Raw genomic sequence first — 64,964 nt, forward strand, 5'->3', positions numbered from 1 at the left:
CCCTGCACGGAGCCTGAGTGCTCCGAGTTCTGCAGAGGCGTGAACGCCACATCGCTCTTCTTAATCTTCAGCACCCCGTCCGATTTAGCCGCCATTGTTAGGGTCTCTGAATATTCCACTATAAGTATCCTCCTCTAATGCCTCCCCTCCTTCCCTTCCCCTGCGTCGACACCCTTCTTCGTGTCTCTGCTCCGCTTGTCTCTCTTGACAGGCTGGGTGGGTTCGAGGCTCCGGCTGGGATTCTGGGTTCTGGGCAGGGTTAGCTCTCCTCTTCTGTCATACTCCGGTTATAGCGCCGCCTATTCATAGAAAATAAATAATTAAATAAATACCTACATAGAATGAAACATTTTGCTTGATACACATGGTTTTATTTGGCTACTTTATGTGTTAATGTCAATGTTCACATGAATGATCATGTGAACATTGTAGATCTAGGTGTATTTAGGTTTTCCCTTTGCACATTTTGGTTGGTTGTGATGACACATGAACATAAACTTACTATACGGTGTGTTTCGCTATTGATGACAAACCTAAATAATTATCCATATGAATATTGTGCCTCTCGAAATGTAGCCTAGAACATATATAGGACTATACAAATAACATAATGGTAACCTTACTTGGAGTCGACTACTTTAGCAGAGAAAGGGCTGCAAACCATATGCTTCTTCCATGGCTGAAAACTATGACATCATTGCTTTGCCTAGCTCGACACATGCATCTCTCTCTCTCTCTCTCTCTCTCTCTCTCTCTCTCTCTCTCTCTCTCTCTCTCTCTCTCTCTCTCTCTCTCTCTCTCTCTCTCTCTCTCTCTCTCGTCCCCTCCCCTGCAAGTGTACCTAAATAGTGAAACCAGGGGTCTGCCAACATCTTAAAATAAAACAGATGAGGAATCCGTTAGCTTAAGTAGCTTAAGCTTAAAATCCTCCATCAATAGTCAATTATTGAATGAAGAGACGAATTGCATACTGAGATTTCCGTTCTGAAAAGCATTGCATTATTTGAACAAATTAGATCAAATTAGCCTACAGATTTTTCTCCCTTTAAAAATGTTCTGTTCACCATTCGCCCTGTACACACACACACACACACACACACACACACACACACACACACACACACACACACACACACACACACACACACACACACACACACACACACACACCACACACACCACACAATATTACAAGGGCTATAAATACACATCTATGACGCAGCGCTAACACGTGTCAATATGCCATTATTAAGTTATGCCGGTTCCATTGGCATCATGATAACTATGACACACGTGGAACACCAGGTAAGAGAGGCTGAGTTCCAGCACCATGACCAGTTCCTGTGCTTCAGCGCCATGGTTATTTCCTGTGTTTCAGCGCCATGGTTATTTCCTGTGTTTCAGCGCCATGGTTAGTTCCTGTGTTTCAGCTCCATGGTTAGTTCCTGTGTTTCAGCTCCATGGTTAGTTCTTGTGTGTTCAGCACCATGACCAGTTCCAGTGCTTCAGCTCCATGGTTAGTTCCTGCATGGTTAGGGTGCATCCACACATGTACGTCAAGTTGACGCTATAGGGTCGCAAGCCCTTGTTCCGGTTCCGGCGCAAGGGCTTCGGGCCCAGTCAAGTGGATGGTAGGCTATATATTGTGTCGTACGACGGTGTCACTGATCTACAAGCCACTGTAACAACGCGTCACCAGGCAATAGGATGGAAAGTGTGTGTCAAGTTGTGTATGAGGATGTAGCTACTTGTGTCGCACGTGAGCAGTGACCTTTTCTGACGTTGCGGTCCTTTGCAATCAAACCCCCAGGACCAGATATAATAAAGCTCAATGTTTGAAATATCAAGCATGTGTTTAGAGGAAGAGTATAGACCCCATAGCCTGGATGGATGGTCGGATGTGTTCTAATTGATTGATTGCACACAGTTTTAACACCCTTTGATTAAGCTAGAGTTAACCCTTCATTTGAAAGATCTCCCAGGGAAATACTGTCTTGTCTAGACAGATTAGTTTGTTACATCTGACATTAGGTGTTTCTGTCAGCCTTATTATAGGCTAGCCTATATGATTAGCCCTCACATTTGGACAGCTTTGTCTTCTGGAAATGTTTGATCTATGCATCAGCGTCATTTATATCAATATCAAATTGTTCTGTCATATTTTACTTTAGGTTGCCAACCCATTAAGGAATCACAGCGAGACCATCCCCCGGGCCCTAGGATCAGGATACAGCCTACCATTTGACAGGCAGGCCTTTACAAAGCCACTCTCCTCTGGACACACCCTCCTCTCCTACTGCCTACACACACAGACATGCATTTGCACACATTGTGTATTTGTGCATGTGTATTTACGGCATGCAGAAATGCGTACGTGGCAATGTGTGTGTAACGTATAGCTATTGATGAAGGTATAGATTGACAGACAGACAGACAGACAGACAGACAATGGTGTTGATGTACTTTTTATGTTTAATTTAATTGTTGATGATTATCATATAGTCTATAGAAACAACAATATTTCCGATACAATAAATATTGACAGAGAATTTCCCCTTCTGTCTATTTCTGCTGTTCACTGAAATCCTACAATTCAAGATAAGAATCAGCGTGGTCCTGTATACACAGTATATGGCCACCATTACATCAACCTGATTGATATTTTCTGAAGTCGAGATCTCTGTTTTGCTGTAAGCAAGGACAATGTCACAACAACCCTAGGCAGCAGCTAAAGACCAACAAAAAATGTGTTTGTGAATAGAAATCTATTTTGACCCATCTGTATGGTATATTTTAATGCAATATAGCTAAAAGGATTGCAGTGGTTGTGGTTTGTCCAGCTGCTCTTCTATTGAGAAATGTATATATTGTGGTCATGTAGGAGATCGACCATTACCAGTGGTGGAAAGTAATTAAGTGCATTCAATCTGCAAAGTACTGCACTTAAGTACAATTTTGAGGTATTTCTTTACTTTACTGGAGTATTTCCAATTTTCAATAATTGTAATTCTCCACTTCAACGCATCGCTTTGCAATGAGTTGTGAGCTTGTAGATCTGCTATTTTCAGATTATTATTGATTATTATTATGTTATCAGAGCAGTGCAGTACCCATTAGTACGACTGATCAACTAATATGGAGACACAGGGATCCCCGATGACATCAGAAACTGCTCACGTTAAGTTGATGACCTACATGGACATAAATGGGAGGCAAACAGACCTGCAGACAGACAGAGACCCCCCCCCCCACACACACACACACACACACACACACGTGCGCACACACAAGAGATTCACATCCCCAGGTCATCGGCGACACACATGAGTTTGAAGTCTGTGTGTGTGTGTTCTTGCAGAATAAGGCTCTATATATTTCTTCTTATTTCACTATACCTCTCAACTCTCTGGCCATCTATTTACCCCCCCCCCCCCGCCACCCCTCTCTCTCTCCAGGCTCCAGTGCTTTCTCCATCTGTCCCTGTCTATTCAGCCCAGACGTCACAGAGCTGTGGTAAATACCTTGGCACCACACACATATGCCGCACGTGCACTCACAAAGATTAACACATACGTCACACACACACACACACACACACACACACACACACACACACACACACACACACACACACACACACACACACACACACACACACACATATTGTACGCACATGCACGCGCACACACGTTTGTACATACATTCACTCATTCTTTCAAATAGATTGGCATGCATTCTCCAAAAATTCACATGCATACACAGATTCACAATAAGTAACCACATGCATGCATGAACTGACACCTATCACAGGAATACACATATATTTAGGCATATGCACATAGATTCAAGCGCTTACTATAGACTAGTAGGTGTATGTGCACACAGCCACACACACAGGGGGATGGTTAAATAGCTTACTGTGACAGATAGGGCTTTTCTTCAGCAGCAGAGCTGCTATGGAGTCTAGTAGTGGCCATGAGATGGCTATAGTGGCCACTGTCAGATTATTTTCAGGGTGGGGAGAAAGTAAAAAAAAACCAAAAAATCTTGGTTATTCATTATGAAATGTAAAATATTGTAAAGTTGTATATCTCTGAAAGTTGTTTTCTTTTCTATATTGTACCAGGTATTCTACAAGAGCAGTTAGAAATCTCCAGGCAGACATTTTTGTGTTTCAAGATGGAGAAGAAAGAGGACATGGAACAGAAAGATAGAGAGAGAGGCAGAAGACATAAGAAAAAGAGGGAGAGAAGAGAGAGAAGAATGAAAATAATAATAATAATAACTATTTGTAAAGCATTTTTTAACAAGGATACAAAGTGCTTTAAATAAAACTGAAGAAACAAAATAAGTCAGCAGCAGAATATGTATGTTTTTCCTACAACACAGCCTCTGTAGAATTATGCAAAGCGCAGAAAAATAGACGCTCCATATCTGGGCAAGACTAGTTTGTTTCTCAGTCTATATTGAGTGAAGTGAGGAGACTGACTTGGGTGGGCTTTGGAAACATCCTTAGAACAGAGGAGGAAAAACAACATGGATGTCCAACACAGTAACACTGGTCAGTAATATGCCAATGAAACCCTTAAACCCTAATGCAGCTTTAAAGATGCTGCTAAATGCATTTAACCACTTAAACCTAGTTGACTGTATTCCCAGGGGCTCTACAGTATACTAGGCCCTCTTCTGTTTTCGCTCTACACTAAATACCTTTGCAGAAAAATGCCGATCTAACAGATCTGCAGATCTGTTACTTTTGCTGAATGTTAGCCACTGAATAGCGATGCTAGGGACTAGACTGTCACCAAGTGCAATATACATTTCTGCTAATTGCAATTACTGTTGGTATTTTATTGTTAATGTTAAGGTATGATTTCATTTTATTTGTCTGACTATTATGATCGCTTTTATATTTGTAATATATATTTGTATACACATATTTCCCTCTTTTATCATTTTGTTTATGCTTTTATTAATGAATTAATGATTCTGTAAGATGCTGTCGCTTTCTGACAAAGCCCTTTACGCACACACGCACGCACGCACGCACGCAGAAAATCTATGTGCGTGTCAGTCATATGATTGCTGGTATACATGAACGTGTGTCATGTCTTGTTTTTTTACTGAATGGGTTCCAAAATTGGTCTGTAACTGTAACGGACCCTAATTCACAGTCAGGGTTTTAGTAAACAGTCACTGTTAATGTTTCTACTGTTTGCCGTTTTGACAGATGATCCCCATCAGAGGCCTTACATGGCAGCTAAAACCACTCTTTAAATGCACCGAGGAGGATCAACAGTTTGAAATGCCACGTACAGGTTTTTGTCAGATACATTCCCTCCTGACAGGAAATGTATTGCACATATCGGCTGCCTGTTGAGGAGGTGCCAATCAAATACATAGCTGCTCAGCATGAAGTGAGGGAGTGAGTGCGTGCGTGCGTGCGTGCGTGCGTGCGTGCGTGTTTACAGGACAAGTCAGGACAAGTCAGGTCAAAATCTTTTCAGTTTCCCAATCACCCCTACCCATCCGCACACACACACACGCACGCACGCACGCACGCACGCACGCACGCACACACACACACACACACACACACACACACACACACACACACACGCGCAAGAGCTTGGGCCTTAACCTAGATTACATATCCATTTCGATTGCATTTGAGGATATTGACCTGGCAGCTCCTTGTATGTATGTATTTTCAACCTTCACTGTGCTGTCAATCAATATTATTTTTCAAGTTCGCTTGTTGACCTTCATGTTCTATCTGGATGTTCTTCTTCCTAATTGGTGCCAGAGCCACGGTTTATATCGTTGCTGTCTAGGCAGAAACCTTGTATCTCCATATTTCAAATTGTTAAAAATTGTTATGCAACACTATTGTATGATGAGGTAGGGCATTACCCTACTTCCTCCTGAGTGTCGAATAAAAGTTTTTTTTTAATAATATAAAAAAGGAACGTTTTTTGGACAAGGTTTACACCCGACAGCGACAATGATTGCAGACTGGCAAACATTCCCAACAGCTTTGCAGGAAGAAAAAAACAGACAGACAGATGGACAGGCTCAGGCGGGCAGCCAGCCCAATTATACTTCATCGTACGACGTGCGACGCCAAAAACACACAAATCGGGACAGAAAGAGAGAGACAGACAGGTTGGCAGGGGGCCAGACATACGGGAACACAGTCAAAATGACAGACAGACAGAGAGAAATACAGGCAGATCGACTCTGAGAAATAGGGAGACAAGTAGGCAACCAGAGAGACAGACAAAAAGGAGGACATGAAAACAGACAGACAGACAGACAGACAGACAGACAGACAGACAGACAGACAGACAGACAGACTGACAGACAAAAAAGTAGGTAAAAAGTGATCTGTCACAGACAGACAGGCATTCACAGGCAAACTGGTAGACAGAGGCAAGCAGACCGCCAGAAAGAGACAGGCTGCCATGTTTGTTAGTTTTAATGGTGTTTTTAATAAGTTGTATCCATACACTCCCCTACATTTGAGCTGGTTACAGTGGCGGTCCATATAGGGAGGGATATGGATCACTCTCCCCAAGCTCAGCTGGGGCTGGTTAGTCACCACACAGAATTAAAATATGGCTGTGTGTGACAGTGCAGGAACATGGGTTTGGTCAAGTAGACCAGGACTGTCACTATACCTACTTCTATAGTTTCTTTTAATGAGGGCATGTTATGTTTGAGAGAAGATGCAGCCCTTAATGACTAAAGCCCTATACGATCACAACATAATTTTGAAATCTTCTGAATTACACAACATGGTGAAGTTTCCATTCTCCCACTAATCACAGTAAATGTATCTTCCTCTCTCTCTCTCTCTCTCTCTCTCTCTCTCGTCTGTCTGTCAGTCTCTGGACACAGTCTTTGTCTCTCTCTGTGTCTCAGTGCGGCCCCATGGTTCCTCTCAACATGGCAGGGCCCATTTGGACAGGTCTCTGGAGGTCAGCTGTCATCATCCATTAGCCAAGTTGCTGCCAGCAAAGCCACTATCTCTGTCCATGGAGGAAGAGAGAGAGAAGGGGGGATTGTTGGGAAGCACATTTAAAGAGAGAAAGACATTAGTGACAGAGGGAAAGAATGATAGACGGAATGACAGTGCATAGACGTGGAGGGTCTGGAGAGAGGGAGAGATGTACAGTAACAAGAGGAGAAATAATGAAGAGAAGTGTACTGTCCTCTATGCACATGCATATGATTCCTCAGATAAACTTTATTTTACCACAACTTATAGGTCTACTGAAGACAGTTGCTCGTTGTCCATATACTGTAAGTCCAAAGGGTGACAGTGAAAATAAAGGTAAAGGCAGCAAAACAACAATCAACTGCCTTGACGTTCACAAAATGAATATTGTTAAAATGGACCATTAATGTACACGCATGGCATATGTTAAATACATACAGACAATGCCAATTCCAAAGGAGTAAAATATGCAGATCTACACAGATGGCAAACAACTTGAGTCAGCCGTCTCACAGGGCACCCCGGTGGCTCACCTGCTAGAGTGTATACCATTAAGGTTCAGTCCTCCTTGCACAGCTGGCCTTGGGTTGGAATCCAATTTGAGGCCCTTTGCTAGATGACCTTCCCCATCTCTGTCTCCAGCAATTTTCTGCCTATCTTGCTATCAAATAAAGCCTTGAAAATGCCCACCCCAAGAAAAGGGGGAAAAAATAAAAAAGAATGAAGTCTCTCAAAGGACACTGTCTCCATGCTGAACACTCTCCCAGTATCCATAACCACACAAAACCCATGCCTAAATGTAACCTTACCAACCGATACAAATTTGGCAAAGTCAGGGAATTACCAGATTTCAGCTTTAATTATAGTACGAAGAACAAGAAGAGAGCAAGGGGAACAGGGGAGCTTTGAATTGCTTCATTATAGTCAGTCATATTGAACTGAATGGGGAGGGCAGGGTGGCTACAGACAGAAATGGGTGAAAATACATGCAAAAGCATTTTGGTACAAATTACAAATACTGTTTTCTTTTTATTTATCACAATACAAATGCAAAATAATGGTTTGAGAAATGTATTTGAGGTACAAATGAGTATTTTGAAAATACATGAAAACTGATTAAAAAATGATTAGTCAATTCATATCAGAATTGACTAACTAACTTATGTCAGAATTTCTAAGAACAAATTTATCATACAAGCGTATGAGTGTTTTTCATGGTGTTTGTGGCAGATTCTGTTCTTCAACTAATAGGTGTTCTTTCTCAAGAAATGTTGTTAAGCAAAGTCGAGTATAGGTTATTATAAACCATATTCAATAGACTCTGTAGGGTACTGGGCTAGTGTGTGTGTGTGTGTGTGTGTGTGTGTGTGTGTGTGTGTGTGTGTGTGTGTGTGTGTGTGTGTGTGTGTGTGTGTGTGTGCGTACGCGTGCGTGGGGTGCTAGAGGTGAGGGGGAGTGACAGAGGGGAGAGTAGAAGTACGCAGCTGTCTAAGGAGAGACAGACAAGGAAGAAGGGAAAAGAGGGGCTAAGCAGATAAACAGTAAGGCTGACAGGTCTGCTCGCTCAGGAGAGGAGTGCGGGAGAGAAAAAGAGGAGAGAGAAAGAGAGGAGAGCAAGCAGAAGAAAGCAACAGTTTAAGGTGGTTGAAGACGTACTGATACTGTAGCTCCTGCATTGTAAGAAAAATTGAAATCAAATACCTTGGCATTGTTATACTATGGACCGGACTGATATAGAGTAATAGAGAACATTCACATTTAGGCAATAGGTTAGATAAGAAAACAAAAAATCATTGGCATTACAAAGATTTGCCTATTTGGGGTTGTATTCTGTTCCAAAACAGACATTAATGAGAGTCACTTTCTTTCTACTTATGTACACTATGAAGATAAATTTAACAAATCACACTAGCCTACTAGAGAGGTCTGCAAATTATTGAAGATTACAAAGAATTTGATTCACCAATACACTCAAGGGTGTTTATATTCAAATGGTTGAAATAATGTGTATTGCATCTAGATTGATTATGGTATGACATAAACATTTTTATTGAGGTTGGGCACTTTTTTGTTACATGTGAATGGCAAGATATTTATACACAATTAATGCCACCTTGTGGAATAAAATAGATATTACATCACTGCTTAATTTATGTTGGATCTTCATTTATGTAAAATAGCCGATCTATAAGCTCATGCTTGTGAGCTTGTAGATCGGCTATTTTCAAATAGCCAAAGTTTAAATAGGGCTGAAGTGGTAAATGTATGTTTTGTAATAATAATCAAAATCTACAAATTAACTAGTAACTAAAGTACAATATTTGCCTCTGAGATGTAGTGGGGTAAAAGTATTGAAAAATGGAAATACTCCAGTATAGTAAAAAAAATCCTTTGTACTTAAGTACAGCACTTGAATAAATGTACTTGGTTACTTTCCACCACTGCTTAGGCCTACTGTAGATTTGGACCACCTTATTATCTGGAGGATTTGACAAAAGTTCATGTTGCTCTGTGGGGCGCAAATCCTTTTTTTTTCCTCTTCACTTTTACTCAATTTAGACAGATACTCTTAGACCCTCATAGTCTAAGTATATGTTTACATGTCCTGAAATTCTTCTCTTTCATAACTAAATCATGCAACCCTTTTCAATTAGTGTTCAATTAGCTGTCATCCTTCAATTCCACCACTGGTCAGCCAGCTTGTGCTGCAAAACCTTTTCTGCACTGTGGCACATCTTCACTCTTCTGCAAGCTGTGGCAGAGGGAGGTCGACTGGTGCCAGTCATAATATGGGCTCCCCCAGCCCCAGCCACCATTACACGTCATCAAATGTGGCATGCATGTCACACTGTTCTTGTAGGTGTCAGAATTTCAACTCCTGAGATGTGCCTCAGTGCCTGTTGGAGCAGATGAAGAGGTGTGTGGAAACGTCAGCCAGGGGGACATCTGGTGGGCATCGATGATGACGAGGAAGATGGAGATCCTTGGTTACGAAACTACTGTATGTCACGGAAAATGCTGGGATTTTGGTGCCATAAGACTAGTTTCATTAGTGTCTATTTTGTTTGTATGTTGATAGTGTTGGGCCTTGCACAAAGTGGGAGAAGTTAGAACACACAACGTGTCTGTATTTTAACATTATTAAAATATTTTAACATATATTGAATATTCATATATTGATATGATATTTTGATGTCAATATGACATCTTAAATCACTGATGATGACACAAAATTCCGTGATTGAGACATGCACTCCACTGAGTGCACCTTTCTAGTTAGTAGGCTCGATATCCATATTTGGAGAGAGCCCAGTCATATTCTTCTCACGGTTATTTATTTGTTCTCAAAAACCTTTGCTCAGTTCTAGCTCCGTCATACCTTTTCATTTAAACTTTTAAATATTGTATATTTCACGTTTTAAAACTTACATTTATGGAGGACAACATTGGAGAGCCGTATATCTCCATATTTGGAGGTCATTATGATGTCACAGTGAGCTCACACAGTTTCTTCAGGAACGCTACATCATCACTTAAATCAGGATTTGGACATCATCATAAAAGCTGTGAGTAGCTGGAAGGTTGAAGATGCCCTGGATTAGGGAAGGTGAGCTGAACCTTATTGGGAAACTTGCAACCAACATCCTTAAGGCTGGTCCAATACCTAAGCATGTGGCCTTTATCATGGATGGCAACCGACGCTTTGCCCGTAAGAAACACGTGGAACGCCAGGAGGGGCACATGCAGGGCTTCAATAAACTAGCAGAGACACTACGTTGGTGTTTGCATCTGAGCATTCGAGAGGTCACAGTTTATGCCTTCAGCATTGAGAACTTCAAGAGGGCCCAAGATGAGGTGGATGGGTTGATGGAGCTGGCCAAGCAGAAGTTTGTCAGTCTGTTAGAAGAGCAGGAGAATCTGGAGAAGCATGGTGTTTGCATCCGGGTATTAGGAGACTTGACACTGCTGCCGCTGGACCTTCAGCGACTTATTGCCAAAGCTGTGGTCACGACCAGAGCTCATACCAAATGCTTCCTAAATTTATGCTTTGCCTACACCTCAAGACATGAAATCACCAATGCAGTCAGGGAAATGGCTTGGGGAGTGGAGCAGGGGCTTATCAAGTCAAGCGACGTGTCCGAGGCCCTGCTGAGTGAGTGTCTATACAGCAATAACTCTCCCAACCCAGACCTTCTCATCCGGACCTCAGGAGAAGTGCGTCTCAGTGACTTCCTCCTTTGGCAGACCTCTCACTCATGCATAGTGTTCCAGTCAGTTTTATGGCCAGAGTACTCATTCTGGAATTTGTGTGGAGCTATCCTTCAATATCAGTGCAATTACAGATCGATTCAGAAAGCCAGGGAGCTCCACAGAGAGGAGCAGGCACGACTGCAGCTAGAGGCAGATTGTGCCTGTATAGCGGAGCTCCTGCAGCATCATGGGAATGGGAAGCTGGCTGATGCCCATAGGAGACAGGACGTACTGTTAAACTACACTACCCATCGGGTGGAACGGTCTCAGGACTTCCTAGGAGCACTGGCGCATAAGAGGGACACTTTCTTCATTGATTTATCCAGCCAAACTGCCATGGCATAGATAAGCTACAAAGACTCCATCCTATTATATTAAATTGGCTAATGAGAGGCTGGCCGTTGGGCGGACGGACGTCTGGCGTCACTCTGAATGCAGCTACGCCCCAAATATGGAGTGTATTGTCTAACCTCAATGTGTCGTCATGGCATCAGCCGCAAACAAATCAGTCAGATAGGCAGACGGAAGACAGACCGAAACAAACAGCGCCATATACAGTATGGGCACAAAAGGGACTCAGGCATATTGGTCGGATCGGCAGTGCGATGTAGGTGTGAGGGCCGCGTAGCACACTAGGCCTGAAATAGGGCCTTCCTCATCACCACGGTGCATTCGGCTTTTTCGAGTGTCTTTACGAACACAACTGGCCCATGATTGGGAGAGGAAAGCCGGGCGGGGAGGGTGATGTCACTGCACATACTGCTGGGGCGGCACCTGACAGCAGGGAGTGTTGGGTGAGTGGGGGCTCCTCACTGGCAGGTGAGCAAGTAGGGTACAACAGCAGTGACAAGACACAGTAGTGTGCGGGGAGGAATTAATTGGCATGACTAAACTGAAGAAAAAAACGGGAAGAAATAATTGCCATGCGTAACAATGAATGGAAAAAGCAGCAATGAATGTGCTTGCACTTGCTGCAATTAATTAATACGCAAATTAATACGTAACATGACTTCCGTCAAATGGACCCTCATGGGGTCCATTTGGTTCCATTTTTATGCATACCAATCTGGGGGTCTTGAAATTAAAATGTTTGAGAACCACAGGCTGGCAGTGTGCACAAGATCCTTGGTGCTGATTACAGACCCTCTGAGCCTCAGACAGCTACAGTATGAGTATTCAGAGGTACTCTAAAAAGTGTATTGTGTAATAAAAAACATAACATTTAAGCAATATTCACAGTTAAAACTGGCACACACAAAATTGGAAGATACATTTTAAATCCAACCAAAATAGGCTAGTTGAATACAGTATATGAAATAAATTGACAAAGACGAAAATTGAAGACAATATTATTTTCCCTATGACACACGATACAGTTTCAGTTAACTTTTTAGTTTTGTTTTTGTAAATACCTTTTTTTTTCCTCAGTTAACTAAAATGTTTTTTTCACATGTAGGTTTTGTCATTTAATTAGTTTTAGTTAAGTAATATACACACACTCTTTTTGTAAGAAAGGGACATTAAAGCGGCACTTTGTATATGTTACTACATAACTTATACAATTGGGGTGGTTGTATTTTGTCTCCCTGCTCTTCTATTGAGACATTTAGATCGTGTCAAAGGTCATGTCTCACCTAGACACAGGATCTGACACAAATTATGACCTACAAATTATGACCTAATGGTCAAGATAAAATGTCTCCCCTGAGTAGGCAGGCAGGCTCTATTAGCTCAATGGTATAAATGTCAGCTCTAGAAACCGGGTACAAATCCGGGGTAGAAGAGGAAGGTTACATATAGCTTTAACTAGTCATCCATCATCCTTCCCTATATATTATGAACCCTGTTACTATTTACTAGTATATGTTATATTCTGACAAAACACACAAAATTATGTGGATCCCAAGAGCCACGCGTGGCTTCATGTGGATCTCGGATAACGTCCATGACGTATGCAAGCATTTCAGTCAATTACATGATTCAATTGAAATATGTCAAAAAAAAAAAATGCACAAGGTTCTTATTTGATCCACTGTCAGTGGACACATGAAATGTGGTGCTGATTGGTCCAGCAGGTTGCGTGATTAGCTCTGCACAAACACGCACAAACAGACCCCTCTTATGTATGCCTAGCCTACAGAGCTATGGCATAAATACAAGACTGGTATCTGATGACAGCATGGCTCCCATGTGGATCTCTGAGTTCATGTGGCCAGTCTGTAACGTCAGTCATGCATGATGTACCTGTATGTAAGTAAGGCATATTACTCCAAAGTTGGTCAAGGTTTCAGCCCGATCCGAGGCCCATTGACCATTATAAAATGATAAAAGTAAAACATGTAAAAAATAAAATGTGTGCCAGTACTACTACTGGCAGTGTGCACAATACACTCATCAGTCCAGCAGTAAAAAAAAAATCACAATGTGAAAAACATTCAGGGATTTACTTCCTTGGCCAAGGGGCAGCATCCACAAGACATTTGGTGCTGATCAGCCCAGTTGGTTTGTGGGATTAGCGATGGACAGACACAAATGGACGCAAGAATGCACATTAAGCACCACAGAAAGAACAAAGAGTCTTTCCTCAATCCTTCCTCAGTGGGACAGTGTCCTCCTTGATGCCCTCCTTGGTGACGATAGAGATCCTAAGAGCATCTCCAGTGTAGACGTCTCTCTCTGCAGCTGAAATGAATACATCTTTGACCAACTGGATTGCCTTGTCCAGGGTCAGAGGAACATGCTGCACACCCTCCATATTCTTAAAGCCAATCTGGTTGTCCAGTAGTGGCTGTAGCATAGCACTGGCTGACCCTGCAGCCTTGTAGGTGTCTCGCTGGTAGGAGCCCACTGGGTCAAAGCTATAGATTGCTCCCTTGCCCTCCTCGTCCAGGCCTCCGATGATGTTGTACACATAGTAGGGGAAGAACCTCCTGCCATACAGGATGGTGGACAGCATGGCTGCTATGGCCCCACTGGTCATCGTCTTGTTGTTCGAGTGCTTGTACAACTGTAGTCGGGCTTCGATGATCTTAGTCAGAGTCAAGCAGTCACCGTGGAAGCCGGTGCAGGCAATGACAGTAGAGGGTGTTAACTTGTAGCTTTTTGGAGAGTCACGACTATGAATTGAATAGCCTTCGCTAAGTCGGGTGTCTGAAGCAACGATGGAGAAGTCTTCTCCGGCAAGAGCAAGCACAGTACCTCCATTGAAAGTATATGGAGAAAAGTGATGTTGTACTGGACCCGTGTAATGATAATCTTTCATTTTTCCACTATCTCCAAACCCTTGTGTGAAATTCATAGCTGCTATCAACACTAAGCACTTGAGATTCTCAAGTTATTTTGTTCACAGACAGACACAAACGCACACATACAATACCCTGCCACCTGTCTACTCCTTTAATAACCCCAGCACTAGAATTATTTCGCATCATACTGACGTGTCGGTCAAATCAGGCTGAAACCTTGCCTAAATATGGAGATGATCGATGTCATAGCACTGACATCACATTAAGCCACACCCTTATTAGACCCCATCTTGTTTTGGAAATACAAATGTAAACTTTGTGTCATACTGTAGATACGTCATAGTGACCGACGTCAGTCTGGCCACATGACGTCTGAGATCCACATGAAGCTGTAGATTATCCTGTAGATTTTAATGCTTGTACTGCAATCATTTTATTTGTAAAATCTATAGGCCTATATTCATATTTTGTTGTTTGCAAATCATGTTCTATTAATGTTTTTAAAGTGGTTATACATAGGTAGAGGCCTTGTATAAGCCCTTTGGGCCTCTTGCCTTCTCCTGGCACTTTTCTTTTTTATATTTGTGTACTGTTTTTTGTATGGCTTTTTTTATATTTGGTGCTAAATAAATCAAATCAATCAGAAGCCACAGCGTTACCCAGTTATAACTGCCCTGAAAAAATACTTTAAACTAGTTAAATTAATGAAATTATTATTATAAGTTGACATAATTTTTATTGTATTTCTTTTTAACTAACTTAAATGTTACATTTTACCTATAATCAAATTGTGTGGAACCAGTTGACATAGTTAATCCAATGTTTGTTTTTGCTTTTGCCCAAAGACATCCCAGAGGTGTCTGTTTTACACTTATGAGGGAGTAATGAAGATAATCCACCGACAGTAAATGCATCTCGTACATCATCAACAAAATAATATTTAATCATGTGATTCGTCTGACTGAAATCAAATAAAGAGCATAAAAACATGGACAAGTTTCATGAAAGTCCACCCATCAGTTCCTGATTCTGACCATAACCTTGGATATTTTCAACCAAAAAGTTAATCATCTCTTTGAGAAACCTTTTGCTTCTAATAGTTCGGAGCGGAAAATGCAGAGAACAAATGTCCCGTATGTGCAAATGTACAGTGACACAAACTACCCCAAAGGAGTGATCATTTCCCACTAAGTTTCACTAAAGTCCCCCCATCTGTTCTCAAGTTATTTTGTTCACAGACAGACACAAACGCACACATACAATACCCTGCCACGCATGCATGTGGGCAGGGTAACAATAAAGTGATTTTCAGGGTGAATACTGCAATACTCACTTTGCATTTCTTGCTAAAGCCTTGTATGCCTTAATATACATTATAGTTGCCCTCTGTAACTCAAATCAAAAATGCAAAACACCTTAAATATTTTATTTATTTTAGAAATAGTTGATCTTTCACTCAAAATAGATACAATATTTAAGCTGTTTTTAGTTATAGGGGGCAATTATAACGTATTAAGGCATATAAGGCTCATTAGCCAGGGATCCTTTGGGCTAATGTATACTTTGTTGCACGACCATGTAACTCAACTTAAAGCAGCACTATGTAGTTTGGGGTATCAGTGGCCACTTTGGACACAAATAACATGGCAGCCAACGTCTTTGACTTCATTACACAAGAGTCTCTGCAAGCATGTCCGGCGAGGACACGCTGTGATTCTTCGCTTTGACTGGCAGTTCTGCCTTGGCAAATTGTTATTTGCTTAAACATGCAACTTAAAAAAGGCATTTTCTTTCCACTCTAATTTATTGTCTGAGCTTTTTATCCAAGATTCTAGAGACTGACATTGGTTGAGAGATCAAAGGTTTTACATTTGCAAGGTCTGTAAACACTACAGTGTGACAGATCTGTATTTTCAATTATGATGGACAAGGAAGTTTCCAAAAGCATATTTAAAATCTCCAAGTCAACACCTGAAACATATGCAACCATTAAGTCCCGTCTTTCCACAGTAAAGTCAATGGCACCTGCACCAACATGCACCAACATATGCACGTGCACACGCGCGCACACACACACACACACACACACACACACACACACACACACAAATTGCACATATTATGCCACCATCAAATAAATAAAGACAATGGTAGCCATACGTAGAATAGAAGAAAGTTATGATGAGGTGGAACAGTGCTTCTTCCTGAAAGCAATAACCACTGACTGTTTCATATCATCAATTTGAAGATGTGGGATCCTTGAGCAGAACTTTGCACAAAGTTTGTACCAACGTGAATACAGAATGTAAGATGCCAGGATCATGAGTGTAATTCAACCACCCATCAGTCTGAAGTAAGTTTCTGAGCTCACGGTAATCAGCTACATTGACATATATTGGTAGATGGCAATTTTCTCGAAAGATGCTGGCTGTTTAAATAAAAACATCAAGAGAAGATGTGTGTGGGGGGGGTGTTGTCTTTATTTCTTGCGTGGGACCTTGTCGCCTAGCGGAACCTCGTTCATCAATTTCTGAGAAAAGAGAGACGTAACACAGAGTCTTAGTGCTGAATACATAATAATATTCATATGTATGTAATATACAGTGTATAGTTAGTGTGTGTGTGTGTGTGTGTGTGTGTGTGTGTGTGTGTGTGTGTGTGTGTGTGTGTGTGTGTGTGTGTGTGTGTGTGTGTGTGTGTGTGTGTGTGTGTGTGTGTGTGTGTGCGTGTGCGTGTGCGTGTGTGTGTGTGTACATATTCAGTTTCTGTATGCTTGGGCTTATTGGGCTGATTGCCTGGCCATCTTTACAAGACAGCCAATAGACAATTTGTGAAAAAGGGACAAACTAGTCATCCACCCTTCCCTTTATAATTACTGTATGGTATTTTGACAACTTGTAGTGTTTTTTACTTTTTTTGCCTCACATGGTCAATAAATGAGCACGTCTAATGGGATTATTATTGTGTGGCATCATCTCTATCATCTAGTCTGGTGCATGGCACCAGGGGCGGATTAACCCTTCGTGGTGCCCGGTGCTAACCCTTCGTGCCCCCCGGGACCGTTTTGTCATCGGGGGATGGGGGGGCTGCTTTTTTTTTTGTTTTACGCCGTTTGCCACCACTGCATGGCACACACCTTTCCAATATGGGTTCAGGCTGCAAGGGCACCCCAACAAACATAAGCAGAACTTGCTTTCAGTATGTTTAAATGTGGTTGTGTCAAAATGCCACAAAAGAAGTGTGGTGATGTTGGTGTGTCTATGTTCACACACATGCCAACACAACACACAACCGACAGATGGTCATGAAAGAGTGGCGTAAAAATCATTTTCGACACAGAACACCCAAAATGTGACAAATTACTGACAACTGCGAAAACTGCATGTGTGCTCACTGTCTCTCTCTCGCACATGCATGCACATGCACAATGCACATGCACACACACACACACACACACACACACACACACACACACACACACACACACACACACACACACACACACACACACACACACACACACACACAGGATGTTAACCACTTAAAACCTACATATACTTATAGCGTAGAGGTGCAACGCATAGTGAGCTTGTCAATCAAGAGCGCACACACCATTCAAAGTAACAGGGCGACGGAAAAGAACATGGCGGCCGCGTCCATTGAAGTGGCGTCATGTTATATTCGGTTCCTCAAGCTCAATATGCTATTTCTGCCAAATGTTCACCCCAGAATAGAGATGCTAGGGTTCACTTCATGGGGTTAATGTACCTCTAGCATTCTGCTGTAGAAGGTGAAGTCATCCTCTGTGTTAACTCTTGCGTCATCCACTTGGTATCTCCTGCAGGCCAGTACCAACTCGTTGGCATTGAAGAGGGGTGCTGGGTCAATGGAGTGTCCGTTGATCAGACTCACCAGGTACTCCCGGTAGTGCTTCCTAGATTACCAACATATTTACAAATTACATGATTACAATATCAAATGCTAGTCTGACAATCTAATGTTATGCTTATACAAATAAGAAATATGATAAATAATAAACTAAATTAAATTGAATTAATTGACCACTTAAATCCTATATATTTAGTTTGAAAGAATATATACAGTATGTTACAGTACATGTGGGAAACCAGTACAAGTGAGAAAAATGGAGCAGGGAGTGCCCACTTTCGGTGCTGAACGGGAGGCCGCCAGGCCCGGCGATCGCCGGTAATCGCCGCCCCGGCCCCGAGGACACGTTTCGCCACCGGCCAAGTGACCTGGCCAGGGCCCCAGCCTCCCACGCCGGAAAAACGGGCGCTCCCTGTTCCGTTTCGCTCACTTGTACTGGTTTCCCACATGTATGTAACATACGTACTGTATTCGTCTGCCAGAAACCAGCTAACACAATTTTTCAGCATTACATTTTTTTTTCATGAATCAGTGCTATTGAACACCCTTTACGTCTGTGTGTTGGTTAAAAAAAATATTGAACCAATGAAAAGTATTAAAAAGCACTTCTGACAAAACCAGGTAACTCCATAGGATCCTCAAACTGTCTGCTAAACCAGCTAAGTCCACCAAAGGGGGGTGGAGAGTTAGCTTGTTTTGCTAACTCCAGGCTCCACGCCCTTTTGACCTCTAACCTCATTGTGAGCTTGGAGGTCCATTCAGCTGTTCTTATCAATGATGGACAAAACCTCCTAGCTCCACTTTTTGTTTTGTTTTTTCATTTCCTGAAAAATGTACATTTTGGAGATAGCTGGTTTCTGCCCGACAGCAGAGATATATTCTTTCAAGGAACTGGTGACCCCTTGGTCAGTAGTAAAACTGTATTCTTTCTATATTGAAGAAAAAACGTTTCCACCTTAGGGCAGTGTCCACTGAAGACCTGTAAAATAAAGCGCTGGAACTGTTTCATCATTACTTTCCTATGGAGAGGTAGTGCTTTCAGCAGTCAAGACCCAGGTAACTGACCTCTTTTCAGTGCCTTGTGCCAGGCTGAAACAATTCACATTTCTTTCAAGTGCAGGACAGCACAGTGAAGCAGAGGCAGGACCAGAGAGCAGCAGAGTAGTAACTGCTAGTCTAGCAAGCAATCTGGAACAACGTAATGCTAGGGCTGTCACAATCAAGAAATTGTAGTTGACGATTAATTCTCATACAAATAATTGCGACTGACGATTTAATTGTGTTTTTGGCATTGAGTATTGGAACGTATAAATAATAAAAGTGACCTTTCTGTTTGACCTTTAGGCTTTTTAAACAAAATTGGCACAGGGCAGATATGGAAATTTGCACAGGGCAGATATGGCAAATAAGTTAAATATACAAAGGAATTACTGAGAATGACTGGTACCAATATAATAATCAAAATAACTATGATGTACTATGATCAGATAGGCCACATTTAATCATTTTATACTAAAAAAAAAGTGGTGAGCTTGTAGATCTGCTATTTCCGCTATTTAAAAAAAAAAAAAAACATTTATGAAACATTTTCAACAGATTGATTTATAGAGATAAGTGGAAACGATTCTGATGATGCAAAATAATTGTGATTATCTCAAATAATTGCGATCAGACAATTATGTGAGAATTAGAACCCAGGGGTTAAAGCAAAAAAAAATCCCAAGACTGAAAATTATTTTCAGACCATGTCCCAATATGTGATTTTTGATTTTTAAACATGGCACATGGAATCCTCAAGACTGAAATCAGTCCCCAGGACTGAGAACTTTAATCCCTGAGAACCTAGGTTGATGCGTCTTCACTTGACAACAACAACAATCAAAAGAGGTTTGACACACAGTTTAAAGTGATCACAACGTAAAAACCTGCTTGCATGGAAACATCATTTTTCAGATGTAACTAAACAAGTTGTGGATGAAGGCATACTCGCAGAGCCCAGCGTGTCCAGGCTGAGTGTGAGCCCCACAGGCTGAATCTGACTGTTGTCCTCCCTCATCCTTCTGTTCCAGAACTCCACAAAGACCTGCCGGTGGAGGGATGGATGAGAGGGAGAGAGGGAGAGAGGAGAGAGAGAGAGAGAGAGAGAGAGAGAGAGAGAGAGAGAGAGAGAGAGAGAGAGAGAGAGAGAGAGAGAGAGAGAGAGAGAGAGAGAGAGAGAGAGAGAGAGAGAGAGAGAGAGAGAGAGAGAGAGAGAGAGAGAGAGAGAGAGAGAGGACAGAGAATTGGAGATAATAAGAGGGAGTTTTTTTTTCAATCTCCTTAAATTAATTAACTAACTTTAATCTCTATTTGATTTATCTTTAGCTGTGTTGGTCTTATCTGTCTGTTTTAATCTTTTAGTTTTATGGTGTGTGTAGTGCGTGTGTGCGCAGCCCTACCTGTCTGTGTTCCAGGTGGAGGGTCCGTATTGAAGGTCACTGCGTTATTCTATACAAACACACAACACAAACACGGCTTTGGTCAGGCTTTGGTTTATAGTCATCTACCATTTTTCAGCCACTTTAGCTGCTTTGGTCCAATAAAGAATTGGTATTTTAAACATGGAGCAGTAGCCATGCCTACTAATTCAATATAGATTTGTGCAATCGACTGCGCTTCATTTGTCACAGTCGGCAATTAGTTGAGGTTCGATTATTTATTTCACAGCCATAGAAGGAACTCACCACAAACACGGACAAAACAAATGTTGCTCTTGTTGTGTGGAAATAAGTAAGAAATAAGAAATAAATAATAAAACGATGCAATAGAAATGCGATCTAATAAAATAAAACAGCCATAATGTTTGTGCATGTGAGCGCACGTGTGTACCTGCAGTAAAGCCTGCAGTCTTCCAGGCTCCCAGTCTCTGAGATAGAAGAGGCAGTCCCTGGGGTGATGGGCATGCAACCCTGACACACTGCACTGGTCCACTGCACATGTCTGCACAGGAGAGGAGAGGAGAGGAGAGGAGAGGAGAGGAGAGGAGAGGAGAGGAGAGGAGAGGAGAGGAGAGGAGAGGAGAGGAGAGGAGAGGAGAGGAGAGGAGCATGCACGAGAGAGGAAGGACAGCAGAAAAGGAGAAGATGAGGAGACAAAACAGGAAGGGACAGATTGACAAAGTAGTCAAGTAGAAAAAGTAGAGGGAGAGGTAAGGTTGTAGAAGAGGAGAGAAGGAGAGAGGGAAAAAACAGGAGATGGAAGGAAGATATACAACTTCAAATTCACCATTGGATTTTAGACTCTTTGCACTGCCTCTATTGACTGGTAATCAAAATATGGCCCAGTTCATCGAGTATAATCAATTACCCCCATACCCACAAAAATGAACTAATGTCTCAGTGCAATTATTCAGACAATATGACCAGGTATGCAGACCAGTACACAGAGTAACAGAGTCACCCTCACCGTGTGGAAGGGGTTGTTACAGCCACTGCAGAACTGGTAGCGACACTGGGAGCAGCAGAAATGCATACAGCCTCCTTTAGACAAGGCATACTGGAAACGACAATTAGGACACGCTATGAGGGAGAGAGAGAGAGATAAAGAGAGAAGAGAGAGATGATGTTAGCATCATCATAAGGGAGGGAAGTGACAGACACAGAGGAACAGAAAGAAGAAAGGGAAGAAGGAAGGTGATATGAGGGAGCAAGGAAGAGCAGAGAGGGTTAAGAGAGGAAGAAAGAAAGACATATGTCATTGAAACCTTCGTTCAGTCAGCAATGCAATAGTACAATGTTTAATGTTAGTGGGTTGTTAAGGAAGGTAGTTGATGGATAGTGTGTGTGTGCGCGCACGCGTGCACAAGTGTGCATGTGTTTGTGTGCGACTGACTGATTCCATTGTCGCGCAGGTAGCCGGCCAGGCCTTGTCGTTGGTATTCTGGATCGTTTTCTCTCTTCCATGACTGATACTGTTCACAAGAAAGACCTGCATGCTGAGACTCCCACTAAACACACACACACACACACACACACACACACACACACACACACACACACACACACACACACACACACACACACACACACACACACACACACACACACACACACACACACACACACACACACACACACACACACACGTTGAGATTGAGAGGGGTGTGGTGGTGGTGGATTGTCATGAAAAGGCCTAAAAAAAAACGAAACAGCTGGTCATGGAGCAAGGAAGAACTTGTTCACTTTGCACATCCATTGCCAAATAGCGGGTGTGGCAGTGTCCGGGGGATCTACAAGCTCACAACGCGTCGCAGCACAACTTGTTGTGAGCTTGTACATCTGCTATTTACCGGCACTATATAGTTATAGTGCTTGATGCGGACAGCATATTACAGTTGAATAAACTCAGTTTGTTTCTCTGTGCATCACTGAGGCATAATTTCCTCTTTCTGAAGATTATGACCTCGTCTTGTAATGAACTGATTGTTATAAGAAACAAAACCAACATATATAGAAGGAGTCAGACAACTGTAAAGCATTAAGCATGGGATAAAAGACAGAGAAAGATAAAGATGATACCAGATTATTGAACCAAAGAGTACATACAGTATGTGGTTAATGAAATGCATATTTTAGCGCATTTTAGCGCGCACACACACACACACACACACACACACACACACACACGCACGCACGCACACACACACACACACTACTTACAGGTTTTTTGCACTGAGCACAGAAACTGTTGCGACACTGAAAGCATGTGACCTTGAGCTGGTCTCCATCGTAGATGAACCCATATGAACACTGGAGGAGAGGAGAGGACATTTTTTTATTTAGTTAGTTAGGTATTTATTTAGTCTTGACATAATTGAAATGCTACATTATTTTAGCCTAGCGACTAGGGTTAGACTTAGAGTTAGAGGTTTGAAGCTCATTTTCTACTTTTCATGTAAATACTAAACATTTCATCTTAATTATGCCCGTCAAAATAAATGCTGAGCAGATGTACTTACATGACTACACCAAAGGAACTTGGGGTCCTTGATGAGAGCTTGTTCAGTAAGCTTCTTATGAAAAAGTTCATAGACTTCTGGCTCCAGGCACTCTCGCAACTGTAAGTGAAATTCAATTCAATTCAATTAAATTCAAGTTAGTACCTGAGCCTTCAACCCTGCAATTCAACTACTACACTTACACTAGGCTGCATCAACGCTCCTGTTTTCTGACCTAATGGGGCGTGTTTAACATCTCCGGCGAGAACAGCCATGTGATCCCATTGGTTCACCGATCTGTCCGTCAGCCGCCGCCCCGTCAACACAACATTACGAGCGACGCCCACTGCACTCTGGTTGGTTGGGGAAATGAAACACTTCCTATATCGGGTACACCGACGCGCTGCTCCAGGCTTTTATTTTTTAGCAAAACTAAACAATAAAAGTCTGGAGATCGAGGCTACACTTACACTGATTACAGACGACAGTCTCAAGTGCGTGGGCCTCACAATGCATGTGTGCAACCAGGTTCTTAAACCATTAAGACCTGAGGACCCGATTCTAAAAATGTCTTCTAAATCCTAATCAGTGGTGCTTTTTCATGTCAAGGACCCCAAATTTTTTTCACGATTTTTCCAAAATAGCAGATCTTCAAACTCATAGCGCGGCACGAAGCACTATGAGCTTGTATATCTGCTATTTTTGAATAGCCAAAGTCTAAAATAATAGTTAAAGTGGTTAAAATCTAAAATCTAAAATGACACTTTGACATTTTAATGGGTTAAGGTGTCTATGTGTGAATGTATCACCTTGACGTGATTATAATTACATCCAAAGATGCTTCACCTTCATTCACTTTTGGTGAATGTAGCCTTGGCCCGGAGGAATTGATGTCATCAGGTGGTAACCAAGATCATCGGGTGTTTCGACCCTGAACCACAACACCCTCCCATTGGCGGGCCCGGCAGTGGTGGCCAACTCACTGCCCATCTCCTCCTCCTGGCTTCCAGCTAAGCTCCTCTCTCCTGCTCCATAACCAGCAAGAGGCTCTCTCTGCTGCCTCCCCCATCCTGCGAGCTGCTGTCTTTCTCTCCCTCCCTGTCATCCCAATGGCTGTGAGCATCCTCCACACTGACTGGGCGGGGAATCCTCTACAGCCGACCTCGACTGGGAACAGCCATGCCTGCCATCCTTTCCCCCTGCAGTCATGCAAGAGATCCTGGTATTTGGTGTTCTTTCTCTCAAACGCCTGCTCACAACCCTCTTCCCATGGGACTGTAAGTTCTATGAGGATGATCTTCTTTGCCTCTTCAGACCACATTACCACATCTGGCCTCAGGGATGTCTGGACAACCTGGGGGAATTGCAGTCTTCCCCCCAGGTCTACCTTCATTTCCCATGATTGGGCCTTTTGTAGCAGGTTGCTTCTTGTTGTTACTGTGGTTGGTGGCTTTTGTCCCTCACGAACAAACTTAATAGATGGTATTGTTTTCCCATGTGGTTGTCGTTTCTTGCATCTCTCCTGCTCCAGGGTGTTAGCGAGTGTCATGAGCACCTTGTCATGGCGCCACCTGTATCTTCCTTGGGCGAGTGCTGTTTTACACCCTGACAGGATGTGTGCCATGGTACCCCTTTCCCCGCAAAGCTTGCACAATGGGTCCTCTCTCAAGCCCCACTTGTGCAAGTTCGTTGGTGTCGGGAGCGTGTCATACACCGATCTTAGCAGGAAGGAGATGCGGAAAGGCTCCAATCTCCATAGATCTCCCCATGTGATCTTCCTCTTGGGTAGGTCCCATTTGGTCCATGCTCCCTGGGACGCTAACTCCACTGCTTTTGCCCTTCGACCTTCCTCCTCCAGGCCTCGTACTTCATCCTGGATCATGGCTCTTCGGTCCTTGGTTCCTGCCTTCCCCCATTGCTGGATATGGGAAGTTCCAAGACCCTGTCTTCCTGTGCATGGCGTTCCAATGATATCACGTAGCTTCAACATACTTTCGGCTTGTGCGACAGACGAGTCAGCTGCCCACTTGCGTCCTGATCTTGTGAGGATGCCTGCATGTCTGACTTGTTCGTCCTGGGAGTCTCTGTATGTCATTACGACTCTGCACTTGGCGACCTTAAATTCCTCCACCACGGATGACAGAGGAAGTTGGAGCTGCCCTGATCTTATATACAGGCCTACTGAAGTGAAGCTTGGAGGGATTCCCAACCATTTTCGGAGGTACTTATTGATCTTCCTCTCCACTCCTTCCACGCTTGTCATAGGGACTTCATACACTGTCAACAGCCACATGAGTCTTGGCAGCAATCCATGCTGGTACAGCCATGCTTTAAACTTCCCTGGGAGCCCTGATTTTTCGATCCTCCTCAGCCATTCCTCTGTCTGCTTTTCTGTACTGGTAACACTGTTCCTGTCGGTAAGTGAATCATCGAACCACTTTCCCAGGCACTTGATTGGATTATCCTCTATCGATGGAATCACTTCTCCTTGCACCTGCAGCTTGACCCTGTTTGTCACTTTACCTTTCCTGATCACCATCGCCCTGGATTTCTTTGGCTTAAACTTCATTCTGGCCCATGTTGCCATTTGGTCCAGAACTGTTAGCACCCACTTCGCCTCCACATGGGTTGTGGTCGTCACCGTAAGGTCGTCCATGTAACCTCTTATTGGGGGTTGTCGGATTCCCGATTCCATTTTTGGGCCTCGGGCTTCCTTCCCAGCAGCTGTTATAAGGAGGTTCATACCCATGATGAAGAGGATGGGGGAGATTGTACAGCCAGTCACGATCCCCTTTTCCAGGGTTTGCCACTGTGTTGTAAAATGGGCTGTTTTGAATCGTAGCTGGATTCCGCCAAAGTAACTGATGATCATTCCCTTGATGTGCTGAGGGATGAGGTAATGGTCTAGTGCTGCATGGATGAGAGCGTGAGGGATTGATCCATAGGCATTGGCCAAGTCCAACCAAACAACAGTCAAGCTGCCTTTGCTGCCTTTGGCCTCCCGGATCATCTGACTGAGCACTCCGGTGTGTTCCAGACATCCAGAGAAGCCTGGGATCCCACCTTTCTGGATAGCGGTGTCAATGTATCCGTTCTCTGTCATGTATGAGGTCATCCTCTTGGCCAGTACAGAAAAGAAGATTTTGCCTTCTACACTTAACAGTGAGATTGTTCTAAATTGGTCTATGGTTGAGGAGTTCTCTTCTTTTGGCACAAAACAGCCTTCTGCCTTTTTCCAGCATGATGGAATAATGCCCTTCTTCCAGATCCTCTGGAACAGCTTCCACAGCCTCCAAAGGAGCTTTGGGCATTGCTTGTATACCTTATAGGGTATACCGCTTGGACCGGGGGCAGATCCTGTTCTGGCCTTCTTCACCACCTCTTGGACTTCCTTCCAGGATGGTTCGCTGATGTTGAGCTCTTTTCCAGGTGTATCAATGCTGTCAATGTTAGGGTGGGCATCCAGGGCCTGATTTCTACAGGTGTCATTGTGGGTCTCCCTCAAGAACGCCTCCACTTCTTCTCTGGGGCTGGTTAGCCGTCCAGATTTTGCTTCACCCAGCAGTGTTCTGGTGAATCGGAAGGGGTCTTTGGTGAACTGAGCTCTTTTGTTCTCCCTATCCTTCCTCCTTTTCCGAATGCTCTCTGCTCTTCGGAGTCTGCAGAGACGTTCCCGGAGTTGACTCGTCAGATCCTTGATGCCTTCCCTTTCATCGGCCGGGGCTCTTTTGAACCGCTTTTTGAGCGTTTTGATTTCTTCCCTCAAGCGATGGATTTCCCTTTCTCTTCTGCTTGGTTGGTGTGCAGTCTTGATGTTAACCTTCTTCCCGTCCTCCATTCCAAAACGCTCCCTTGCTATATTGTATGTTATTGTTGTGAGAGTATTGACTTTCTGCTCAGCTGTCCCTGCTAGTGTGGCTTCTAGCACTTTGTCAAGATCTTGGTCTAGTTGGTACCATTCTTTGGTGTCGCCCATCTTGGGCCATTTGATTCGTTCTCTCGCAGTTTGGGTTTGGTTCTCTGGGGAGGCATTGGGTGGGTCCCTCCTGAGGTCTTGAGGTGACACAGGTGCTAAGAGATCTCCAGTACTGTGGGGTACTTCCTGCCTGGAGCTCTCCTGCGTCTCACCAGGTGCTACCGCTGTGCGCTGCACCTGTGACCCCTCCTTTCCACATTTGGTCCTGGCCTGGTGTATTTTAAGGCCTTTAGTGTTCTTGCAGGTTTTTCCGCAGTGACACTTGACTTCCAATGCCTCCCCAGTTAGAGTTGTTTGGGTGAGCCTTCTCGTTATTCCTAAGTCCGTTATCCTGGCCGTTACCGTTGTGTCTGTCCTGTCGAGTCGCTCATCCTCCCCCCCTCTCGGGCGACTCTGGGGGTATTGCTCTGTATGACAATATAATTGTGCGATGTTTCATCAAAAGATAAGATTTCTCCGTTCACTCTGTTGCCCTCCTTCCCTGGATTGCAAAAAGGTGCCACTTAGAATAGAGACGCACGATGCACTGTGAGAACAGCCAGAGACAAGAGGAGCCAACCTACTGTAAGTTCGAGAGTAATGTATTGTATAAGAGCAATGGTAACTTGTGTTTAGGCATTATGTTACAGATGGTTACCCATAAGGGTTCATTTGGTTCCATTTGTATGCTCTGATTGCTCTCATAGTTACTGACCTGTAAGGGTCCATTTGGTTACTAACGATCAATACTTTAGCTGTGGACCTCCTGGAAACCCCTCAGGGACTAGGGTTCCCTGGACCCCATGTTGAGTTTTTCATGAACTTCACAGAACTTGCGTTGCTCATTCAAGAGTACACATGGAACAGCGTTAAGGAGGGAGACCCTTGGGCTTTACCTGAATGTCTAATGTGGAGAAGTAACTGTTGAGGTGCTCGGGGTCATTTATGTCCGGCTCCCAGCACACGGGACACACCATGTCCCTGATGTGTTTGTCCCTCACGGCAATGGTGAAGTGCTGCTGGAAACAGCCACAGCACACTGAACACTGGCATGATGTCAGAGACTGCATCTGAGGAGAGACCGTGAGACATGGGGAAGAACGAGAAGGAGGGAGTAAAGAAGAGGAGAAAAAGAGGGAGGGAGACAAGAAGACGGGATACAAAGATGGAGGGAGAAAGAAGAGGAGAAAGAAAGAGGAAGGGAGAGAGGCAGAGGTTTTACTATGCATAAGGATAAGGGTATAAGGGTATAGACTAGAACAAAACCCTAAAATATACGAGATATATCTTTTATCAACACAAACAATTGTCCCTTCCTTGTAAGAGGGCCAGCAACATGTTTTTACCACGTGGGCAGGTTTACCTAATGTTTCTATTTCTATGAGATTTGGTCCTCACAAGGTGCAAATAAAGAATATTGAACAAAAGAGAGGTGAAACACACACACACACACACACACACACACACACACACACACACACACACACACACACACACACACACACACACACACACACACACACACACACACACACACACACACACACACACACACACACCCTTGTTTAGATTGTTTAGAGTACCTTATTATGTGGGAAGACAGAAAGGCAGATTGGACATTCTTTGGCCAGCACCCTCTTGATGAACTCCCGGTCGTGAGATTCACGCACAGCCTGCACTACATCCTCCAGGGAGTAGGTGGCACTGCGTTCCAGGAGCAGGGACAGCGCCAGCTCACAGCGGCCCCAGCTCGGCAGGTCGTACACAGCAAGTAATCTCCTACATATACGCTGAAGGATGACATAGGGAGAGATAGAAGGCAAAATACACATTGTCAATGGTGCAGTATTTTCTGTTTACGTATGTGCTGGAGAGATGAGGAGACCCCTGTTACTGAACAAACACTCTATAGTGTATATATACATTACAAAATGTATGTATTGTTCGTTAATATGCACTGTCCCGTCCAAATAAACGAATAAAGTAAAGTATAGCAATTGCTACCAACATATAGAGCTATAGAACACTTATTTTAACAAAAGAAAATCACTTACTGCACCTTTAATAAAGACCAAACATCTTTCTTCGCACCTGTTTGTCAGGATGATAGATGTCAATAGGCGGTTCAGGATCTTCGCTCCACATGCGCTGGTGGAAGGGCTCCAGCAGGGATCTCTGCAGTAAGGCCAAGGCACCGCGCACCTCACCTCCACTCTGCCTCAACACCTCATGACAGCGAGGAATATCATCAAAGCCTAAAGAACACAACTCCTTGACCTGAGGGGAAGGGACAGAGAGATACAATAGCCTTGCTTCTATAGTTTTATAACAGTGGTTCTTCAATTTCGAGGACCCCCCAGTTTGTTATGTATTAAGCCATGGACCCACATAACTCTGAGAGTGGTCAGATGTAACCAAACTGACCTGTAAGGGCCCATTTGGACTAGCTATGAATCACCCCCTGGAACCCCTTCGAGGACCCCTGGGGGTCCCCGGACCCCCCTTTGAGAACCACTGTTTTATCAAAATTCAACAGGACTTGATGTGTTTACAGAGAGGGATATGCCATACCTTGGCGTCTCTGTCACGGAGAGCCTGTCTGGCAGCTCTCTCAGTGTCACCCCCTGCTGTAAGCCAGGCCTGTTTGGCCTCTGCTCTGGACAACTGGACCACACCTGGCTCCCCCTGCTTCCCATCATCCTCGGCACTGGGGTTAAACACGCCATTCTATGGTAGGATGCAATGAGTTAAAGTCCGGACTAAAATAACATATAGGAGTTCTTTCCTACTTATATTGATCCCAAATGCCTGGCCATGGGGTCCATTTGCAGAATTGCCCCTGTTGTCCAGTTTCCCCATCAGTCCCCAGCAGCCCTCATAGCATAGAGCTATTTGTTGTGGCCAAAAGTTTTTTTTTTTCCATTAATATGTTATTAGTTGTCATTACACACGCATCCATGCCTTGGTTGTCCCACGCTGTAGTCTGCTAAACAGGTGTTATGCTGTTATGTGTTTTGTCCCGGAAAAGACACGCCGTGATTGGCCAGTACAGTCACTTTGATTGGCAGTTGTGCCAAACGCTCACCCCAAAAACATGATTTACGAGACTGTGGCGGCTCGTGTGGGACAACCAACGCATGGATGCGTGTGTAATGATGTAATGACGTGTAATGTCACTAATAACTCTTCTCATTCAGGAAAAAAAAATGTGGCGCAACAAATAGTTTTGATTTGTTTTGTAAAGCGACTTTGGGTACTAAGAAAAGCGCTATATAAGTCTGATGTATTATTATTATCATTATTATTGACTGCATAAATTATTTGTAACTGTAATTGTATTCTTGCTCTGTAAAGCACTTTGAGCTGCATGTCATGTCATGAAAGGTGCTATACAAATAAAGTTTATCATTATTTAGTATTAATACTGATGTAATAAAAAAATATTTATAATGACTGATATGTCGGTCTGGCCGATGTATCGGTCAGGCTCTAACTCCATTACCATTGTGCCATAGCTCCTACAATCCAGCCTCTCCCAGCAAGCAGACTGTGCCTCCTGAACCCCTGTACCCTGCATCACAAACTTCCCGATGGGCAGGAAGCAGCATGCAAGGCTGGGAAAGCACATCCCAAGCCCACTGACCCTGAGCACAGGGGCACTGCCAGGCTGCGTGCTCTCCCCTCTATTCTACTTCTCTTTACACCGAAGACTGCACCTCAGCGCACACCTCTGTCACGCTTCTCAAGCTTGCCGATGACACAAACCTGATCGGACTGATCCCGAAACTCCGTACAGACAGGAGGTGGCACCGCTGGCATTTTGGTGCAGTCGCAACAACCTGGAGCGCAATACTCTCAAGAGACTGCAGATTGTAGATGCAGGAGAGTGCCCCATCCCCATCCCCGCTCCCCCACTCACCATTAACAGCACACACGACAGTCATAGCTGAGACATTCAACAGCTCAAAGGAACAAAATAAAAGCTCTTCCTGTCTATACTAACCTTACCTGGCAAACGCAATATACAACACAGACTCACACAAGTTAAGAAGTAAACATACACAAAACGAACAAGAAAGTCAACCCTAACCACATGAACCCTAGCGTCCTTATTCTGAGACTAATATTTGGCTAAACAAACATCTGAAGAGATATTAACGTAGAGGGGGAAAATGGAGGGGGCCTAGTATAGATCCCTAGGGGACTCCAGGCAACTGAGTATGTCTGGTTCAAGTGGTTTGTTTACAAACACACAGTTAACAGGGAGAGGCACAGAGACGCCTTAATTTGCTTTTATTGTCAGAGTGACGGATGGGATCAGATGGGACCAGAGATGGTGGAAGACTGGGGCGCTGGTACAGGTGGGTGGTCCGAAGGGGTTGACCTGAAGGAGTTCCCTCTGACACGGCAGGTGATGTTTTCACCGTAATTAATAGACATTGGACCGGACTGCACCCTATAACATAGAGCTATTATTCATGGCACTATGTGTGCCCATGTGCCTCTGAAACCTTGCACAGCAGTTGGACTCACAAGATCAATTCTGTTCTTCTCCGCTATATGGCGTGTCAGGTTAGGGTTGCTGCACTCACATGACACACAATGTTATGATCAATTCCCAGAAGAATCTTTGCCAGAGCAGTGGACTTGCTATTTGTCATGCATATCCTTAATCTATAGTGTCTGGCATTTTGTTTTATAATGCAATTTTGGGTCATGGGTGGGATCGCCGTCTTGGAAGGATTGCTTTTATATGTGCACACATTTTAAAATATTAAAAAGTACACAAGTAGGGACTAGGTATTCGCCTAATAAAATGTAATTGTTGAACAGTACATACTGTACATACAAGACAACCACTCCCCTATGCTGTTTTGAATAAAGTTTGTTCCTTTTTTTTTTTTTTTTTTTTATGTGAACATAAAATAAAATAAAAACTTGATCACAAAAAAAAGGTTTCTGTTCCTGCATTGCCTATTTCTCACCTCAAATGTTATTACATAAACATATTTTACTGTGTACTATTTAGCTTAACATTTTACTGCAGCCGCCATGTTTGTTTATGGCATACAGTATATACTGCACCTCCCTCTGGTGTTCGTAGCATAATGAATAGTAGAAAAAATACACAACCTAAAAATAAAAACAAATAAATGAATAAACAATAGAAGACAATGAACAATGGCAATGCAATAGTTCCAATAATGTAATAAATGTAAGTAATGTAACTTACTGTGTACTCATTTATATTGTCACTGTTAGTTCCAGAGAAGGCTGGGGATGATGCTACCAGAGCGCAGATCTGCTCCAATAACAGAGGCAGCTCGGCTTTCAGCCAATCACAAGGTAAGATACTGGCGTCCCCGGCTACACGCATGCCTGTGTACACCTCTTCAGGACTCACTCCTCTCTTCTCTCCATCCTGAAGGAGAAATGAGAGGTGGAGAACGACAAAGACTGTAAACATACAATTATAACCGTTTGCCTCTCCTACAACGTGCCAATCTCGGCTTCCCTACCGTCTGTCTCTCCTACACTGTCTTCCTCTCAGCTTCCCTACCGTCTGTCTCTCCTACACTGTCTTCCTCTCAGCTTTCTTACAGTCTGTCTCTCCTACACTGTCTTCCTCTCAGCTTCCCTACCGTCTGTCTCTCCTACACTGTCTTCCTCTCAGCTTCCCTACCGTCTGTCTCTCCTACACTGTCTTCCTCTCAGCTTCCCTACCGTCTGTCTCTCCTACACTGTCTTCCTCTCAGCTTCCCTACCGTCTGTCTCTCCTACACTGTCTTCCTCTCAGCTTTCTTACAGTCTGTCTCTCCTACACTGTCTTCCTCTCAGCTTCCCTACCGTCTGTCTCTCCTACACTGTCTTCCTCTCAGCTTCCCTACCGTCTGTCTCTCCTACACTGTCTTCCTCTCAGCTTTCTTACAGTCTGTCTCTCCTACACTGTCTTCCTCTCAGCTTCCCTACCGTCTGTCTCTCCTACACTGTCTCCCTCTCAGCTTTCTTACAGTCTGGCAATCTTTCTTCTTTTGTCTTCAGTACAATTGATGAGGATGAGGATATAAGGGCATTAAATATACATTTGTGGCTAGTTGGTGTTGATAGGGATTACTAGTGTACATGTACATTTATGCCGGTTTTACAGTACTCAATATTTCTGGAGTCCAATGTTTTTCATCATTTGACTGTCTGCTGACTTTTAGTACTATGGACAGGGATAGGTGTTTATAAGGTGTAAATGGGGCTTTGGCTGACGCTCTTATGCAAAGCGAATTACAAAAAATGTAATACATCTGTAATGTTGGCATACAGTTCCAACTACAACAATAGTGCATGCACCCAATAGTAAGGAGTAAAATCATAATGAGCGGTTAATCTATAAGGTTACCCTAATCAGCTGAATCAACTTCAACCCCTCCTCCTCCATTAGCCTTTGTCTCCGCAAATCAGGATCTTCAGAGGGCGGGTCTTTGGGCTTGACTGGCAGTGCTGGGACACGTCTGACGGGGGATGGGGGTCGGAGCTTGACTGGCATGGGGGCGGGCTCAGGACGGGCCAGGTCACACATCTCACACACAGTGGCTGGAGAGTAGTTCAAGTAGGTACAGAACTGACACACCCACTGGAGAGAGAGAGAGAGAGAGAGAGAGAGAGAGAGAGATGGGCAAACAGTGGGAGAGAGACATAAATGGACATACAGAGAGAGAGAGCCAGGGAGAAACAGAGGGAGAGGGAATGAGATAGAGGAAGAAAAAGAAAAAAGGGCAGGGGTTAGGGGAGAAAAACAGAGACAAAAAAGTAGAACAAAGGAAGTCAGAGAATGGTAGAAAGGGAGGGAGACAGAGAGAGAGAGATAGATACTGTAGATAGAGAGAGTACTCACACACACGCAATAGTTCAGAACCTACTTGGCTGTCAGGGTCACCAGGCATGCCCAGTACAGGTGCGGGGGGTCTGGGTGGTGTGACGGGAGGGTGTGTTGGGGTGACCGGAGGTCTGGTGGCCAGACGAGGACGTTCACACACCTCACACAAGATGCTGCTGGCCGCATTCACCACAGTGCAGCTCTTACACTGCCACTCTGGAGCAGAAAAAATACACACACACACACACACACACACACACACACACACACACACACACACACGTATTACATTGTGAGGACATCACAATTTTGGGACAGCAATATTAAAATGCCAATTTTTTTTAAACTGACCTTCTTTCGAAAAGTAATTATGTTGCTTTATCACTGCGTAATATTCTGTGTGGATGTAATCATGACATACTGTATACATACAGCAGTTCAAATTAATGCAAACTAATCACACAGAATAAACGTTCCCGGTGTGTACTTCATCCCTAAAGCCTGAGTTATACTTAGTTGTGCTTGGGTGTCATGCACCAAAATAGTAAATACTGATAGAACAAGTAAAGCATACAAATGATGTGTTGAGTTCTCCTGGGTTATGTCCAGATTAAAATTAGGAACCACAGGGCGACCCGATAGCCGAGTGGTACCACATGGGCTCTAATGCCTGACAGCGAGTCGCCAGTTCAATTCCCAGCAGGCCTGACCATTTGCTGCATATCCCTCCCCTTCTCTCTATGCAGGTTCACGGTCTCTCTCCACTGTGACTATCACTTAAAAATAAAGATTTTGGAACTACAGCAGAACCTGCACACTGGGGTTTCTTCAATAAACATCCACCAGCGATTGAAAAGCTGTGATCTGATCAATAAATAAAGTCTAAATTAGGCTATACCTCAGTGAGCAGGCTCTACTCGGTAAACAATATGATACGATAGTATGCGCGCGCGCGCGCACACGCACACGCACACACGCACACACACACACACACACACACACACACACACACACACACACACACACACACACACACACACCAGTGGTGGTGACAGGCTGAGAGTCGTCTATTGTAGATCCAGCTGAGGCCAAGCGGGGGCGCTCACATGTCTCACACAGCACATCTTGGATGGAGTTGACTTTACTGCAGTGAATACAACGCCATGATGATGAACTACTGACAGAGACAGAGGGACAGAGAGAGAGGATGGGGCAGTGAGAGGTAAAGGGAAAAGGCAAGAGGAGAAAGAGAAATAGTGGGAGAGAAAAACAGAGCGTGAAACAAGAGGCCACAATAATGTTGCCGTTCCTTTTCTGTGACTTCAACCACTTATTCTACCCTGCACACCTGTGGCTCTTCCTGCTTCTAGATGACGACGATGACGTCACTGTCGTTCGATGATGATTGGCTCGTTCAGGGTAGGAGTGGTACAGTCTGTCGCATTCAATGCACAGACACTGGACACATGTGGGGCAGTGAGTGGCGACAGCGAATATTCCGCAGATAGTGCAGTTTTCTGGAGAAATGAAAGAGAAGTCATTATAATGATAAACACCATAATCAACTGTGCTGCCTCTGGCGACTCAATTTCCCCCATAGGATCAATAAAGGTCTGTGTCTGTCTGTGCTAAGTATGTTTAAGTTTACAATAGTATGTTATTTAGACAGATACAAGGTTTTATGTCTACCTGCTAACCTAGTTATTTGTAGCACTTAATTGTTTTCCTGGCACTCTATTTACTTGATCACTAACCCTGTTGTTTAGTTGACTAGAGCTCATGCCAGTCATGTCTGATCTTTGATAAATACCAAAGTTGTTGTAGATTCATTCATTAATTTATGTGAAATAATGCAAAAGCAATTCAGATTTGTGTCTGACCTGGGTGCTTGTTGGAAGATGAGTTGTTGGTATTGGTGGAGGTGGATGCATTGGCTGTAGTGGTGCGCCATGGCCCAAAGCTCTGGATAGACCTGGGACTGTTGTGGGCTAGGGACAGTGAACGCCCCTGGCTGCTCTCCCGAGAGGAGTGCTGGTGATGGGAGAAGGCCAGAGATTTTGGATGGCCCTCCCGATGGCCCGAGGAGGAGGAGGAGGAGGAAGATGATGAGGAGGAAGAGGGATAGATCACAGCATCCGTGTTGAGGCCGACATCCTAAATGAGATATGAGTCAATCAGACACGGCAGGAAGTGTCCGTGAGTGAATTAGAAACATTAGAATTAAAAAAAAACATAACATTATACTGAATACGATTCTGGAAATGACAAGGAATCATGGCTCTGTATTTATTACTTTGAACGCCAGTATGCTTGGCTCAAACTTGATGAATATAACGTCAATTTTGTCCAAAGAGATGCCTGCAAACAGCTTGAAATGGAAAGCATCCATTCACCAATCCACATTTCATGAGTTAAAGCACAATTAAACTTTGGTAGAATAAACTGGATGCTGTACAGTATAAAATTACAAAACCTGTGCTTCAGGTTTTATTTTTATTTTAATGTCTGTTCACAATGATTAATAAAGAAGGTACTATCATTGTTTCTTACAGTATTGTGATATTTTAACATTTGATTTCTCATCTTCTGGTTAACATGGCAGGAATTTAATGACATTTATATCTACAGTAATTGCAGTTCTGTAGGCAAAGCATGTTTTGTGCATGGGACAAGTTAGCAGCAATCTAAATACAACATAATCATTGCAGTCAGTGTCCACATTACGGAATTGTAAATGGATCGCACAAAAGTGTATTATTAGTTCAAGGAAATTAGTATATTGGTTCAAATGAAGCTTGAATTGAAGTGATCTTGGATAAAATGGATGTTTATCAGTTTCCTACCTTGTGTCTTAGAGCTGGAATGATTCTTTCATAGAACTCAGGATGGGGATGAGCCTCCTAAAACACATTAAGATGATGCTATGCTTATCAACTCACTCTGCATAAGAGCTAGCAACATTCCTACTATAAGTATAAGGATCAACAAATATGTCAGACAATCGTGCAAAAATGTTGCTCTACAAAAATACCTTAAAAATAACTTATCTTTGTCACCAAAGCATAAATCAGGCCTGTGACAACAAGCTGTGCTGGTGCTTTGGCTGATCTTGCACACAACAACAAGAGGGATCTAAATCCCACCCTGCTACATCAGCACAACAGGACAATGCTTCAGAGTTTGATTTGGTGACATTACACACACAGACACAAACACACGACACACATGCGCACACGCACACACACATGCAGTTTGTTTAAAATATTAGGGGTTGAACGATTGTCAATCCAGACGATTATTTTTGAAAAACGTTATGCATGCGCTCCTCTGACACAGCGAACACTCTCTGAAAGGTACAGTTTAGTTCTAGAACTGTATCAAATGCAATCTGCGAATGTCATGTATTGTACAGTTGCAGATGGATGCTACTGTATTGTCTTGTGCAAAATGTTTAATCATATTGCTGTTTTAAATAGTCTCATTGTGCCTTGGGTAAGGCCAAAGATACTCCTTCTGCTTGAGATTCAATACGTTTATGTCTTGCGACTCAATGACCTGGCATTAGCCGATCTGCAAAGCCGCTCACCGGCACGCACACACACACCTTAACAAGCATGTCCAGTTCCATCCTCAAGCTCATCACTTCCAGTGTTACCGTGGCAACCTGGCACACATCAGGCTCCATGACATCATCAGGGAAGCTGAGGCCATCTGGCTGCTGATTGGAGTAACCATAGAGACACAGTACCGCCCTCCCTCCCTGAGAAAAGGAAGGAAGGAGAAATTAAAGAGGGAAAGAGTTTGCATTTGACACAAAACCCTGAAAAGCTGAAATAGAAGAAATCTGACAAAAGCAACTCACTCCAAAATGTTCAGTTGGATGTTGCTGAAGTTTATTTGTAAAATAAATAAATAGATAAAGATCTTACTTAAATGTGAAAATAATCGCAAACAAGTAAAAGAAGAAACACACTTACAGAACTGTACCATGTAAACGTATGACTTATGTTAACAAACTAATTAACTTACCATAAACTATTATTTGGTAGTTGAACATCATAGATTATCACAAACACAATTTAAAACGAGATTACTCATTCAGACTGAGCAACTACATATATACATACAGTATACTGAAGAAAACTCCATAATTGGCAAAAATCGAAAAGCCCATAGGGTATCCGTGTTGTAAACCTTTCCTTTAATTGAGTGCACACACAGTTTCTTCTTAAGATGTTAACCAAACAGGAGGTGTGGTCATTGGTCAGATTTCTTACAGTGTGAATATGTGGTACCTGTATAGCATCAACTGTTGCCCTGAACACTGGATTGTTGTGTTTGACTGTCCTCCAGTACTTTGGCCTGTTGGGGTTGGTGAGGTTACAGCCATACTTTTCAAGGATGTTCAATGCTGTAGACAATCTCTGAAGAGAAGCCAATGTCTGGAGGAGAGGAGTGAGGAGGAGAGGGTAAGAGAAGAGAGAAGAGGAGTATATTTATTTGCCAGATATAGAAGAATGGAGTGTTTCACGCCCATTATATTGAATGCAAGCTTTTATACCGGCTGTGATCAGATCTAGTAGTAGCTGTACAGCCTCCTTCTCTTTCTGGTCTTATGATGCGTTACAAATGGCTCAGTTTGTAACAAAAAGAGGAAGCTTACGCAAACAAAGAATGTTTAAATAATTGTATTATTTAACTTGATTAATCAAATGCAACCATCTTTAGTATGATTATTTAAAGCATCTCCAGGATCTTTGACAGGTGTCAACTTAGCTCATGTCCTTGTGTTGCAGTGCATCCGTCCTCTTTCGTGACACTCAACACTGTATTATCTCACAAAGCAGTAAATGTCCCTCCTTATATTCTCACCTAAAACACAAAGCGTCTCATTTCTTACCTCTTTCCTGTTGCTGCCAAAGCTGTTTTCGATCACCATGATCTCAGCAGCCATGTGACAATACTTGGAGCAAGGCGGCAGGGGCAGGTTGGCCATGGCTGTCACACCTACCCTCACCTCCACCACCGTACCACCCGAGTACAGACAGGCCTCCGCACGACTACGCACCTCCTGCAGCTGCTCTGATAGAGACGCCATCCTGAGGAGAAACACAAACACACAAACGACTTTGGACCTTCCATTGACTTGCATTCAATATCCAAGCCCAGACATCCCACTACAGGCATGACCCGTAGCCTAAAACTGTCCCTGGAATAGATCCGTGACCGTGAAGCTACAATCCATGAGTTTTATGTCCATTGACTCTATCACCCGACAGAGAGGTAATTGCAAAGACATCCGAACTATAATAACTGTAATAATAATCCAAGTAATAATCTGCTACATATAATGTTATTTTTCATTTTTAACCAGCCTGACACCAATTTCTGGAAAAGTAGGCAGGCCACCTCCAACCACTGCAGATAGGCTAGTTATATCGTATTAACATACTCTACGTCTCAATAGAAGAGTAGGCAGGCCACCTCCAACCACTGCAGATATGCTAGTTATATTGAATTAACATACTCTACTCCATACACATTGATTAAATTACATTACAAAGATTATAGCTTTATGAAATTACAAGCAGGAAAATATCTTTAATTGCCCACAGACACACAGTACATCCATCTAGGGCTGAACAATATTCAACATTCAAGAGACTTTATTTGTCACATGCTCATACATGTAGGCCTACAGTACAGCAGTACGTGCATGTGCAGTGTGATGTTGGTGCGGCAGACTCCGCCAATAATAGATGATAGTGTAACATTGCGGTGACAATTTTTATTTGTATGCCCTCTCTAGTAAATGTTTAGGCAAGTGAGTGGCGAGTGAATATTCATCATGTATTCATCATGGAATCATCATGATCGAAAATAATGTTAACAGAAGAAAGGTAATCTAATATGCTGTATCCTAACTTCATTGTCAACAGTGCAATTCAGTGCAAATGACTTGAGATGCAATGTTAATGTTTTAAGCCACATCAGTGGAGATTATACAGTAAAATGACCAAAGTTACACTCAAAATGTTATTAGTTTATTGGTTATACTGTACGTAGTGCAAGGCATTTGCAATATCTGTCAAAATGACAGAAAGTGCAGGGTTACACTCCTCATACAGTCCAAACTCACATTGGATGGAATGTAGAGTATGTATAGTATTAGTGAGTGAGTGAAATTTAAAGTGAGAGAGACAGGTGACATAATAAAAGTAAACAGTTAGGTTTCTGTTCAGGAGGATCTCATCCAGTGGCTCAACTGTCACATTAGTCTGATGTTGTTGAAACAAATGACTGATTATGTCATATTGGGTGAGATACAGCAGTGGTTCTCAATCAGTGATGGGGGGGGAGTGACAATTTAAGGACTTTTAAGACCTTTAAAAAAAAGGTTGAGAACCACTGAGATACAGAATGGATGGAGGAAGGGCTAACATGGAGCACATAGTGTAGTGCTTTTCATCCGCTACTGTAGGTTTGAATCGTGCTGAAAGAGGAAGGCATGGATGCCAGGAGATGGTTCTGGGTAATCTGGGACATTATAATTCACTACTGAGTGGAGGTGTCATGAGCAGAGCTATTAAATTCATGGTAACATCTCATCTGTGACAAGATGACACATAATAACCCAAAGCATCCAACTCATCAACCCTCCCTTTTGTTCAATATTTATATATTATATAACATTAACTCCCAAAGAGCACAAACAGGTACTTTCGATACCCTGGATTTGTAAATCATTAATACATAAATAAAAATGTACTATACATGAAATCAAAATTATTAACTGGTAGAACTCTGGAAAAAATAGCCAATCCTAGATATTTAAGGCATAAAATGTACCTAATCTTCAAACATAATCATAACGTTAGTGATTCACAGTTACAATGAATGCCATGCCATACATATCAGCTGCCTACCGACACAAACAGCCGCAGTGAAATCACCACCAGTCGTCAATTCCTTCTCTAACTCTCACATTCATCCTCCAACAACGCCTCCCTTTGTTAAATTCAATCCAAACGCACTACTGTGTTTTCTACACATGCCTGACAAGACCAGATTCACCGACAAATGAATAAAAGATTGCAGCCCAGGGGCGATCAGCTGAGCACAGGCATGTCGTTGTAAACAAGGGGGTATAGTCTACATCCCATAGACCCGAGGGATGGTCGCACCGTGATTGGCTAGCGCGGGTCCAGAGCGTTAGCGAGTTCTCTATAACGCTCTGCCAGATGCGATGCTATTCTCATAGACCGAAAATTCTACTATGCGAGGGCTCCAACTTTAGTAAAAAAGAAACAAAACTATCTCACTACTCACCGAAACAAAGTCTGTTTTGTATGTTGAAAGTCTATTCTCCAGGGTGGGAAACTTATCAGGGCCCCCCTACCTTCTCTGTATAATACACTTTTTGGGCAGAAAATAAAATATGTCCAATAGGCGGGAATGCGCCCTCTACAGATCTGGTCAATGGTAATTTATATTGACAAGATCTGTAGAGGGCGCAGTGCAGTAAATACAATCATTTCCATCTTCCATTTTCTGCCCAAGAAGTGTATTATACAGAGAAGATGGGGTCCTGAGAGGCTTCCCACCCTGGAGAATAGACTTCAAACAACATAAAACTGCCTTTGTTTCGGTGAATAGCTAAATAGTTTTGTTTATTTTTTACTAAAGTTGGAGACCTCGCACAGTAGTAGAATTTTCGGTCTATGGGCAGCAGAGCGCCTGGCAGAGCGTTAGAGATAACTCGCTAACACTCTGGACCAGAGCTACGTGATTGGCTAGCTCGTTGTCGGAGGAAACAAACAATGTATAATACATATATTGTTTACACAATAACTACAACAACGACAGAGATAGCATGTTAGTTTACATAAGATTCTCACCATTTGTGAAAAATAATAAATACTATTTTTTACACATTGTTAGTTGGTGTCTGTAAACTCGCAGATATTTTACATCGCTATATAATACAATTTAACAAACTACTAGCATTGAGAACTTAAACAACTCTGACAAATACCGTATCTGCAAGTGAAGAGAAGGCTATTTTGTGTTAAAAAAAACAAAAAAAAACAATTGCGAGCTCTGTCGTATCTCTTAGCCAATCACAGCGCGATCGTTCCTCCGGCCTGTGGGATCTAGACTCCAGAGAGCAATGCCGTATGACAACCGTGAGACGTCGTAAAAGCTGTTCATTCAAACTCCACTGACACCTACTGGTGATCAATCATGAGTGTTGCTAAAGAAGGCAATCAATCACCGTGTAGTGTAGGGGGTAAATAAGAAGATAAAATTGCCTAAAATAAAAGTAAATTTTGTGCACCTCAAAACACACTTCCCATTCACAATTTGACTTAGACCTAGCTCCGACGGAACCTCTCCCTCCGCTGTATAGCTCCGAGATGAGGTTCCTCGTTAGTTACTGCCGTCTGTTTTCGAAATGGTCGCACGTCGTCCACTTTACATGTTTCTTACCCCTTTCTGCACATCGTATCCAAAAAGTAAAGCATTTCCGCCACTCTCTCAGATGTTTGAAGTTTTAACGCGCCATAAAAGCCATCCAACGGGTTGAAGAAAGTATTTAATTTGCCTCGGTTTTCATCCGGTTACATGTTTTTTAAGACATTGCGCAAGAGTTGCACCCGTAGAGATAACATTACTTTTTACCCTACTGGTCAAATGTTGAATTGCATCTTCTAATGCAAAATATTATGGAACCGGATGAAAACCGAGGCAAATTAAATACTTTCTTCAACCCGTTGGATAGCTTTTATGGCGCGTTAAAACTTCAAACATCTGAGAGAGTGGCGGAAATGCTTTACTTTTTGGATACGATGTGCGGAAAGGGGTAAGAAACATGTAAAGTGGACGACGTGCGACCATTTCGAAAACAGACGTCAGTAACTAACGAGGAACCTCATCTCGGAGCTATACAGCGTACAGCGGAGGGAGAGGTTCCATAGGGGCTAACTTAGACCATACACAGGATACAGGTGTTATTGATTGTGAGTGGTGGAAAAAGTACTCACATTTTTTCAATACTGCAATGTAGAAATACTTTGTTACAAGTAAAAGTTCGGAATTCTAAATTTACCTGAGTAAAAGTACACAAATATTGATATCAAAATATACTTAAAGTACCAAAAGTAGAAAATACTCATTATGCAATATGCAGAATGTCCCATTTCACAAGTTTTCAAATGTATAAAAAAAAATCTTAAAATAGTAATCTACAAGCTCACAATGCCTCGCATAGCAAGGCATTGTGAGCTTGTAGATCGTCTATTTTCAAATGTTTTTTTTTCAAAAGTAACTGTTTTCAAATAACTGTAGTGGATTAAAAGTACAATATTTGCCTCTGTGATGTAGTGGAGTAGAGGTAAAGGTACTGACATTTGGAAACACTCCAGTAAAGTAAAAGAACAAAATTGTAATTAAGTACAGTACTTGAGTAAATGTATTTAGTTACTTTACACCACTGCTTAATTATGTCCATTCCCAATTTGACGTTGACCATGCACAGGATACAAGTACAGTACTTGAGTAAATGTACTTAGTTACTTTACACCACTGACTTTTACTCGAGTACATTTTGATTACCGGACTTTTACCGGACTTTTACTATGCAGTTTAATACCTGCATGGAACTTACATAACTAAGCTAACGTTAGCTAGCTACGTTAGCTAAGCTAACGTTACGTTAGCTAAGCTAAGCTAACGTTACGTTAGCTAAGCTAAGCTAACGTTACGTTTGCTAACGATGTTGGCCTGATATAAAAAAGTGTCGATGTTTGAAAGTTAAAGGCCAGCTGATTGGACGGACGCACAGTGGGCGTGGTCACGACGCGATCACGAGACATGAAGTTAACCTGTGACCTGCGCTCCGCCAATCACATGCGCGTTACCGTGGTTATTCTTTTATGAATCTTTCGAATTTGATGCTGCGTCACAGACACTAGGCTATAAAATGCCGCTCGCAGCCACAGGTTGTCAGTTGATGATGATAGTGATGATGGAAGACACACAGATTCAGATGATGCTCGCTGGAGACGTTGAGGAGTTCTTCAAACAGGAGACTTTCTTCAAGTTAGACCTGGAGGAGTTACACTTCTTAACGGTCGGCGGAGAGAATAATGTCTTCAAATTGAACACTGAGAGCTTCCAGGAGCCAGAAAAGGACGCCGTTGCTGTGGTTGAAGAGGTCAGACATGCCCAGGGAGGACCGTTGTTGCAAAAACAGCAACTCGGTGAACTTCATCTCGACCACCAGCCTCTGACAGAGGACCAGAAGTCTGTCCGGAAGATGCGGTGCGTCATGGATGAACTGTTGAAGACAGAGCGAGCCTACACCAAAGATCTGCGTGAATGCCTGGAGATCTACCTGTGGGAGATGACCAGTGGAGTGGAGGAGAAACCTGCCAGCATCCTCAATAATGAAGCCACCATCTTTGGTAACATGCAGGACATCTATGACTTCCATAGAAATGTTTTCCTAAAGCAGTTGGTCGAGTGTGAGCTTCCAGCGGATGTGGGACGTTGCTTTGTGACATGGGCTGGGAAATTTGACATGTACGTGAACTACTGCATGAACATGCCTGGCTCCAGTCAACTTGTAGCGGAGGAACAAGCTGCATCCTACTTTGACCATATCCAGCTGAAATATGGTCTGGACGTGGCCAGTTCTCTCGGCTCCTTCCTCATCAAGCCACTCCAGAGAATAACCAAGTACCAACTCCTGCTTAAGGATTTGTTGTCTTGCTGCGAGGAGGGAGGAGGAGAAGAACAGATTAAGGACGCTTTGGGGGCGATACTTAGGGTTTTAAAGAAAGCTAACGGCAGCACAGGCCAGACGACAGCCAACCGACGACAGCCTCAGACCTCTCTCAGGTTGCAGCGGTACTCTGCGGGTCTGACGCGTTCTGGAAGCATGCTGTGGACATGGGTGATCAAGCGCATCATGCAAAGATCCAGCAGGAGATTTGGATGAGGCTTGGGACAAGTCTAGCCCTGGTCCAGAGCGTTAGTGAGTTAGAGAGAACTCACTAACGCTCTGGACCAGGGGTAGGACAAGTCCTGAGTGGTCTTGGGCTTTGTGGACTTAAATGACTGGTGTACAGAACAACTCTGCAACAGGCCCATACACCTATGCACTTATACTGGCATGTCTCGTCATGGAACAGGTTGGTGGACCACTGTAGAGACATGCAGAATTGGCAATGTGAACAATGACACTGAATTCATTATTATTACTGTATATATTATTTCATTATTTCATTATTTTATTGTATCATATATTGTTGTTATTACCTGTGTTCTTATTAATAGTTGTATTGTATTATATTATTATTATTGTATTGTGTAGTATTATTACCTGTAGTGAATAAACTGAATACATGGTAAAAACCTGAATGTTCATTTAACTCAACCCGGAAGGGTACATTTGCACATACGTATATAGTATATAATCCAGTGGGTCCTGTTACATGTACAGTAGCTAGACCAATCAAATGGGGTTTTATCAGTTCTGTAGTGTAGCGTTATTAGTGTTACCAAAATACACTGCCACAGTGTGTCTGCTTTGTCCTCAAGAGGTTTCCAGCTACTGTGAAAAGGTTATTGTAAGTGACATTTGGATGAACTTATTCTCCACATGTATTCCCAGTCTTAAAACAGTTGTCCAGCAGCAGTTTATGGAAAGACTCTCATAAGGAGAGCTCACAACTCCACTCGCCATGAAAAAACCTGCTGACCACAAAATGAACACTTTTATACATGGTAGCACATTACCTCAATGACCTTACCTCAATATCTGCCATTTAGGCTGAGGACATGGTGATGGCAAAGTAGAGTTAAAAGTAAACAACAACCGGGAGCATTTTCTCCTTTTGTGGGTTCTTGATAATTGTTTACTGTACGATAAACATAGCAATGATTGATGTAATATCCATTGGCCCAAAGTTGATCCACCACTTCTTTTTGATGCTGTGAGCTATAAAAAGGTCATTGAATGAACCAACTGAATAAGTCTACAGTAGGCAGAAGATAAAACAGCCGATCTACAAGCTCACAATGCGTCGCATAGATCTGCTATTTTCAAAATATTTGTATACATTTGAAAACCTGAAATGGGACATGCTGCTATTTTCAAAAAATATTGAGAAAAATGTAAAATATTTTGAATATTTTTGAAACGTTTTAACAACATAAATATTGTATGGGGGTCCCTGGCACGACATATTTTAAGATGGGGGTCTGCGACTCTGCGGACATACATTTTAATCTGGGGGTCCTTGACTTGAAAAAATATGGGAACCACTGGTTTAAAAAACATTAGAAAGCAAGCAACTACACTTAAACACAGCACTGCCTATTATAAGCAGACTGCAGACCTCTTCCTCTATCTCTATCCTCCTCGCGTCTCACAAAACTCTGAGTTGATTCTGATTCTGGGATGGATCATGTTTGCCATAACACTCTCTCTCATGTTCTACTGCTTATTCTGAAAACTGCTTTTTTTTATCATGGCTTTTAGATGAAGACTGTACTTTCCGTCTATGTCCACTAGATGGCAACATTGTGCTCTGATATGGCTTGACTCGTTCAACAAATGAGAAAAGACATGAAGCATTTAAAATGTTCCACAATGTCAACAAAGACCTGATCACATACATTTGTGGTGCTCTTGGGTAAAATTTAAAAGACATCAGGAAGTCAAAACATTCTTACGGTAGAATTCATGGTTAATGTATGTTTTGTAATAATCAAAATCTACAAAGTATAGATTAGTTAGTTTAGTTTAGAGTAACTCAAGTTTTCAAATAATTGTATTGGAGTGAAAGTACAATATTTGCCTGTGAGATGTAATGCAGTAGATGTAAAAGACAATTGGAAATACTCCAGTAAAGTAAAATACCTCAGTCAAAACTGTACTTAAGTACAGTACTTGAGTAAATGTACTTACTTTACACCACTGGAGTGATTGCTGTGATCTCTCAGCTGAACGTAATGCAGGTGATTGGCTGCAGCACTCTGAGCTGAGGTGATAAGAGTGAGTGGGGGATGAGGAGTTGGGGCTTAATTTGTGTGATCACTCATCAACTACAGTCCCCTTTCATCACCATTTTCACCTGTAAGTTGAAATATGTCAGATAAGTCTAGATTTAATAATGGTCAGAAGGGACTGATGGGCAGAGGATCTTTGTCATCACTGCATTTGGCACAAAATAAAATAAAAATATCACCACAGACAAGCGTTGCTCATAACTGCTTAGACATTCTGCAATATAGGCTTGACATTTTTATAGACTAATCAATTTAACTTTTTCTTTTTGCAGTTTTGCGGTGTATTACATAAACTTGTCTCTCTGCCCCTGACAAAACAATGGCAGGTAAGTATGGGTTATGAATGCACCATGTGCCTCTGTAAACCAGATTTGTACTTAAATTATCTAATGGGAACTGACATTCCAGTGTAATCTATCATCCATATTTTCTTTTTACTTAATTGATTCATAGGGGAAATTGATTCGAATTACAAAATTGACCATTTTGTAATTTTCAAATCAGAAACTGTGCAGCATCAGATAGGCAATGGGTTTAAACTTTAAACCCATTGCCCCTCTTTTTGTGATGCGTTTTTAACTAACCTTACTGTATGCCCGTATGAGCTATGGGATATCTGAATTTTCCTTCAGGGATTAATAAAGTATCTATCTGAACAATCACAAAATATGGAGTCTTTATAGCTTATTGGTCCATTTGATGAAGATGACTATGTACTGTAGGAGATGGTCATGTCTGCATTTCTCTGTTCCAGACATGAACAATTTGCACTATCCGGGATCAGGGCACCACCACCACCACCACCATCACCCCACCAGACCCTATTCATATGTACAACCAGCTAACCAATCTCCCTACACATACCAATGGAACATGAACATGAATCCATACAGCCAGTATGGCCTTTCCGTATCAGGTAAAATCATTCTGTATTTGATGCTGTTGAGAAAGGTCTCTGACATTTATTAAATCATTTTGAGGTAAGAGGGTAGAGGACTCTGAATAGAACATACAGTACATAGATTAAATCAAAGTGAAAAAACATTGTGTGCCACTACTAGAGAATTTGAACGGCCTACTTCAGGTAGGTGTATACTGAAATATCTCGACGTGTGTGTGTGTGTGTGTGTGTGTGTGTGTGTGTGTGTGTGTGTGTGTGTGTGTGTGTGTGTGTGTGTGTGTGTGTGTGTGTGTGTGTGTGTGTGTGTGTGTGTGTGTGTGTGTGTGTGTGTGTGTGTGTGTGTGTGTGTGTGTGTGTGTGTGTGTGTGTGTGTGTGTGTGTGTGTGTGTGTGTGTGTGCGTGCGTGCGGATGTATCGAGCAAACATCTCCTTTGACAACTGATTGAACCATGTTGACGTTTTTGTACTTTTTGTCTCTAAATCCAGCTTTGCCATATGTTCGTCAGTATATGGCACCATACCCATACATGTCTGGGTGTTCAGGATATGTGATGCCCCAGGCCGCTATGTATCCTGTAGACTACAGATGCATGTTGAATCCTCATCATTATGCAGCTCCTTCTGCTAGTGATATCCACTTGAACCATCATGTGCGTATGAAACTTGTTCAGACTTTGCATATACATCAGCATTATTTATCTTATCTTTGTCATTTACTAATTGTTCTATTGAATCAAATATACTTGTAGTATTTTTTTTAATTCAATATACTGGAACAGCCTTCAGGTCAGTAGCTCCCGCATTGTTTATGGAATTTGTTCTCTTCCTACCTATATAGAGTATTGTTAAGAGGGAGACGGCAAGTTCTGAGGTCCAAACAGAGCAGGATGGTCCACTCAACAAGCTCATTGGAAGTCTGGATGGCCTCAGTACCAACGAGACCCCAGAGACGGATGAGGTCCTAACCGCATCTGCTGTGAAGGATCTCTTCCATGAGACGAAGACGGAGTCTCCTTCTGACAAAGGAGAAGTGAACAGGACAGGTGAGACATGCACATTTCACTTGATTTGATTAGATTTTAATGAATTCACTGATTGTATGACGTCTTTATCTGTGACCGTTTGTAAACGGTCAATAAGTGCTATATCAATGGTGTTTTCTGTATTGTTCCAGACATGAAACCTCTCCCACAGAGACAGCCACGTGTAATTGGACAGACAGAAGCCTCGTCTAATGACCGCATACCTCAGTCAAAACTGCCCCAGCCTCATGAACCTGTTGTCAGCATAGCCAAGGCAAGATCCTACACGCCAATCCAATCCCAGCCGTTAACATGTCCCCATATTCCACGGCAGCCCACAGCCAGCAACTGCACCACTCCAGAAGTGAACGGTCCAAACTCAAGTGGACAGAGTCTGGGTGACACATCTTGGGCATCTGGAGCTCACACTGGGGATTCAGCCTCGCATGAAACCTGGTCCATGGGGTCAGGAATCGATGTGCTTCCCCTCGACAGTTCCTCAATCAACGGAGAAGATGAGAATTTGGAAGACTACTGTCTTGAGACCGAAAATGTCAAAGGTTGTGAAAAACTGGATTCTCTGAACCCAAATCCTGATGCGTCTTCAGAAGAGGGGAACAGTGGGCGGATGAAGAACCAGAGCTGGGACCTTCCTGAGAATTTGTCTGAGCACAAATTCCTGGGTTCTGCTCAGTGTCTTCATCCACAGTTCCTCCACAATCAGGTTCATGAATACAGTTACTGTTTTTTCAATAATGGATGGCAAACCTATTAAAATGAATAGGTTTGATTCCTGCCACACATAACTGCAGGCTATAAATTCAAATGACAAGTGAATATAATCAATAGGTAAATGTGTAAAAGCTCATCTATGGAAGGAATTTTTAATTGGATTCCTTCGCTATTAGATGAAAGATTGGCAGCTAGTCTGCCTGAAATCCAAAATGCAGAAAGACAAAGCACAACATTCTGTAAATTCCCCTAAAGTGAACAAACTGGAATATCAAGTTTTCTTTTTAAAACAAAATAATTGCAGTGGGAAAATATCAATGTGCAACAAGTTTTGGCCTTCACACCTAGATTTTCAGGCCACATTGCAGCCTGACAATCCGGTTTCACATATTTACTAGTCTCCATATATGGGCATGTCATGTCTGTGCCGTAACCCGAGGCAAGCGATGTGTCCCAAAAGTTAAAACGTAACAATTTGCATCCGTTAACATTGAAACGCGAAAGCCACATGATGTCACATTTTGGGACAAATAAGCCAAACAATGTAGGATCATGTAGATTATGAATCAGAAACCATAAAGTCATGAAGCAATGGGCAAGAGAAGCTTAAAAAGGTAATATGGTAATAAAAGGTGCTGTATGTAAATCAACCGTCAGTCAATAAGTTAATATATTTGTATGGCGACGGCTATTTTGTTTTGGCACAGAGAGGCATGTATGCTAAATGTCTTTCTTTCCTAGGATCAAATGCTCCACCTTGCTGGTTCACAAGACAACGTGATTGGTGAGGGACACTTGGGGGCAGAGCCTGAAAAGGAGCTGCCCTATCGCATCCTTCGATTACCCTGTGACAAGGTGAGATATGATTACGAGATATGAGATATGATTGATCCCTGAAAGATTAGGGCTTTCCAGCAGCCAGGAATAGGAAGTAGAATACAAAGAAGAGTCGTAAAGTGGGTGCATTGTGGGACTTACAGTATAATGTGTACCCACACAGCAAATGTACAGAATATATGAACAGAATGTAATGTACAACAAAATGCTCAGTGTGCATACCTGCATACATTTAGATGTAACAAGGATATCCTTTTAAACCTAATGAACTCAAATGACACGATTATTGTAGATATACAATATACCACTTAAATCCTCAAAACACAGTTTGCCAAGGGGGGAAACATTGCACATTACACATGATGGGTTGAAACATGCCAATGATATCGGAACAGCTTTCTGTTTCATAATTCAAAAGTCCATCATTTGAATTATGTCCATCCAAGTTCTGCAATTTGAAACGGGAATACCTCTGTAGCCGTATTTGTGAATGCTCCCTTAATGAAATACTATTCAAATAGTTGGGTTCATTCCAGGTGACCACAGGCATGTTGGAGCAAGAGCAGTCACTGTGGTTCATTGACCCTTCAACCTCCAGCTCTCTGCTCCCTCAGAGCTATGGCTACTACTGCCATTCCACCATACAGGTCAGTTCAGTGTCATGTCATTTGTGATGTGCTCAAGCATTTTTACGGTACATTCAATTCATATAACAATTTGTTGGATGTTGCAATCGTTCATAAAATATTTATCTTAAAACCTTCATTGTTGGCTGTCGTATCGAAAACAAATGAGTGATTTTAGAAATACTTTGGCAAAATTCGATGAGGAATGCAGTTTGGCGGTTGTAGTTGTAAGCAGGTCATAGTTTAGAAAGTTCACACAGGAGTCATAGGCTACACTTGCTTAGTATTTCTTATGGTCAGGACTTGATGTGTTTATGAGCTAGCTTTAGGATAATCAAATGATTCCCATGGGCTAGGAAAGTTCATTAAATGGTCGTACATCATCACGCACAAGCTGCTTCCAATTAGTAATGGGTCCATATGCAAGTACAGTCTTGACATAAATGCTGCATACTTTGAGGAAGCTTTTCCCAGAGTACTGTACATTACCTTTTTTAACATTTGGTGTTCAAACATTAGCTCGATACACCTTTTACATGGGTTCATGACTGCTTGTCAACATCTGGCAGGTCTGTATCAACGCCAAAGTTTGTTTGTTTTTTCATCCAAAAAGTAAAATTCTTGGTACGTACTGTTTTTGCTTGGTTAACAGGGAGCTAATGAGTGCCAGAGCATTTTGAGTCTGTCCATCGATGAGCTGTCGTCCAAGGACGAGTTCTTCTCCGCAGACTTCGGCAATGACCTCACAGGTGGTGGTCATGACCTTTTGTCCGGCAAACCTGTATACACAGGTGGTGGGAAAATGACAGCCGAAACAGACTACTGCAGTCAAGACGCACGGTTGGACTCTGGGAAGGGGAATCGCTTTCGGTCAATCCCTCCATCCTTCAAACGGTCAGAGACATTGCTTCATATCTGTGTTTGCTGTGGAACCAGTCTGCAGAAAAAGAACGAGAGAATGGCTTCCAGAGGAGAAATGGGAGGGAGTCTGCCGAATCTAGAAAGGCCAAATGAGGAGGTACAGCAAGGAGGAGAGGGGTACCGAGAGGATGAAGAATTGGGCGAGAGAGAAGAGATGTATCATACGCTCCCTGATGACCACTATCCTGGAGTCGGACGTCATGTTTATCCTCTTTATCCGCCTTACCATCAGCCCTCTCCCCCTTACCTATATCCAAGGTGATGGTGCTTTTACATTTTTGTCACTTCCCGTTGTCTTGTTCTAGATCTTTTTCTTGATCTGTTGCCCATTGTCATTTTGGCCAGTACATGTATTGTCCCTGAATGCAATGTGAATGCAACATATAATCGAAACGGAAAAGTTGTAAATAAATTAACAAAGACAAAAAATGTTCTAAGGTCCAGGAAGATGTATGATTATGAGGAGCACGGAGAAGGACAAGAGATGGGTGTCCACGATGAGCAGCAGGTCCATGGTTACGCCAGGCACCCAGAATACTGCGCCCCGGCCCCAAGGTCAAGCAACGCTGAAAAGTTTAAAGGGAAAAGGCAAAGAAATGGCCCTCCCAAGAATTATAATGGTAGGATTATTACGGCTGACTATTTTAAAGATAATAAAAAAAGACAAATATCAGGGGGCCAGAGTTCCCAGGTTCTCCTTTCCTCAGGTTTGCCTTTACTTTAAAGGGCAACGTTGCTAATTTTTATCTGAATCCTATTCTACTGTAGGGAGGACATGTGAAATGCTGAAATGACTCATACCATTGTTTTCCACCTTGCATTTTGACCCATTTTACATTGGAGTTTCTCCAGCACCTAGAGAGCAAGCTCTCAAAACACAGAATGCATTTAGAAGTGTTGTTAGAAATGTATGTCCTCCCCTCAACAGAAGAATGCAGGTTCAAAGTCGTCAATCATTACTCTAATATCCTTAACCCTCTTAACTTTGTGATTTTTACTGTGAATAAAGCCTGGAGAGAACGCCCAGCTGCATCAGACCCAGACAGCTGGGGAAGCTGTGGAGACAAATATAAACCCAGGTCGTCGAGGTCAATTAATGGGATACACGAACCAGGTGAGACTTTCCAAGAAATATTCAGAGGTTTTTGTTTTGCTTCCATTCAGCTCATTCTATCGATGCCTTGAAAGTGCAAATAATTGTACTTGTAGGGTAAAATGTATATAGTTTTATTAGTTATTTCATGTTTGCGAGCATGAATGAATGATCATAATACAATTGAATATACAATCGTAGTATTAAAAAAGTCACAATTAAGATTTATTTCTGTGGTAATCAGATAAAAAGGTAAAAGGGGAGCATCTGTGAGCAAAACATCAAAAGACTCTTGTGGGATAATGCATTAATCTGTCCACCTCAGATGTAACATTCCTTCTCTAACCCAAAATGAATCCATAAACCAGGTTATTGCTTTTAACGGTGTTTAGAACCATATACTGTATATGCTTTAATCAAACTTTAAACTGCTATCTTAATTCAATGATTAACATTGCTACTACCTTAATTTAATGATTCACAGTAACAAGTGCATGTAAACATAGTCGCTGTTGAGCCTGATATCTGCAAATTTGTTCTAGTAACAATCTATTGTACCTTTCTTTTTTCACGTGATATTGTACAAATACAATGTGGACCGTGTGAACTCAAGAAGACAGTATTTTAAGATTTTTTTAAAGAAAACTTATCTTAACCAAAATAAATTAAAGATGAAGGAAAACTGACAGAAAAAGACAGGCTCTACAAAACCTCTAAGGAAGACTCCTTAGATGGGGACTAAGAAAATATATTTTTATTTTATCAATATATTTTTATTTATCATGCTCATGAAGTGCTACTACATCTTTTCATCCTTGGTGTTGTCTTATGACCATCTGAACTTGTCCCATCTCTTGTCTCTTCAGTGCACGTCCAGCACAAAAGGCCCTCCCGTAAGACGTGGCCTGAACACGAGTACAAGGAGAGTGGGGAATCTCGCTCTCACAGGGGCAGAGGTAAATGAACTACATTTAACTTTGTAAATTGCTTCCACGCATGTGTACCAAATTACAGTACGTTTCACACAGGCTAGAAAAAGGTTAATACTGCGTCATGGTACAGCCACTTGGTCTAAACTCACTCCATAGTTGGTTTGTTTACCAGATGAACCCTAGCATCCATATTCTGGGGGCAAACATTCAGCCAAAATAGATCTACAAGCATGCAATGCAGCACGTTGGCCTTTTTAGTGGGGGGGGGGGGGCTAAAAGAACAGTTTCAATATGTAGCATGCAAATACAACTATTTGCTGTTTGTACATTGCTCATAGCAAAACATAACCTGTCACTTCTCACCCACAGGATCCACAAAGAAGAGAAGCACAAGATGTTAACTTAAATATTTGCACCGCAACAATATATTTATTCTAAATGTATATCTTAATGTCTCACTATGAAAAGCACACAAAGCACTTGACTGTATTAACTTGACACTAATAATACTGTTGATGGAGATTGTACAGATGTAAGCAGTATGTGGCTTGTTGTAATAGAATAGATGCTGCGCTGCATTTTCACAGTTTTTAATGTTGACCATTTTAACCCATATAATCAAGGTTTATCTTAATAGGCTAAATCAGATGTTTCCACTAGGACTGTATTTTTGGTTGGGGTAATCAGGTTTCTGCTAATTGTGCTGCATACTGATTTACCCTATCCTGCATCTGTCACATAAATAAGGTTTGAAGCCCACATACGTAGGTGGAATGCTCTCCCAGCATTGATCCAGTATGGATAGTCAAATCTCTAACTAGTGTTAATTTAACTTAAGAGTATGATCTGTGAGATTCCTGGATAGCACTGTTAATGGATGGCCAGTACTACCGTATAAGACGTCTTTGGTATTGCCATCTGAAGTTGAGAAATTAAACTACACCATGAAGTCCAGAGTGCTAATTCAACTATCAGGGTGTAAAATGGGCCCACAAGTGTCAGCGCTGAATGAAAGCATCCGATGTTACTGGGTACAGTACGAACTTCGTATTTTATATATGAATACATGAACAGTGATTACATTCCATTAGGTCAGTGTCCTGCCTGCCTCCTCTCCCAGTGTCTATGTGTTACAGAGACTTGGTCTGGAAGGTGTAGACCCAGCCTCTCTTGCACATAACACTCCTAGTTTAAGCTGGCAGTACAGAAGGATCTGGCCTGATGGAAGAAAATTAGCCTCAGGCTGTAAAATCCCCTTTTCTGGGGTGTACATTCTGTAGACCATAACCAATCTCAATTTCTGATTTCAAGTCGAAACAAAATATGGTGGAGAGAACTGAACTTGTTTGTTGTTTATTTTCCAGTTGATTGTACTTGTTCAGGCTCCACAGGTCTCATTATCTGAACTGTGAAAATGCAGTTTGATGTACATTTAAAAAAGTGGATGAAGTACAATGTAAAGTAACTTGAGGTGCGCTTGATTTTAGTAGTCCCAGACTTTTTAATAGCTCCAAGTGGAGACGCTGTGGGCTATGACCACAAATTAAATCGCATCTCATGTTCCCCTCAGCCCTAAAAAAAACAACTATTGTGAAAAGTGATGTGACATGACACGCAACCTTAATTTGTCAAAGCATAAATTAGGCCTCAGTTCATGTCATATTTCCATGTCTCTAAAAAGTGGCTTTAATCTGTCTCTCTAGTATTAAAATGAGTCATGTCAGGCTTTTATACAGTAGCCGACTTTCAACCATCAGTGCAATGTTAACATGGGTGACAAGAACTTGTCAGATGTTTGCAGTTGTATTGTGTGCCATTAAAAACCTTGCACTTTAACACTAGCGACCTGGCTGTTCTTTAATATACATTGTTGCGTTGACGTTGTGCTGCTATTTACATTTCTAGATGCCAACCAATTTGTACTCTGCTCTAATGGATTTTTAGGCTGGGTGTGTGCTTTTCATGTGCCACATCAATACTTGTACTCAGTTATTTTGTCTGACCTACATCAATACAAATGTTTATATTGCAAGTAGATTACCATCATTTACAGAGCGGCTGAAACTATCTATTCTTTTCTTCTTTCTCCCCTATTGACCTTCCTTCCAATTCCTCTGTTTCCCATTCTCTGCCCTTCCTTTTTTTTTGTCTCCCATTTCTCTGTCTCCCATTTCTCTCAATGTTCTCTCTCCCTCATTTTCTTGCTCTCCTCCTTTTTCTTTGCAATGCACTCAATGTCGTCTCAACACCTCTCTCTATCACAGACCTACCTTGATGTGCTGTCGCAGCACAAGTTAAAATTCCGCTGCAGGCTTTGTTGTGACACATCTCCATACTGGTGAAGAAATGTTTGGGCAAAGCAGATGACATGAGATAATCTCTTTAGCTGACACTTCACTATCTATGAGATGACTAAAGAAGGATTGATTTAGAGCTGCACTCTAAAGCTGAACAGGTAACTTTCCTGTTCTACCCCGGATTTGAACCCAGGTCTCGCGCAAGAGCTGCATAGAGACTGCTGGCCCAGGGGAGAAATATATCAAACGAGATCGTGTCAAAGGTCGTATCCAACCTAAACATGGGATTTACATGTCAATAGAAGAGCAGGGAGATCAAATACAACTACCTCAATTGTCTAAGTAATTGTATTACATACATACTCTACCATACAGATTGTAAAAAATAAATCTCTCAAACGGTTACATGTGTACATAATACGTTTAGTAACTTCTAGCTTGTATGTAATGCATAACTTGTATATCACAATGCCAAACTAATAATAAATCTAACTTGTATATGCATAAACTGTTTATTGTTCCTCTTGTCAATTTGTGGCAGCCAGTGTTTTTGTTCATGTTACCTGGCAGTGATGATGACCTTTCCTCTGTTTGACCAGTGCCTTGGCGTTGTCAGGCTGGCACAGCCATTCTCTCCATTGGTGCCTTGTCAGGAAGAACCACCATGTCTCTTTAGTTTGATAACCAAGCCACACAGAGGGGCTCCTAGAGTTACAGGGGCATTAATTGTGAAGCCATTCAGAGGGCCTTTTACCAGTAGAAATTGCAATTTTAGATGTGTACATCACCCACACTTGCATATAAAATAAACAATGTTGGCTTTGCGAGATCATTCGTTTCACACGCATGTTAGATTTTAGTTCAAATTCATTTTACTGCAGTGACAGACAACTTCCTTTTACGGCGATTAACCCACCAAAAGCAGAAGTGAGCATTTTGAGTTACACCTCAGTGAGTCCATGCCTTGACACGATGTTTGCAAATGAGTGTCTGGCAGATACAAATGGGTGTTCAGCTATGTTTAATTAAACTTTAATGATTTTTTTTTATACAGTCAACTTCATATACCTGTATAAACCACAACACCTAGTTTGTTATGCAATTGGTCGTTTTATGTATGCATGAGAGAGGTACACTAATCAAAAGGGAAATCTGAGATGGTGTGCTCGTTTCAAAATATACTGTTATCTCTCCATTATCAATCATTTATTCAACTGAGAATTATTTCTTGTCAACTTATTCCTGGCCACGCCCACCGTTTAGGGGGGTAGGGGGGGTGGGGAGCCCAATATCAAGGGTTTTCCTGTTTACCAGTGTTGCCATGTCTGCTATTATAAGCGACTTTGGGCTTGATTTTCTATAAAGCCGCTTGTAAATATTGGGAGTTGGTTGCAGTTTTTTGGGCTAGTTTCATTTGGGCATCCTTCCTGATGTTTTGTCAAGGACCCCCACATTATTATGAACCGACTATATGACACAATGATTCAGAAATAGTTTGTTCATAAGCTTGGTTCTGAAAATGTATTGATGCACCTTTAGGGTTTAGATCAGGTCAGGGACGTGCTGGCCACTGGGAAATTTGGGACAATTCCAGAAAGGCCTCTCCATTCCAGGCCGACCAGGCCGGCCTTTAAAAAAAAAACGGCCAAGATTATCCGCACCTTACAGGCTTCTCTATCTGAGATTCCCGGGCTGAATTAGGGGCCCAGCACGTCCATGCTGCTTATGCTCACACTCTTCAGGCTTGACTTGATGGTGGGATTTATTGTTTTAATGTATTACTGGTACGGTTATTACTGGTAAGCTACTTGCATACCCAGTGCCATGCCAAGAGTGTCTCATAGTGTTCATAACTGATTGGAAGATTAACTAACCAATAGCAGGACAGCTCTACCCCCAGTATAGGCCACACCCCTCATAATTAGCTACATAACATCAGGTGTAGCTGTTCTGCTGTTTGATCAATTTCTGCATCATCTGAACCTTGAGTTAAATTCTGGTGTTAAAAGGTAATTAGTTTCAGTTGCATTTGTTGTTCTACTGTACATGCATCAAAAACCAATGGGAATCATAATGGAACATGTTGAGGAAGTGATGCTCACTGCACATTTGTCTGAGGCTTATTTTTTATCTAATGGGCAGCAATTGTTTGCCCACAATCAATTACCAACCTTGTTCATTATTTGATTCTAATTGTATATCTTAAATTATATTCATTAGTCACATCCAACATTACTATTATTGCTCATGAGTTATAAATACCAAATCCACATTGAATGTTGGCCAGATTTCATGTAGTGGATTCTGTTGCTAAAGCTCTGAGTCTGAAGTTCTTATAAATTCAATGTCCACATCCACCTTGGCCTATTCTCTTGGTTGTACTATACTTTCTGATAGAGTTAAGATAAGGGAGCTTATTAGGGTCGTAAATCCTGCTCTATGTTAATTCAAACATTTGGAAAAATACCATAATCTTTACTGAAGTATATTTCCATGGAATATTATTTGTATTGTATGGTTTTACACCTTTTAGTGTGTTTCTCTCACTATACTGGTACATGCTGCATACTTAGTTACAGTCATCATTCATTCATTCATCAGAATGTCACTTACAATACATGCCATAGAAACAAAACACGTTTTCTTCAACTGTATTGATGTAAACTCTGCATGGGCTGTAATTATAGGTTCATGTAAATACTTGAACTCTTGCCATGCAAAGAGGATTTATGCTAGCCAGACCACATTAAGGTATTGAGGGAAAATTACTTGGTCAATTTGGCCTGGTATTAACATGTGATCGGTATCCACTATCCAGACAAACCTATTTACAGTAGGTAATGAGTCATTTGATCACTGTTTGCATAAATGTTTGCTATCTGCATTTGTGATTTGATCTCATTTTTCGCAGACACAATGGAAAAGCATGAGGTAGAGAGGTGGCAAGTCTGTTGACATAATAGTTAATTGTACAGCTTGTGGCCTACTTAAAGTTGCATGTACTGACGTGTGCTTTGAGGTGCTCTGTCAGTCATTCACTGTGGCTGAGGAAAGCCGTGTTAACCGTTGGGAGCAGGGATCATGTTTGGGTGCTCCTTGTGCTGATATTCTTGTCAAGGTAGCAAATCATCTTGTGTGGTCAGCTACAGTATATAGCACTAGCAGCATTGTTGGATGTTGACACCCAATAGGCAGATATTTCTAATAAATGAGTCCAGGCTGTAGATTGTGATTCTGTCAGACAGTGGTTGAGATTATGATCAATACATGCCAAGGTGGACTGGCACACATCCTAAGTGCATTTATAGTATGTGCCAGGATAGTTAAGTTAAATGGCTTTGACGTCATAATGCAGCTGTGTCGGTCTTTAGCTAATCTAATTACTGGTTATGTCTAATAACACTTTTCCACTTTTCAGTGTAGGTCTGATATGGATACGCCACGGTTTGGGAATGCACTTCCTCGATCTCATCCAGTACCAAATGGAGCAAACGCAAATCCTCAACCCCATAATACTGCTAGTGCTCCACACCTTGGACAGCATGGCCCCCGACACAGTGGTCCAGAACCTTTCACCCCCCTGGACCCCTACTCGGCAGCTCCATTACCTTCTCATTCTCAAGCCCACCCTCCCCGGCCTTACTTTTACATCCCCCCCATGCCTCAACCCCCTCTAGTCCAGTACCAGTGGCCCATGCCCTACCAATGTAACCCTTTCTCAGGATTCCCAGGCATGGGTGAGTCTTTTTTTGCCCCATTCTATAACATATTCAAAAGGCATAACAAACGCATGTGATAAACCTGGCATCCCTCTCTTCATTCTCAGGCTACGGTATGGTCATGCCCCCATTCCTACCCAACCCCTACATGGAGGCTCCGGGCTACATGTTTCATCCCCCTCATCTCCCACCGGTCGACTACCGGCGTTTTTTCCAACCCCAGGTTCCTGGCGGGAATGTACCATACCACAATCCGTACCAGAACCGTCGCTTCCGCCCTCCACACAATGCTTATGCCCCGAGAGAGATGGTGAACTCGGAGGTGCAAACTGAACCGACATCAGACAGAATGAGCGGAAGAATCACAGAATCAGGACGTGGAACCAACTCCACAGCTCCGTCATCCCCAGGCTCCAGTTCAGGAAGGCAGGCTTGCACTGAGGAGTTAAATAACTGCCCCTCCCCTGATCCCAACGTCAAAGCTAACTTCCAGGTTGACGGTCAAGGCTGTGGCAGCAGCACGGGCCTCGCAGGGGAGGTTTCAAAGCAACATTTGGCCAAGACTGGCCAGTCATGTGTCAGGAAACCTTTGGAAATGCAGAAAAGGCATAAAGGGAGTGTTGGTGAGGACATCATTGCCCCAGGTGTTCGTAGGAGCATCGGCAACTATGAAGGGTGGTCAGTGGCGTCCAATGACAGCTTGGTGCCTGTCTGTAGCTCCTCTGACCGAGAGGAGGATGATGTCGTCATCAAAGAAAGACGAGTCCCCTCCACCACCTTTCATGAGATCAGGGAAAGGTCTCTGGAGAAATTGGTAGACCAGTTGACGCAGAGTGAGGACCAGATTCCCACACATGACGAAACCGTGGCTGAGCAGGAAACCATGAATGAACATTTAACTGACAGGAGGAGCCATAAGTCGGTAGAAGAAAATGATGAACATGGTACCAAGGAGAGGGAGCCCCTTATCCTTCACGAGAGCCTGTACGAGAGTAGAAAAGCAAATGAGTCCCTGTGGTCAGTTAATTCTGTTGCGTCTTACATGCCATGCAGAGAGAGGCTGCTCCCAAATGGATTTCTAGATCAACTTGATGAATCTCAAAAAGTCTGTAATGACGAACCTGAGCCTGGTTCACTTGAAGACTCCATAGATGTCATTCCCCAAATATACTTTAACTCTGCGAAGAAAAAAATGAATCAGTCTGTGTGGTCTGTGGAGTCATTAGCCCCCTACTTCCCTTCTGACGAGTGGCTGATGCGGAATGGCATGTTGCAGCCTGATGTAGTTGCTGAAGAAGTTGCAGATGAAGGTAAACATGATCTGTTGACAAATGGCAGCAGCTTAAAAGCCAAGAAAAAGAAAAGGCTGAGCCGTAGGTTTTCAATGTCGTCAGTCGACTCTGTCTCAGTGCGTCTACCCTCGGCAAGCTGCTTCGATCTGTACAGCCAAAATAGGTCCCCCCTGATCTCCCAGCAAAATTCCAATAAAGCTTTTATTACCCCAGCTCATGAGCTAGGCCCACATAAGACGTTCGAAATAGAGTCTGAAATTAAACGGTCCGAAACGATAGTTGACAACCCAACACGAGGCCTGAATATGGAGCCTTCAGAAAGGGAGGACGATTCTCTGGCTTCACCCGCTGCTGTCCGCAGCAAAAGGAAGGCATCCATTCCCAGTGCTGAAGAGGGAGAGAAGGATGTCTCTGAAAAAGGGTCTTCTGAAATGAAGCGGTTTGAAAAAGTTGTTGAGAAGGAAAAACAAGGACTTAATATGGAGCCTTCTGAAATATGTGTACCCAGAATAGGCCACTATAGGATCCCCCTGACCCCCCAGCAAAATGTTGATGTTTTCAGTACCCCAGCTATTGAGCTAGGCTCACATAAGAGACTAGAAATGGCGTCTGAAAAATGTGCTGAGAACCCAGCACGAGGCCTGAATATTGAGCCTTCAGAAAGGGAGGAGGATTCCCTGGCTTCACCCGCTGTTGGCCCCAGCGAAATAAATGCATCCATTCCCAGCGCTGAAGAGGGAGAGAAGGATGTCTCTGAAAAAGGGTCTTCTGAACCCGAGGCTAAACAAAGCCCAAACCAGGAAGCTCTGAATGTTATAGAGCGGGAGCGTTCATGCTCTCCAGAGCGATTAGAATCCATCTTCCCCAACAATTCAGCAAAGGAGAAAAGCCCATGTGTTGGTCAGCCGAGCACCAACAATGAAGTAGGACAAGAGCCGGAAAGGGGAATTTGTGCGTATAAGCAAATTAAGCTGGAGGTAATGGACTCTCCAGAGCGATTAGAATCCATCTTCCCAAACAATCCAGCAAAGGAGAAAAGCCCATGTGTTGGTCAGCAGAGCCCCAACAATGAAGAAGTAGGACAAGAGCCGGAGAGGGGAATTTGTGCGTATAAGCAAATTAAGCTGGAGGTAATGGGCCAGAAAATGGATGATGTGTCTCCGTCTAAGGCGAACATGGTGGACTGTGGCGTACAGTGTTCTTTTAAGTCCAAGGGCAACAAGAAGAACCTGTGCGTGAATCCTGGTAAATGTCTACTTATACTGTACTCATTATTGTTTAACTGCAGATATGTTGTATTTAAGGCAACTAGGAACAAGTTTGCCCAACATGGCATGAGATTTATTTGAACCACACCTCATGAGATAAAGCCTTTTTAAAAGTGTAATTGGACAACTGACATCCTAAACTTGCTCCATAGAGTTCAATGCTTTGAAAAAGGAACACCTATTGGCACTGAACTACAAAGCATTGCCTGTTGGAAATGCAGTTAATAAAAAAAATATATATATTTTGACCTCTGAACTATATTCTTTTTAAAAACCTGGCTGTCACCCACAGACTCGAGGAGGATGTACAAGACCAAGGTTGACGAGGACACTTATGAGATTGGACATGTACAGAGAAACCCAAAGAAGCAAGGGCAACGCAAAAACTGGCCACAGGGTATGTAGCCTACTGCCTACTGCATCATAACACATTGCAAAAATGTCGTCCTAACGCCAAATGTAAATGCTTGGCATGTAGAATTCTAGCTTTATTGTAATGAGCATTATATGGAAGTACATATTCTTTATTTTTGTCTTGACAGAGTAGGATATGAAGTAAATTTGAAATAACTCAACACATTAAACAAGATCAGTTAGACTATTTATGTATTTTTGTTATCATTTTAAAAGTTTATTTAAATGGAAAAAAAAATCTGTGTAGCAATAGTGGGCTACTTCACACATTTGACAAAGTATATGAAAACATTTACAATAGTAATCTGAACTTGAGGGTATTGGGGTGAGGGTTGGTATGGAGGCTTGCAAGGGGGGTGGTTATGGGGTGGTGGCTCGGGCTTCAACTCACCTAGCCTTGGTCTGTTCGGGTTGTATTTTAATTTTCAGGCCTGTTGGGAAAAAAATATATTGTGTGTGTAATTTAAATCCTATAATTATACAACTAGAATTGAAGGAACGAGAGAATTATTTTTGTGCAATCGTGGCAGAATTCAGATGTGCGTAAGACTAGTCTTAAGTGTGCATAGAGTCTGTTCTTGCCCAAGAACAAATCCCAATTAAGAAAATATAATAAAAACTGCATAAGTGGGTCTTAAGAAGAAATGTGTTAACGGTTGAATGAGGTAACCTGACGCTACCAGATCCAAACAGCTTGCTCCACACATTGTTTCACAGCTGTCTTGAGGAACCTGGTTACTCAATACCGCCACCTCTGGCAGGGTCAGGTTATGAATGAGGCCCAATGTTCAGACTAATTTAAGTCTGAGGATTTTACTGTGCACAGTATGTACCAAAATGTAAAGCTTTGTTTTAATTATTTATTTCCCTCTTCTTAGATGACTGCAGACAGAGGAACTGGCAGGAGGAGCAGCCATACAATGACCCCTGGAACAGACCGGGGAAACAAAGAGGTCAGTATTGCAGCCCCCCCCTCCCTCCCGTTTTTTTTTCCTCCCCCCCTACACAGATGATATTGTCAAATAGACAAACTGTTCAAATGTTTGTCAGCATGATTATGTTCATTTGTAGCTGACAAAATTAAAGGAGCGTTTCACCCATTTTGAACCTTATCTTCATATAATTGGTCCGCAATGGCTCACCAATGAGACAACACAGAATGGGAAATGGTGCATGCTTATTATGAGCATTAGTGAGGACCAATAACAAGAAGATGGGTTGAATATGGGTCAAGTGCTCCTTAAAGGGGAATTTCGCCCCACGTTATTCTTACCTTTATTATGATGTTATGATATCCTAGGACGAGTGGTACAGTACAGAAATTCCAGAACTTAGCTTTCACAACACTTCCGGTCGGGCGCCGGAAGTTATTTTGTGTGTGTGGTATTCTGCACAAGCATTTGAAGTTATTGCCATAGAAGTGATTGTTGGCTTACTCTGAATATTCCTGAAACTGAATTAAATCAGGCATGTTGTAAATGTTGCATAATGGATTATACAGATCAATTGTAACTAGATTCTAATGTTTTATGTCATGCGCTGGAGATGATGCAACATTCTTGGACTGCAGTAGAGCTCAGATGTAATGACATAACAACATGAACCACATGGCTGTAATTGTAGTGGGTAGGAGAGCAATAGGTTACAGTGT

The 64,964-nt window shown here is 42.5% G+C and overlaps 4 protein-coding genes across 7 annotated transcripts in view; 1 reads left to right on the top strand and 3 right to left on the bottom strand.

Annotated features, from left to right (window-relative positions):
- Positions 1–95, bottom strand: part of xkr4 (XK related 4) — a gene marked incomplete at both ends in the record, with an annotated part of 38,852 nt that extends 38,757 nt beyond the window's left edge. The window contains one exon of the mRNA XM_084058834.1: positions 1–95. This exon is cut by the window's left edge and continues 651 nt beyond it. Within this exon, the coding sequence (XP_083914960.1) occupies positions 1–95 (95 nt within the window).
- Positions 96–10,588: 10,493 nt separating this feature from the next.
- On the top strand, positions 10,589–11,596 carry LOC311045705 (dehydrodolichyl diphosphate synthase complex subunit Dhdds-like; the record flags this gene model as incomplete). Its single annotated transcript, XM_084057666.1, has 1 exon — positions 10,589–11,596. The coding sequence occupies one exon, from the start codon at positions 10,589–10,591 to the stop codon at positions 11,594–11,596; it is 1,008 nt and encodes a 335-aa protein (XP_083913792.1).
- Positions 11,597–13,835: 2,239 nt separating this feature from the next.
- On the bottom strand, positions 13,836–14,549 carry LOC311045646 (proteasome subunit beta type-1-like; the record flags this gene model as incomplete). The annotated part of the gene is made up of 1 exon (XM_084057602.1): positions 13,836–14,549. One exon carries the CDS (start codon positions 14,547–14,549, stop codon positions 13,836–13,838), a length of 714 nt encoding a protein of 237 aa, XP_083913728.1.
- A 1,726-nt stretch (positions 14,550–16,275) lies between these two features.
- Positions 16,276–41,291, bottom strand: rnf31 (ring finger protein 31). Of its 4 annotated transcripts, none has more exons than XM_084057304.1 (24): positions 41,113–41,291; positions 39,083–39,317; positions 38,478–38,624; positions 37,787–37,942; positions 37,026–37,082; positions 36,063–36,336; positions 35,531–35,699; positions 35,223–35,359; positions 34,226–34,398; positions 33,706–33,939; positions 32,548–32,736; positions 29,886–30,041; positions 29,406–29,591; positions 28,898–29,104; positions 28,211–28,384; positions 23,381–23,479; positions 23,082–23,171; positions 22,255–22,369; positions 21,829–21,941; positions 21,253–21,363; positions 20,823–20,871; positions 20,371–20,467; positions 18,265–18,430; positions 16,276–17,026 (listed from the first exon to the last, which is right to left on the bottom strand). In XM_084057304.1, the coding sequence occupies exons 2-24, from the start codon at positions 39,278–39,280 to the stop codon at positions 16,976–16,978; spliced, it is 3,348 nt and encodes a 1,115-aa protein (XP_083913430.1). In that variant the 5' UTR covers positions 39,281–39,317; positions 41,113–41,291; the 3' UTR covers positions 16,276–16,975. The 4 variants fall into 4 exon arrangements, with proteins under 4 accessions (XP_083913430.1, XP_083913431.1, XP_083913429.1 ...); XM_084057305.1 differs by having other exon boundaries at positions 35,223–35,356; positions 39,083–39,281; positions 41,109–41,291; XM_084057303.1 differs by having other exon boundaries at positions 39,083–39,281; positions 41,109–41,291.
- Between the last annotated feature and the right edge of the window lie 23,673 nt (positions 41,292–64,964).

The sequence above is a fragment of the Gymnoscopelus microlampas genome (genome assembly GCF_963454915.1).
Source record: "Gymnoscopelus microlampas genome assembly, chromosome: 5".
In the NCBI taxonomy this organism is placed as follows: domain Eukaryota; kingdom Metazoa; phylum Chordata; class Actinopteri; order Myctophiformes; family Myctophidae; genus Gymnoscopelus; species Gymnoscopelus microlampas.

Coding starts and splice junctions, on each gene's coding strand:
- rnf31 (XM_084057304.1), bottom strand. CDS start 39,280: ATGGCGTCTCTATCAGAGCAGCTGCAGGAGGTGCGTAGTCGTGCGGAG. Junction 29,105..29,405: donor TCTATCATCCTGACAAACAG/GTGCGAAGAAAG, acceptor GTCATCCTTCAG/CGTATATGTAGGAGATTACT. Junction 21,364..21,828: donor GTAACAACCCCTTCCACACG/GTGAGGGTGACT, acceptor TCTCCTGTGCAG/ACATGTGCAGTGGACCAGTG.